This window comes from Phodopus roborovskii, unplaced genomic scaffold (assembly GCF_943737965.1).
Source record: "Phodopus roborovskii unplaced genomic scaffold, PHOROB, whole genome shotgun sequence".
NCBI classification, from domain to species: domain Eukaryota; kingdom Metazoa; phylum Chordata; class Mammalia; order Rodentia; family Cricetidae; genus Phodopus; species Phodopus roborovskii.
This window is the reverse complement of record NW_026126407.1, coordinates 14,161,184-14,231,584: the sequence shown is the minus strand read 5'-3', so window position 1 is coordinate 14,231,584 and position 70,401 is coordinate 14,161,184. Positions and strand designations below refer to the sequence as shown.

Genomic DNA, 70,401 nt, shown 5'->3' with positions numbered 1-70,401 from the left:
TTTCCCAGTAACACTATGACTGGCAACAATGCATTTAATACATGATCCCTTAAAAGATATTTAAGATTCAATGACCACTTAATGTCATCAAATGTCCAAGTAGTGATAACTCAGGATTATACTTTGGTCCTTTGATTCCCAGAAGCCATGATACTCCATATCATGCTGTAATTGTGTGCGTATTGCACAAGGAGGATGCATAGTATAGTAGTGTGCAGGATGGGCCGGGACAAAAGCAACAGCCTACTTGCTAGGATTTTCATTTGTAAAACCAGGATCATTGTAAAACCAGGACAATATCAGATTCCGGGAGCACAAGCCAGAATATGCTCAGCTCCAGCAGGACTTGGAGTGGTTGGTTGTGGTTGAAGCAGACATAAGGCCCTTACAGAGTGATGGAAGTAAGTGTTCTGTGACTTGAGCTATGTGGTGGCTTACATACCTGGAAGTTAAAAAGGTTTATGCATGCTACTCTACATTCTGTACCTTCAAAACATGAGGGGAGAAGCATTCCTGCGAATGGCCTTGAAAGAAAGCATGTCTGGGATGTGAGGAAGGCTTCAGCTCAGCAGCTTGCGCTAGTTTAGCAGAGTAGCTTCGAAGGGCTTTTTTAGCTGCTAAAGAGAATGGCAGCTGGTCATTGTTCCAGTCCAAGGATCCTGGTGCCCCATTCAGTCCCTTTTTATGGAATGAGCTGGAGATATTTCCCTTACAATCCAGACATCTGAAGTATTCCTGGGTGGGTCTGCTGTTGGCAACCCATTATATATTTTCCATCCAAGGATGATGCAGAGGTAAGAGCCCAGACTGAGTGAGAAAGACAGCTTTACCCTTGTATCTGTTGGGCCCTGAGATCTTGTGATGGCCTTTAGGCCTGATGCTTACCTTCATAGTATCTGGTGTATCAACATGGTGGTGTAGGAAGGAAGGTCCCAGATCCCTCTGAGTTTGTAGAAAAACTAATAAAACTCTGGTGGAGACTACAAATATAAACTATAACATGGTACCAGTTTATTATTTCATAAATGGAGTGAACATACTTTTGCATAGTCTTACATATGTTCACTGTCTATAAAAATGTAAATGTATAGACAGCCTAGTATTTTTCTCCCCTGCTGCTGTGCTGTGATCTCAACTCTGGGGGGGGGGGGCAATGCTCTGGAGTCCTTGATCATCCAGTTTTAGGCCCGACAGGATGCTTTCTCTTCCTCCCTTCTTGCTCTTTCTCTGGAGATTCTGAGCCTTTTTCATAACAACCATAAAGCCTAGAAGTGCAGTTGTGCCTGGAACAAAGACAATGCATAAAATAGGTCACCTCTAGGCTTGGTCAAAACATACATAAATAATTACTGACCCCAACAGATAAGAAGTGTTTATGGATCAAATTACGTGTGAGTAAATTCAGAAAATCCAGGCAAAAGACTACATAGTGAAAACTGTGGCATTACTAGTGATCACTAATGAAAAACAGTGGAATTTTGACTCAGGTTCATGAGACACTAAAATGAATGATATCCATTAATAATGACTCTTGCATAGAATTGGTAGAGAAACCATGGCAACCATTTTTGGATGGTGATTTCACAGCAGATAACAAACCTGTTATTCTACTTTGTCCACAGAAATAACTGGAGTGAGAACAGTGTGTGTGTGTGTGTGTGTGTGTGTGTGTGTGTGTGTGTGTGTGTGTGTTAAAGACAGTTCTCTGTACTGGAACTAGTTCTGTAGACCAGGCTAGCCCCAGACTCAAAGATCCTTCTGCCTCTGCCTCCTGAGTGCTGGGATCCAAGGCATGCACCACCAACGCCTGGAACATTTTTGTGTTTTAAATACTGTAAATTAGTGTGATGTGCAGAACTACCTATGTGCTCAGCTACAGCAGATAAGCAGTGGTAATTCATAAATGGAAAACCACAAGATCATTCAAGTGGAGCTGCAGGGTTCTGAGCATGACTCAGTGACAGAGCACTTGCCTAGCATTTGTGAAGCCTTGGTTTTGATCCCCAGGACCACATAATAACTACATTTAAGTAAGTTTTAAAAAGGAGCTGTTGGTTAATATTTAAGGGTATGAAAAGATACTCAGTACATGGTTTGAATAAATAAGCCTCAAAAGTATTTTTTATTTAAATAACTTTTTTCATTTATTTTACATGCCAACCAGTTTCCCCTCCCTCTTCTCCTGTCCCCAACCCTTTCCCACATAACCTCCCTCCCCATCCACTCTTCCATTTTTGTGCAGAAAGAGACAGGCCTCCTATGGGCTTGGACAAAGTTGAGGCAGGACAAAGCTCTTCCCCTTACATCCCTTACGTTGAGATGGGGCCAGGTAATACAGCATGGGAAACATTACCAAAAGCCAACTAAGCATCAGAGAGAGATCCTGCTCTCACTGTTAGAAGCCTCACTAAGAAACCAAGCTACATGATTGTCACAAATGTGCAGATGGCCCAGGTCAGTTCCATTCAGGCTCCCTGACTGTTGCTGCAGGGTCCATGAGTTCCTGTGAGCTCAGGTCAGCTGTCTCTGGGTTTCCAAATCATAATACCCCTGGCTGGTATAATCCCTCCTCCCTTTCTTCCACAAGACTCAGAACTCAGTCCAGTGCCTGTCTGTGAATCTCTGCCTCTGCTTCCATCAGTTGCTGGATAGAGAATCTAATTGCAATTAGGGAAGGCAACAATCTGCTTACAGTAGTTCAAGCACCCTGTTCACTGATGGGAGATGTCATTCTGTAAATATGTTTCTCTTATTGGTTAATGAATAAAGCCCTGTTGGCCAATAGGAAAGCAAGATAGGTGGGACAAGGAGGATTATAGGAGATGTAGTGAGGAGAGTCAAGATGTAGGGACTTGAAGGAAGAAGGTCCGGACCCTCTCTCCAGTAAGATAAGACTTAGATTAATAGAAATGGAAATACTTAGATTAATAGAAATGGGTTATATTTAAGACAGAGCTAGCCAATAAGAAACGCTAGTAACAGGCCAACAGCTTTATATCTAATACAGGGTCTCTGTGTGTTATTTGGGACTGACACAGCAGTGGGATCAGGCTGGCAGGAAAACTGCTCTTAACACTTCACTATTGCTAGGAGTCTTAGCTGGGCTCATCTCTGTGGGTTCCCGGGACCTTCCCTGGCACCAGGTTTCTCCCCAACCCCCAAAGGCCCCCCCAGCAAGACATCTCTTCTGTTACTCTCCCCCTCCACCCTGCCTACCACACCCAGCCCGCCCAGACTGCTCCCCCTAGTTCCCATCCCCCAAACCCTGTCCCCAAGTGATCCCTACTACCTCTCCTTCCCAGGGAAATCCATGCATCCCTCCTTGTGTCTCCCCTTGCCATTTAGTCCCTCTGGGGCTATGGATTGTAGTTTGGTTATCCTATTCTTTATTCCTAATAACCACCTATGAGTAAGTACATACACTGTTTTTCTGGGTCAGAATGATTTTTTTCTAGTTCAATCCATTTGCCTGCAAATTTCATGAGGTTATCATTTTTTACTGCTGCGCAATACTCCATTGTGTAAATGTACCACGTTTTCTTTATCCATTCTTCCATGGAAGGACATCTAGGTTGTTTCCAGGTTCTGGTTGTAAGCTACAGAAGTTTCATCTCATTTTTTGCATAAATTAAAAATACATACCAAAATATCAACAGTTGTTCAACAATGGGACATGCACTCATGAAGTATTTTATTTTCTTATTTTTGATGTTTCCTTAGCCTTTTCAAGTGAATATGCATTATGTTTATAAGAATGATAATATTATATGAGTTGCTGAGGCTGAAGAAATGGCTGCATGCATGGAAGTACTTTCTGTAAGTCAATAATCCCAGAACCCACATAAAACAAAGCCAGACATGAGGCTAGCTGGGGCTTGCTGATTGCTAGCCTTACTCTAGATTTAGGGACTTTGTCTCAAGAGAATAAGGAAGAAACAGATAGAGCAGGTCACCAGGGTCGTCCTCTGGTTTTTACTTGTGTACATGGGGATATGCATCTGCACACAGATGAACACATACACCATACACATGTGCAATACAATTTTATTAAAAATTTATTATTTATGTATGAGTGTTCTGCATGTACACCTGCATACCAGAAGAGGGAATTAGATCTTAATCCAGAAGATTTTATTACAGCAACCATGTGGTTGCTGGGGTTTGAACTCAGGACCTTGGAAGAGTGGCCAATGCTCTTAACTGCTGACTCATCTCTCCAGCCCCAGTGTAATTTTTTATAAAAGAGTCATTAATAGGAAAAGTGGTCAGGTCTAAGGAAGACACAGTGTATTTCTATGTTGATGTCAATGCATTTTGTTGCCTTCATCATTAGCATGCTAAGAGGGATTATGATGTTAAGGGCAGGATCAGATGTTATGTGCTGTGATCCACTAGTAATGTCTGCAGGGGTTGTAGGAAGCAGTGGTAGACCTCTTGATCTAATTCCCATCAGCTATGAAAGTGAGGTGCTAGGTTTACTGTTGCCCTGTGCTTAGTTGCTTTTGACTGGAGAAAGGCATTGCATGACTTCAACTTCTAGTGCACAGCCTCATGCAAATCCCAAAGAGAAACGCCTTTAGCGACAGGCTGTTGTGTCACCCCAGAGAATGTCCTATATTATGACAGACAACACTTTGCCTCAATACACATACAGACATGTGTCTCTCTTGTACCTTAAGTGAAGGTACCAGAGATGAGGGTTTATAATTATTTAGTTTCTTGCCCCCGATCTTTTTATTTTAGGTAGAAAGAAACTAAGGTCAAGACATTCAGCAAGTTTAAACTTTACAGGGGATATTTGTTTCTTTCATAATCCAAGAATATTCTATCAGCGTTGAGGCACTGGGGTAGCTACATGCAATATGCTCACAGCAAGGACCAGCACCTCCTGCAGCCCCATCCCCTGTGCAACAAACACGCCCTGCTGAGTCATAGCTCCCTCACCAATTAAGTGGGGATATGGCCACCTGCTCTGCCTATTCCCTGGGATTGTGGCAAGGCTCAAATAAGATCAGGGACAAATGAGGAAAGCATTGGCAATGCACTCAAGATTACTAAAACCTTTGACATATGAAAGTTCCTAAAATAGAAAAAAAAAAAATACTGGAGAGGAAAAGGACAAGGAATATGAAGATGAGAACCATGAGTGGCCAAAAAGACATCCAACTTCACAGGGAAGCCACCACCTCAACAATACAGTTGCCTAAACGAAATCTGAACAATGACAATAAACATGCTGACACAGAAGGGGGACATCTCAGTGTCCTACCCTAGACAAAGAATTAGAGGTAACTGATGACTGTCGAGACTGGGGGAATTAGACTCTCCCAGAGTTGAGCCTCTTAATTGGTTATTTAATGCAAAGTTGTTAGCCTTGAAAACATTCACACACCAGCAACACCAAATGGACTCAGTAGGTTGTATTTATGTACTTACGCACTTACATAAGTGTAACAATAATTAGGAAAAAGACGCCACCAACTTGAGATAGAGTGAGGGTAGACATGGGAGGGGTTGATGGGAGGAAAGGAAATGGGGAAAGTAATGCAATTGAGTTTTAATTAAAATTCAAACTTAAATGATAAAAATCTCAAAAAAAAAATAAAGAAAAGATGCATATGAAACGAGAGATTTTGCCACTTCACAGAGACTGAGTCGCTCCCAGATTTTCCGCTGAGTGGTTGGATAATCTTCAACACTGCCTTTTGTCCCTCAAACCCCTGGATCCCGCTCTGAACTTAGGCCTGTCTATAGTTGGCTCCTGTGTGTGGTGCCTTCTGCCAGGTAGCCTACATTTAACCACGGACACCTACTGATGCACATGCTTTGGGGCCACCAGATTCTGGGAGCTACTGTCGATCCCTGCCCCTCCCTGAGAGAGCAATCCACCATGTGCTCATGCTTACACCAGACAGGGACCCAAGAAGTGGTGGTGACAGATGTTAGTTATAAATTGTGTAATTCATGAGTAAAGTATAGACCTTTGTGATCTGTACAAAGGGAAAATGGAAGTTGGCACGGTCCCAGGAGGCCTTCCTACCCCTGGCCCATCAGTACTGCTCTTGCCCAAGTGTCTGTTGACACAAATACAAAACTGAAGTCCATCACTACTTTTGGTTAGAGGCCCTAGTGTATGGTGGCCTCTTATTAAAGATAGGGGCAGGGCAACCTTGATGCAAGGGGAGGAGCTTGGTCCTACCTCAGCTTGAATACTTGGTCCCCAGAGGATGGAACTATTTGGGAAGAATTAAGAGGCATGGCCTTGTTGGAGGAAGTAGTCACTGGGGGTGAGTTTTGATGTTTTAAAATGTTCCGGTCATTCCCAGTGTCTCTCTCTGCCTCCAACTTTCAAGTCAGCAGGTCAGCTCTCAGTTGTTGCTGCCACCATTCTTTTCTTTGGTCATTGTGGACTCCAATCCTCTGAAACCGTAAGTCTCAAGTTAAATGCTTTCTTTATAAGTTACATTGGTCATGGCATTTTATTACAGAAACATTAAAGTAACTAAGGCACCTTGTGTCTTGGTAAAAATGAGCAAATAGATATTTTATTTCCCTTGTACCAAAGTCTGCACTTTTCATGCATTGCTCCAGGCTTCTCTTTCTCTTTTTATTTTCATTTATAATAAATTGTGGAAAATGATTCATATTAGCTCATAGAAATATTTCTAATTCTGTCATGGAACCACCATACATCATGGCACAAATCATGTTATCAACTGCGTATTTATGAGCATTCATGCTGCTTCCAATCTTTTATTGTAAAAATGATGCCACAGTAAATAACATGGCTGTCCCTGGAGTGATGACTCAGCAGTCAAGAGCCCTGGCTGCTCTTTCAAAGGAAGTTCAGGTCCCATCACCAACATGTAAGCTAACCACCACCTGTAACTCTAGTTCCAGGGGATTTGAAGTCCTCTTCTGGCCTCTGGGAACTGTACTCATGGGGTGCGCAGTACATTCAGGCAAAACATCCATAACCATAAAATAAGACTAAAAAAAATCTTAAAAAACAAAAAAAGTAAATATACAAGTGGTCTGTGCTTAATGATTTTTTTTGAGGGGGGGTTATTTTATTTGTGGAGGTGTTTCTTTGGAGTAGGTTCTAAAGTGATTTTTCTGGGTCAACAGGATATCACATACCTACTTTTATTTCCTTGACTGTTTTAATATTTTCCTAAATTCTCTTCTGTACCATTTTTTAACAACCAGAAAAACTGTGTGTCTATTCTCTCCTTGCCAACAAATTGAATTGACAGTGTTCAGATTTTTTTCTATCTAATTGGGCATGATTTAATATGACTTTTTTTATAAAAAGATAGTGTTTTTAATATGCATATATGTATATCTTTTGTATAAATTATTCCATTTGTTGGCTTACCATTTACTTCTAGCTGAAAGGGTTTTTAATCTCTCTCTTTTTTTAATTTCTAAAACGTATTTGTATATTAAGGATACAGTATCTGCTGCTTTATTTGTCATCTTGTCCATGATTGGTTGCTATGCATCTGTCTTCATACCCTCAGTAATATTAAATACCATTTCCTATGATATACAATATGCCTTTATGAGATATACTTTATTACATGAGATATATTTTATTATATTTTGTCACTTTTTGTTTAGTTGTGCCAATTTTGTTTGCTATAGATCTTTAAAAGTTGTCAGGATGATAAATTTAATGTATGTAACATGAAAAATAAAAGACCCAGAGACTGATACTGGGGTTCAAGCTTCAAGCTAAAGATCAGAAAAGAAAAGCAGCTGCTACTAGCCCTTACCTCTACCTCAGCTCAGAACAAAGGGGCAATCCTCAGACTTCTGACTTCACTGCTCCTCAGATTCACTCAGACTGCTATGCTCTCCTCAACATGGCTAGAGACTTCCTGAAGACCCTGCTCCTATCTTTTATATCTCTCTAGTGCTGGGATTAAAGGCATGAGCTCTGTTACTCTTTTACACTGATTCACTATTGTGTAGCTGTGGGTGGCCTTGAACTCAGAGATCCATCTGCCTTTGTCTCCTGAGTCCTGGGATTAAAGGTGTGTGCCATCACTTCCTGATCTCTATAGCTTGAGACTAATTTGCTTTCTGAATCCTCAGGCAAGCTTTAATAAATCATAAATACTATATCACCACAAGTGTGTTTTTTTGTTTGTTTTCCTCACCCTCCAAGTGAAGCTCTTGGGGTCATAGGGTTCCTAGACCTTCCAACCAGACACCCCAGCCCCACTCAGGCAAACCTGAGCATAGGGGTCCCCAAACTCCATCTGTTCCTTCTTCTTTTTCAGGAACCCTCTCTGGGGAATTTGCTGCCTCAACCCACAAGTGTTCTAACCCTAAATCTGGACCTATCTTTTGGAGTAAAATGTATGGTTGTTTTCTAATTTTTTTTTTAGATGTTTTGAAATAGTGTCTTTTTCCATAGCCCTGGCTCTTCTGAAACTCACTATGTAGACCGGGCTGGCCTAGAACTCACAGCTATCTTCCTGCTTCTGCCTCCTGAGTGTTGGGATTAAAAATGTACACAACCATGCCTGGCCTTGCTTTCACCGCCCAAGTTAACTGCTAGCAAACCCCAGGAGGAAGAAGACTGAGTTAAACATAGAATCTAAGAATTGGGGGGGGGGGAGGGTCTTCATGGGAAGTCACATGAGCAGGTGACTTAAAAAGAAGTAGCTTTCCCCCTATATTTTTATCTGGGTCCCCCATCTCTCCTCACCAGCATGAGTTTCCCTGAGATCCAGTGACCTAGCAGACCAGATGAAAGCATTTGGGGAAAGGCATATGGGGAAATCACATTTCCAATCTCTACCCAGGGTCTGGCTGTTAAACTGTAACATTTGGCTCCTGCCCAAATGACTGGACTCTGATTCAGGACAGGTAGGTGAGGCCCTGAGTCTGCTCCCTGGGACACCCAGCCCTGTTAGAACATATGCATCCTTAGTTCTGGTTTCTTTCTTCACATTTGAACCTGACATGTTGTTTAATGTGATGAGGGGTGTGAAATACATTCCCACCATTCTCTTTTTCTGGATGGCCACAGGTGTCCGAGCACTGCTTATTAAAACCCACCCATCCTGTCCCTGAGGTGCAGTTGTCTTCACTAGCAGCTCTCTTCAGATGTCTCCAGAGCGTCTGTCTAGACTTCCCGTCATGTCCCTTTGCCTGTCTTCGTGCACAGTGTGACTCTATTGTGTGTGGTCTGTGGCATGTTTTGTTTTCTCCATTTTTTATTATGCATTATTTACAGGGACTCACTATGTACGCCCGGTGGCCTGAAACTCACTACTCACTATGAGGAACAGACTGGCCTCAAACTCAGAGGCAGGGTTCCCACCCACCTCTGCCTCTTGAGTGCTAGGATTAAAGGTGACTGCTGCCACAGCAGGCTGTGGATTGTGTTCTAATCATCGCAGTGGCATCCCTGTGGCTTGTCTCCTCTTTGTTTGTTGTTTATCGTTCATGTCTGAAATTTGGGACCGACTTTCACGCTCCAGGGGAAAGAGATGCTATTTTCCTTGGCATTGTGAATCTTGTCTTATTAGCCTGGGAACGGGCTTGTATCTTTATGGAGTAGGCTCATTCCCTCCTGTAGCACCACTTGTGCATAGTTTTTTTGTACACGCCTGTTCAGTTTTTATTCGTTTTTTACCCCTCCCATGCCATTGCTCTGGGTCTCCTGTTGTCAAGCTGTTTGTGCAGACTTTGTCCTCTCAACAACTGCTTCAGTGGCTTCTAAGGTCTGAACAGGTAGAAATACTTCTCTAAATGAAGCCTATGTTACCCTCCAAATTAAGGGCTATCTTAGTTGCAATTACTATAGCTGTGATGAAACATCATGACCAACGCAATGTATAAGCATTTCATTTCGGGCTTCGAGGGTAAGTCTGTGGCCATCGTGGTTGGAAGCATGGCAGCAGGCAGGCAGGCATGGTGCCAGGTCAGTAACTGAGGGCTTACGTCCTGATCTGCAGGCAGGAGGCAGAGAGAGCGACTAGGTATGGTGTGCACTTTTGAAACTTCAAACCCCCTCCCAGTGACACACCTCTTCCAACAAGGCTATACCTTCTAATCCTTCTCAAACAGTTCCATTAACCGGGGCCAAGGGAAACCATTCTCCATTAACCGGGGCCTGAGCATTTAAACACAGGAGCCAAGGGAGACATTCTCACTCAAGCCACCACAAGGCCATGATTTAAATCTTAATTGCTGCCCTCTCCATTGCCGCCATCACAATGCCATTTGTTTTCCATCATGGCATGGTAACCTGATGACACCTTCGATCTCTTTTCCTCATGTCTGCCCATTGCCAACGGGCTGTTATCTTCTTCCTTCTGTGTGGCGCTGCCCGTGTGTCTTTCATTGTTACTGCTGACTCTCCTGTCTGGACCTTACCTCTTTGCAAGCTGCTTTTCTTAGAATTTCTTTTCTCCTGTCCCATCAGAACATTCTTATCCACTTCCAACAGGACACTCCGCACTCCCAACCACACGAGCCCCATCAATCATTGCGGTCCAGCACTGACTTGTGACAGTAGCTGTCATCTCCTTTGAGCCAGATGAATGTCATAAACCTGACAAACACCTTCCCCTCCAGTCTTTCCCTTCTCTTTTACCAGTGTATGACATCATATCCTCATGTGGTCACTTTTCAGCACCAGCTCTGTCTGTGACAGATGAGGAGTTGACATTTTCCAAAAGCTTCTCCAGATTCATTTTGTGGGTAACTCAGCTTGTGTCATAATCTCTGAATTAGCTGTCTCTACCTCTTCCCACCTTTGGTGGGTGCTTCATAGCCTGGCTTTGCCATTCTTATTCCGTTTGTTTGTTTGTTTGGTTTGGTTTTGGTTTTCAAGACAGGGTTTCTGTGTGTAGTTTTGGAGACTACCTTGGCACTTGCTCTGTAGACTGGGCTAGCCTCAAACTCACAGAGATCTACCTGCCTTTGCCTCCCAAGTGCTGGGATCAAAGGTGTGTGCTTCAGCTTCCTCAATAATGAAAGCTCCTACTGGTGTCTCCCAGGTAGTTTTTATATAAGAGTAGATGAACTGTGCTTGCAAACTCTTCAGAGCAGTGCCCCAAAGAGACTGAAAGTGCTAGCCATGTTTGCCCTTGCATTCATAGTGAGTACTTAAGACAAGTAACATGATGGAAGGCAGTCAGATTAACTTTTATTACATTGGCAGGATAGGGAGGCTTTTGAAAACTATGGTTTGAATGTGTTAACTTTTAGACTAGGCCAGTACAAAAGTTATAAAAAGTCAAACCATAGCCCTCCTCCATCTCTTTGGCTATGTGCAGCCACAGAGTACCCCAAAGTAGATTCATTCCTGGTGTCAGGGAGAAGAGATCTAAATGGGACAAATTTATGGACTATGGGAGTGGATAATATGGACTAAAAGAAATGATGCAGAAATTATCGTTCATTTTATTAGGTGGAAAAATGCATTGTGGAGATTGTTCATATCTTTAGGAGATGCTTAATCAAAAGTGAAAATTCCTGTCTGCTTCTCCTTTTTTGCAAAGACACAGCAAAATGAGAGAAAGAAAAGATGAAGAGAAGATGGGAAGGAGGAGGAAAAGGAGAAGAAAGAGAAGGAGGAGGAAGAGGAGAAGGAGAGGGGAGAGGAGGGGGAGTAGGAAGGGGCAGGCAGAGGAGGAAGAGGGGCAGAAGAATGGACAAAACTAGCCAAGCATCCACTGTGTGTCCCTTGCCTATGGGAAATCATTTGTGATGCTTTGATCTTACCTGCACATTGGAAACTGTTTCAATGAAAGCATCAAAACAAATCAGGGAAAGTATGCATTGCAGATGAACTGGATCAGGAAGGGCTTTGGCCTCTCTTTGCTTGGATTTTTCTCTGGCTCAGGGCCCCTACCTTTCACCTCAGAACCAGGCAATGGTTTGGGACCAATGGCACTGGATCCCCATCACAGTGGGGCTTGGAGAAGGCACTTGATCCAGGAGACATGTGCTCACTGAAGCTGACATCATGCTCTGGCACACAGTGGTCCTGGGAATGCTGCTGCAGGGCTGGGAGCCCCAGCATCCACACTGTGGGTTCAGACATCAAACAGGAGGCAGATAGCCAGGGAGGAAGCAGCTAGGCATCCCAGGGCAGGTGGCGAGCACCTGACCTCCTGAGCCTGCCTGCAGCATTCCTGAGACACAGTTCATTTTTTTCCAGCTCCTAAGGGATAAATGAGGCCCTGGGCTCCGGCTGTGGGGATTAGCTCTGCCTGTGTGATGGCTCAAAGAACAAGGGTTTCTCTTTTCCCCCAGAGATGGCTAATAATATACTACATGTCATCTGTCCCCTGTTTATCAGAGGAAGAATTCCATGCCAAGAGAGCATCCAGTTTGCCCCCAGAAAGCTGCCTCTTCTGGTGGCAAAAAATAAGATAAAATAAATAAAGTCTCATCTCTAAGACTTTCTCTTTAGATAGACACCTTAAAATATATTATCTAATCTTGTTCCCTCTCTGCAATGCAGTAAACACATACCAGAATAGTCCACTAAAGTTTACCACTTAGATAGGGAGCCATCTCAGCCCCTAATGCACTCAAGTAGAGAAGAGAGCTCACATTTGACAAACACTGGTGTGCCCAATACTTGAATACCCTACAGAACGCACCTAAGTAGTCTGTGAGATGCACAGCTCACTCTCATTTCACAAATGTGAGAACAGGTCCCGGAAGCACAATGTCCTATCCTATGGTCTAGGGACAGATAACTACAGTGCATCTAATTTCTCAGCCCCCACGTTCTTTCTGCAGAAAGCTGTGCCCACCACTGCTCTGAGCACTTATACCTCTTGGTTTCTTCCATACACTCTTTATGCTGCTTTCTGGGCCATGGTTACCGTTGCCATCCATGTTTCTCAGGACTTCAGGAGCGCTGTCCTCTGTTCCCAATGCTGCTCTCTTCATAGCCCCTGGGCCCTTCCCCCTCTCTCCTGTTTCCAATTCCTTACATGTAAGGAAGGGGGCTTAACAAGCGACTTTGTGGGACTCTCTATGCAGCAGTTTTGACTCCATCGTGCCTTCTTCCAGGCTCAGGGTCTACTTGATGGCAAGAAGAAAGGATAGCTGACTTTAGAAAAGCAGTAGTAAAAGCAACCTGTGCAGAGTATTTCTCCCCTGAGCCCTGGAGATGGGAATGGCTCTAGTTATGCAGATAATTGACGGCTATATGGGACAAGTCCCTCCAAACAAGGACTGCAGATGAAGAAGAACCTGGAGGAAGCTATCTGTCTGCCTGTGTACACCAATGTCTAAGACACAGCCCCAGTCTCTTGCATCATCTTTGGGAGCCTGTTAACGTCTGTTCCCTCACCGTCCCATGTCTGTTTTGCCCATCTCTTTCCAGGATCTGGACAGGAGATAGCATGGAAGCTTGGAACAATGTGTCACTGGCCAGGAAATTCAGAGCCAGGATGGACACTTCAGTAGTGACGGTGCTAGAAGGAAGATGGACATTTCAGTCCAAACTGGAGCTAGAGGAGCAATAAGATGTAACTCCACAGTGGGCTGCTGGGTAGCACAGGGGTTAGCAAGTCTCAACATACTCTCCAGTCACTTCTCTTGCCTGGCCTCACTGGATATATAAATGTGTGCTGCTCTGATCTGAAATTGTCTAACTCTTGGAAATGAATCTCCGGAGTCTCTATGACTCATCACCCATAACGTGGTTTCTGATGGGGGAAAGACTATTTTCCAATTCCTGTGTTTCGTCTTGAAGCATCCTAGATAGGAAAGCACCTACAGACGGCGTTTAATAAATGTTCTTTATGAAAACTTTTGTCCTGTTTTCTCCCTTCCTCACCTAGTTTCTGTCTCTCTATGTGTGGGTAGGCTGGGAGGGGCCAGTCCTCATTCTCAAGTGGGATATATCGGCACCTGGTTCTCTATGAAATGAACAACTACAGGGTGCCTCTTTAGCCCCTCTCCCTGAAGAGCGGGTGGGAAACAATCAGTGGAATGGAAATGGACAGAACTTTCAAATATGCCTTAATTCTTGTCTGAATATTCCAGTCCTGATTTAGAAATGACAACATCTGTTGGATAATACCCACCCTCCCTTTCTCTGCAGGCCACCATCGTCCTCCCTTATCCCCCATCCTGGCTGGCAGCTGCTCTTTCCTAAGTGGTAATATGTCTTGATAACCACAGGTCCTAAGCAGCTGTCACTCTGAACATGGGCTGGTGGCATAGCTCCCTGTCATTAACTTTCTTGTTGGTCCTACTAGTGCTTAGGAAAGGATTACATTAATAACAACAGTAATGAGACAGAAAGCAAAGAGAGGAAGGGGAGAGAAGGAAAAGGAGAAAAAAACAAAACAAAACCCTATAATTCCATGGCACAAGTTTTACAGTGCAACTGTCCTGCCGTAACCTCAGCTTGTGATGACTCTGTCTCATAATCCCAAGGGGATTTCAACAGGTTCAATCTGATTTTATTCATTTTTTTTCTCAAGTGATGAGATTTTCCTAAGCAAATAACACAACAAGCAGATACCCCTGTCCCCAAGTAGTAGTGGCCCCCACTGATTTCCAGGGTGGGAGGACCTGCAGGATGGAGTCAGGCAGGGCTCCTAAAGCAAAGACAATTCCATTGTATCAGGTGAAGAAGCCCCAACCCTGAGTGCAGAGCGAGGCATCTCAAATTCCCAGCTTTCTACAGTTGGAAAAATGGTTTCGGACCCTGCTCATTTCTATATATACTTTTCCCTTGGCAATGACAAAAAAAAAAAAAAAAAAAAAAAAAAAAGCGTGGAAGGGGCCAGTTCTCAGCTTGCGGTGCTACTCACTCTCTTTCCAAATATAGAGAAAGAATGAGCCCAGGGGGTTAGTGGTGGCCTATAAAAGCCCAGGGGGTGGCTGCTCCTCTGTGGCTCACTCTGTCGTGGTCAGAGGTAAGTGACAGTGCTTTCCTTGTATCTCTTTTGGCCTTTGATGCTTTCACACCTGGTTCAGCCACTGCTCTGCGCTGTGGCCCTGCCTGGCTTTGTCACATGAGGTGGCCCTCGTTTCTCTTCTCAAGGTATTCTCAAAGAACATGTGTGAAGTGAGAGGTGAGGCTCAATGCCCTGATGCCGGTTGCCTTGAGCAGGTCAGGAGGCCTGGCCTCGCCTGCTAACAGACACTTTTATTGCCAGGGACTCAGTCCATTTAGAGTCCTTGTCCTATTCACATGGAATGATCTTGCAATTTGAAGACACTATCGGAGTGGGCTGGGAGAGCCACTGCCAGACAGTTGGCAGCTCTGCCTAGTTGGAGGACATGACCTGTCTGGTCCTCTAGCTTGCCTCAGGGCTGAGGCTCTTTCTAACATCTAGGCTTTTGTGTGTGAGAGTTGATTTTCATCAAGATCTGGTTCAACATAGAAGCAGAAACGGTGGCATCCCTAAGCATCTCTGTGTGGTGCTGTTGCAGGTCCTGTAGCTCCACAGCTGCTGCTGTTCTCTGCTGTCCTGTGGGTGTGACTCAGGTGAGGATCAGGGCGAGTCCCTGGGCTTTGAAGCCCTCAGGCAAACCCAGGCCACCCAGCAGCACTACTTTACCCCAGGGAGAGCTTAAACACAGACTAGGCTTCAGGGACCCAGAGAAAGTTCCTTCTTCCTTGGGGCTGTAGCCAGAGGCACCCATCACTTCCTTGTGGTTTTGTTTGTTTTTTAAAGACAGGATCTCACTATGTAGCTCTGGGTAGCCTAGAACTCATTAGATAGTCCAGGTTGGCTTCAAATTCACAGAGATCCCGCTGCCTCTGCCGCCTGACTATTCTTAGCGTGGGAAGAAGGAGCCATCTGAAAACAGTTCGAAACTGCCTCTTCCATTTGCTGTTCAGGGTTCTGTCTTTGAGAGATGCCTTTATTTATTTATTTTCCCATGGTATTTATTTTTGAATGGTCTGTCTACCATATGTGCATCTCAGAAGAGGAAAATGGAGTGTCAAGAGTGGCATAAAAAGCCCCTTCACAGGATTGAAAGAATCGAGACACTTGTATTAAACACACTCTACCTAGGCCCACAACGTAACAACTCAGCAAATAAGAGCACATTACATTTTCCCAGGACCGACTCCTTATGTGGAGCCCCACTGGGCATGGAACAGCCCAGATGTCCTCAACTCAGTCTGACAGTCTTTTATGCATGGCGGGGTAGGGGTGTGTGGCAGGTTGATATACTAGATTGAGTGGGAGGTTGCCTGCTTGCTGCCTGGCCAGGGAGCAGCTGGTCTGAATGCTGGGTTTGTTCTGCAGCTGACGCCATGAGTAGCGACTCTGAGATGGAAGTGTTCGGCATAGCCGCACCGTTTCTCCGCAAGTCAGAAAAGGAGCGGATCGAAGCCCAGAACCAGCCCTTTGATGCCAAAACCTACTGCTTTGTGGTTGACTCAAAGGAAGAATATGCCAAGGGGAAAATTAAGAGTAGCCAGGATGGGAAGGTCACCGTGGAGACGGAAGACAACAGGGTAAGGTGTTTGTTCTTTTTCTTCCTCAGCACTGACCCAGCTCCTCAAGTGGCTTTGCGGAAGACTACCTCCCCACCCTCCCCACCCTGCCCCACTTTCCCAGCCAGAGACTGGGCCTGGAAGTCAGCATCTGAAACAATGTTAGGTATCCAGACCCTGGGAGAAAGCAGAATGCCCAGGCCTCTGTAGCAGGATGGGAGATGGGCCCACTGGCATTTGACCAGAGCATTTAGTTTTGGGTGTCTTTTACCACTGTTTGCTTTGTCCTGGGCCAGAGGACCAGCTTCACTGTCTCAGGGGCTGAGTGTTTCTGGAACACCCGCTGTTTGTAGGTTCCCCCAGTTCTGTCAATGGTCATCTAACCAAGGAAGGTAAGGGACCCTAGAGGACCACAAGGTCAACGTCAAGAACCAGGCTCTCTGTAACTGGGCTGGGCTGGGCAATTGAGCCCACCACATCCTGTGGGAGCAAGTTGGGACTTTAGAAAATCCTGAATCTGGAAATGTTACAAGGAAGAAAACAAAAGAGGTGTGGGTATGGCCCAATGATAGAACATTGGCCCAGCGTGCACAGGGTCCTGGATTCAGTCACCACATGTGTGAGTATGTGTGTGATGGAGGCAGAAGATGCAAGAGGTGAAGGAAACGATGCCATTCAGTGAGCCCTGGTGCGGTCGGGGGAGGGCAGGACAAACATGGATGCTCACAGAAGGAATCTCTACATATTCCAGATGCAGAAGCTGAGGCTGCGCTTCCAAAGAAGGATGGAAGGCAGAAGCTAGACTCCATGCAGGGTTATAATGGAGTCTAGGGAGAACAGACTTGAGAGAGCACAGGAGAGCCCATGGCCCAGGGGGGCTTGAGGGAGGCAGGGAAGAAGACAGCTTTCCGGCCCCTACTGCTCAGGGGCTGGCTGTTTCCAGAGTCACTCAAAAGACAAGGGAGGGGCAGGGGCTGACAGGCCCATCTATAAGCTCTCCACAGGGGACAGCCCAGGGCTTGGTGGGGAAAGCAACCCTCCCAGATCAGAGATGCAGGGATGCTGCAGAAAGGGAAGGATGGGCCAGCAACTCTTCCTCGAGGGCATAGAAGGTGGTGAAGGAAGAAGGCTGGGGTCTCATCCTGGAAAGCTGCTTCTACAGGGCAGTGAAGTTGGCAGGCCCTGTGGGCACCAGCCAGGGACACAGTGTCTCTGACCCGGCCTGCTGCAGACACGCCCTAGGAGAACCACAGGGACAGCCGAACAGCTGCTTCCTTTGGCCCCCAATCTGTGTCACAGCCCCCACTTAGTCCCCAGAAGTCCTCCGTCATTACTTCTCTCTCTATCCCCCCACTCCCAATCAGAGAGAGACAATCAAAAGTCCTGAGTGGCCGGAACAGAGCACATGCTGTGCCACCACCATCTGTCATGGTAACCTTGGTTTCCCTCAGTGTCACCCAGGCATTTCTCCTGCTCACCTGGTTTGCAGTCTCTCCCAGGGTGCCACACACACACACACACACACACACAGCTCTCCAATGGCTAGGGAACATTAGACAAACCTCATGACTCTTCCGTTTCAGACCCTGGTGGTTAAACCAGAGGACGTGTATGCCATGAACCCCCCCAAGTTCGACAAGATCGAGGACATGGCCATGCTCACTCACCTGAACGAGCCCGCTGTGCTGTACAACCTCAAGGACCGCTACACATCCTGGATGATCTATGTCAGTGGCTACTTGCCAACAGGCTTTCCTGTGGCATCCGATGAGGGGTGAGGGTGGGGGAGGGAAGCCTTTGAAAGAGTCCTCTTTGGCCAAAAGAGAGGGAGTAGAGGAGAGAATAACAAGAAAGATGTGGAAAAAAGCAAGATATGGATGGGATAGGAAGGGCAAGGGCTGTAGGAAGGAAGGTGGGGAGGAGGGGAGTTATGGAGGAGGGGCCCTAAGGACAAGAAAGCTGAGGTCATGGTGGGGTCAGCATGGTACTAGCTGTGGGAGGGCTGGCTTCTTTCCTCTTTGAATTTCAGTTGCTTCATCCATCAGTACAAATCATCTCCTCTTTATGAGTTATCAAAAGAAGCCTAGGATAAGAGTAAAGGCTCTCTCTCTCTCTCTATATATATATATATATGTATATACATATATATATACATATACATATATACCTCTGTATATAAATATATTATATATGTATGTATACATGTATGTATATTAATGTATATAATGTACATGTATGTATGCATGTGTATATCTTTTTACTCCCACAGACCTATTCAGGCCTCTTTTGTGTCACCGTCAACCCGTACAAGTGGCTGCCGGTGTACAACCCTGAGGTGGTGGATGGCTACCGAGGCAAAAAGCGCCAGGAGGCCCCGCCCCACATCTTCTCCATCTCTGACAACGCCTACCAGTTCATGCTGACCGGTGTGTTTTTAAGAGAAAATATGGGGACGAGGAGTGGGAACTGGATAGGTTCAGGGTCACTGTGGTGCGAAGTTCTAGGGAAGGAGGGACAAAGAAGAAAAGAGGCTTTAGATCCTTGGGGGCCAGGGTGAGGAGTTTGTGTGTGACGTGGGTATTGGCTAGACATAGGATATGAATACTCTTAAGGATCAGAAACAAAGATTGACCATCTTAGATGGCTCAACCTCAGAGGACGGGAGGCCTCAGTTTTCATCAGGGCTTAATGTCTTTGAGTCTCATTATCAGGACAGAAGCTCTTTAAATCCCCACCTATGACTAAGCAGACAAACACAAAGTAAATCAGGAAATAAATGAAGGGAGAAAGGAATGGAGCAGCTGCAGCCTACTGCCTGCCTGATGGACACAACCTCTTTAGACATAGCCATCAGCTCTGTTTTTCTCTCCCTTTGACAGATCGTGAAAACCAGTCCATCTTGATCACGTGAGTATCCCCTGCTTAGAGAGGCTTGGCAGTTGGGGCCAAGGATGCCATTCCCTCAGCTCTGTTCATGAGATGGAGCTTTGGAGCAAAGCCCATGTTGAAAAGACAGGTTGGGGAATGGGTGAAAAAGCCTCAGAAAACTGGGGTTACCCATACTCAGATCAACTAAGGCAGTTGCCCAGGTCCTCTTCCCCTCTGGGTGACATCTTAGGGTGCTGGTTTATGAACAGGACTCCTTTCTTTGCCTTTCCATCCTTCTAAACAGCGGAGAATCCGGGGCCGGGAAGACTGTGAACACGAAGAGGGTCATCCAGTACTTTGCAACAATTGCAGCCACTGGAGATCTTGCCAAGAAAAAGGACTCCAAAATGAAGGTGGGGGAAGGGAGCAAGGAAAAGAGAGTGGGCTAGGGTGCAGGAGCCTGGGGGACAGCGTGTGGTTGACCACAGGTCCAGGTCCTGTGATGTCTTAGCAGATGAGACACAAGTACTTTAGAAGAGGGTGGATCTGGAGACAAGTCAGAGAGATTGTTCCTTCAGGGTGGTGTCACAGATAGCAGTCCAGAGCAGTGTGAGGAATACATGTCCCCCGACTCAGTGGACTGCAAGAGTCAAACAACCTAACTAACTGGAGGATCAAGTTAAAGCATGTCCACTCAAGAGATCCAGCCGCTGACAAGCTCAAGAGAGATGCAGAAGTGTTTCGAGAAGGTCACACTGCTTTCAGTTGTCAAGTAGAAGGGGGAAGCCCAGCATCCCTGGAGCAGCCAGGAAGCCAGGCAGGCAGGGAAAGCAGAACAGGTGATGATTATTATTTTTTTAAATCTTCATTTTGTGGCTTACAAAGACATGTTCCCTTCCTCTCGGGTTTTCTTGCTTAGGGGACTCTAGAAGATCAAATCATCAGCGCCAACCCCCTGCTGGAGGCCTTTGGCAATGCCAAGACCGTGAGGAATGACAACTCCTCTCGTTTTGTGAGTCTGCCCTTGAGTATGATGGAATCTTTAGCTTGCAGGGCAGTCAGGGTGCCTGAGCTTGGGGAACGAACAGAGAGCATGGGAAGGAGCAAATGCACCGGGCATGTGTATGTGAGGTTCAAAAACTCAATGCTGTAACTGAGTAACTGGGGATCAGGTCCCCAACAGACAGGGCTGTCCGTCTGGTAAGGGCTTTCTGGGACTTGAACACGTGAGCCAAAACTGCTGGGTAAAGAAAGGGACGAAGGGAAGGGTGGCTTGTTTCCTGCATGAGACTCTCCTACAGAGGACTCATGTGATAAGTGGGGAGACAGATAGGGAGAAGAGACATGTTATTAATAAGGGCATTAACCCAGAGGAAGGCGTTGGATATTACCTTAAGTACAATAGGAAGGAGTCTGTAAGCAGGTCCGGTCATGGTTTGGCACCCCAGTCATTTCATTAGTGAGATATGGGGAGCACAGGAGGAGGCAGACACACAAAATGGAACGAGGAAAGGGAGAGGGGAGGACACACTTCATACTGCGGAGGGAGAGGCTCCTCCGGGCAGTGCTCAGACAGCGGAAAGATCTGGTCCCCTCTCTCTCCGCACAGGGAAAATTCATCCGCATCCATTTCGGCACCACTGGGAAGCTGGCGTCTGCAGATATTGAAACTTGTAAGTACACTCAGTGGGACAAGTGAGCTCTCGCAGCCACAGAGAGCAGAGTGGGCCACAGGCCTGTGCTTCTATTCCAGATCTGCTGGAAAAATCCAGAGTCACCTTCCAGCTGAAGGCTGAGAGGAGCTACCACATCTTCTACCAGATTCTTTCCAACAAGAAGCCTGAGCTGATTGGTGAGGTCACGGGGTGGGGGTGGGGTGGGAAGCGGTGGAAGTGGTGGGTGGGCCTGGAGGGGAGGAGGAAGTCGATTTTGGGCTTTTGGATCATTAGACCCAGAAGAGTTAGTTGCATCTATAGGTGACTCTACAGGCAATGGAGACTTATATCAGCCGTGGGATATATGGCTTTTTAGACAGCAACTGTATCATTTCTCAGAATTATGTGGTATTCATGTGAGTATGTGTATAGAGGTGCATGTGTGTCTGTGGGTGTGCATTGTGAATACGGAGGCCTGAGACTGAATCTGGGTATCTTCCCCAATTTCTCTCAACCTTAATATTAAGGCAAGGTCCCTCACCAAGAGCTACTCTAGCTAGGACCCGATCTCTGCCTCCTTGGCGCTGGGATTACAGATAGACCCCTCCAACATTCACCTAGTTTTTATATGATTATTAGGGGGTATTCGAACTCTCTAGTCTTTATGCTTACACGGCAAGAACTTTACCTGCTGAGACCATCTTACAAACTTGACTGTACCGACTTGAAAAATGTGATCAGATGTGCTGTAATACGGCAAAATCATTATTGGTTCCACCGTACACTTTGAATAGTTAAGCGCTTAATGGTCCTTGAGCGCCCCCTTGTGTTTCAACAAAGAATTACTTTAGCTATGAAAGGCCAGCGTCCAGTTAGGTAGGGCCATTCTGCTTCTAGAGGCTGATAGAAGCTTCTGTGTTCACTACCTCCTGTACTTTACATCTGTACCAGCTAAGCCTTCTGGGCACCAGCCTGCAAACAGGTTTCCAGTTTCCAGCCACCTTTAGAAAAGGCTATCAGAAAAGGCCCCCAGCCTGGGCTCCTGTCCTGGCACATACTCATCCGGTTTTCCTTACTCACTGTCCACAACCTATGCTGGCATGCAACATTCATTTGCAAAGCAAAAAAGACAGAAATGTGTTTCCTAGGGTGGAGGCATGGAGGATTGCAAATGTTCCCACAGATTATGTTTTATGTCGTGACCACCGTCTAGACTCTAGAGAGTTCTACTTCTTCATTTAATTTTGACTCCAGTGGTTGAAGTCCCAGGTCAGAGCTCAGGAGCACAGTTCCACCCAGGGGGATTTTTCATGACATGCGTGTGAATTCCTCAAACATTGGTCATTTCAGAGTTGCTGCTGATCACGACCAACCCCTATGACTACCCGTTCATCAGCCAGGGTGAAATCCTGGTGGCCAGCATTGACGATGCTGAGGAGCTGCTGGCTACAGATGTAAGGAGGACCACAGAAAGGTGGGGGGAGCCTCCCTATGCTGAGGGTAATGGATAGACAAGCTGTTCCTTCCATCGCAGAGTGCCATTGACATCTTGGGCTTCACCCCAGAGGAGAAATCTGGACTTTACAAGCTGACAGGGGCCGTGATGCATTATGGCAACATGAAGTTCAAGCAGAAGCAGCGAGAGGAGCAAGCCGAGCCAGATGGCACGGAAGGTACGTTGTCACCATAGCAGGGTACAGAGCCTGAGCAGAGGGGTCATTCCCCTGGGGACACTCAGAGCCTCTTTTGAAAATGATTGATTTTTCTTCCCCTCTGGAAGGAGGAGGAACTTCTTCTGGGTCTGCAGAGTATAAGGAACCATCAGCATAAACTTAAAAGATCTTATTAGTTTTCTCTCTCTCTCTCTCTCTCTCTCTCTCTCTCTCTCTCTCTCTCTCTCTGTGTGTGTGTGTGTGTGTGTGTGTGTGTGTATAACTTTCAGGAGTCAGTTTTCTCCTTCCACAATACAGGTGCCTGGGATCAAACTCAGTTGCCAGGAGTGTTGATTGGTGGTGCCTCTACCTCCTGAGTCACCTCTCTGGTCCCTCCACTCATTTCTGCTGAGTTCTTAGAAAGGTCTTATTCCAGATGCAATGTGAAATGGCCAGGGCTTTCTGGAACCAAGTCCTGCTGCTTCATGAAATCTCCTACACTCTCTGAGCGATGTAGTGTCATTGGCCACACTTAGATATTTAAGGGATGTGCACAATGGAAAGATGCTGAGATGAAACATCCGGATGGCTTTCCTCCTACCTCACTGAACACGGTCTTTTCTTCCCGAGCAGTGGCCGACAAGACAGCCTACTTGATGGGCCTGAACTCTTCAGACCTCCTCAAAGCCCTGTGCTTTCCCAGAGTCAAAGTCGGGAATGAGTATGTTACAAAGGGCCAAACTGTGGACCAGGTAAGGAGCTGCCTGGAGGCCAGGAGGGGCCCGAGGACCGATGGTCACAGCCTTCTTACTAGTTTGCTGGCCTTTCCTCCCATAGGTTCATCATGCTGTGAATGCCCTCTCCAAGTCTGTTTATGAAAAACTCTTCTTGTGGATGGTCACTCGGATCAACCAGCAACTGGATACAAAGCTCCCGAGACAACACTTCATCGGGGTCTTGGACATTGCCGGTTTTGAAATTTTTGAGGTTGGTATTATGTATGTTTTCTTAGTTCTTCATAGAGGGAGTTTTCATAACCCCAAAGTGGGGGCACCAAGATGATTTTCTTGTAAGAAGGATAGGAAGTGTGAGTGAGTCAGTAGGGGGGAAATAGCATAGCATGACGGTTTGCATTGTTTTCAGACAGTTGAAGAGGTGAGGGAGATGGTTTAGTCAGTAAAGTGCCTCCTGCCTCAAAAGTAGGGAGCCAGAGTATGATGCTTACAATATATGCATTACAAAAAAAAAAAAAGCTGGACATGGTGGAGTGTTCTCAGCAGAAGAGACAGAGACATGCTGGGGCTCACTGGTTATTCAGCCTACCCTACTAGAAATTTCCAGGCCATTAAGAGATCTTGTTTCAATAATAATAATAATAATAATAATAATAATAATAATAATAATGTGAGTGGTGGATGTTGCTTGGGGAATGACATCCACAGTTTTCTTCTGGCCTCTACAGGTTCATATACATACATGTGTGTGCACCCATACAAATGTGTGTATATGTGAGCACACACACACATATGCAAATATATTACACAAGGCTGTAGATTTCCTTCAAGTGGAATTTTAAAGGATATCACCAAATACGTAAAATTGAGAAAAATCCAATGGAGAGCCAGAGAATTCGAAATTTGCCATTGATAGAATTATCTGACTTAGAAGCAAATGTGTAGTTGGTGTTCACCAGGTGGCAGCCATGCAGGCAGGAAGAAGGGAGGCTCAAAGTTTAGTTGAGAAGAAACAGAAGCCTGTGGGGCATGTAGATGCATAAACCCAAAATAAGTGCACCAAGAGGTGCCCAGAAGTAGGAGAAACATCTAGATGGGAGACGTGGTCAGAGGCAGGCCTAGAAGAATCATGACCAGCTCTGAAAACATAGATGAGCAGGTAGAACCCGATACAGGAGGAGGAGGAAGGCTGATGGAGTTTCATTTTGAAAGAGTTCTAATTTTTCATGTGAATGTTATATTTTGGTGTCAGTATAACAGCCTGGAGCAGTTGTGCATCAACTTCACCAATGAGAAACTGCAACAGTTTTTCAACCACCACATGTTCGTGCTGGAGCAGGAGGAGTACAAGAAGGAGGGCATCGAGTGGACCTTCATCGACTTCGGGATGGACCTGGCTGCCTGCATCGAGCTCATTGAGAAGGTATCCTACTCCGTCTGCTCTGAGCCCCCTTCCCATGTGCTCTGCTGTTTCTATTTACCCAGATGCCTTTGCCTCACCTTCAATCCAGCCAATGGGCATCTTCTCCATCCTGGAAGAGGAGTGCATGTTTCCCAAGGCGACAGACACCTCCTTCAAGAACAAGCTGTATGACCAGCACCTGGGAAAATCCAATAACTTCCAGAAGCCTAAGGTGGTCAAAGGCAAGGCCGAGGCCCACTTCTCCCTCATTCACTATGCGGGCACTGTGGACTACAATGTCTCAGGCTGGCTGGAGAAGAACAAGGACCCCCTGAATGAAACTGTAGTGGGGCTGTACCAGAAGTCTTCAAACAGACTCCTAGCACACCTCTATGCCACTTTTGCTACAACGGATGGTAAGTAGCAGACTCCAGTCATGGGGGTGGGACTTTGTCCTCAAGGATCACCTCCCTTTTTCCGCAGCATCCAAAAGACTTGGTAGATCTAGTGACAGTGCCTGCCCCCTTTTGTGTCTTACAGCTGACGGTGGGAAGAAGAAAGTGGCTAAGAAAAAAGGCTCTTCCTTCCAAACAGTCTCTGCACTTTTCAGGGTAAGAAACTTTAGAGTTACTCTGCTCACAGTTCACTTGAGTCATGGCAAAATGAGCAACATTGAGATCCTAGACTTGATTTATGCAAGGGTAGTCATGTTGCCTGAGTAGCAGTGCTGTCACGGAGTCAGGTCAATTGACTGACAGCCTGACAATGTACACGTGAAGTCTAACACATATGGGACCAAGATTTATTTCCATTACTTACTATAACTAGCAGGGGTGGCCAGCTACATACGTGAGTTCTCAGTTCCAGTTACCTAGCTGCCTTCAGGATGCCTGAAGGAGCTCCTCAGGCCCCAGTAGAGACAGACACCCTTTCTGTGGAAACCACTTTGTGGCTGGTGACCATCTTGCAACCTGGGAAAATGGGTGACATTTCTCTGTCCTTAGGACCAGAAGTGGTTCAGACTTCAGTGGTTTGTTGTTGTTGCTGTTTTTTGTTTGTTTGTTTGTTTGTTTTTTGTTTTGAATATGTAGTGAGATTTCTCAAGTATGGGACCCAACTCTATACACAAAATCCATCTGTATTCCATATAGGCCCACAGTTAGTATGAAGGTAATTTTACATGATATTTGAAGCATATTGCTGTTTTGTCTCCAGTAGGTGGGACACTCTTTTTGTGTGTCACGTTGGTACTCAAACGATTTCAGATTTATTTAAAAAAAAAAAAAAAAAAAAAAGGAAACGTTCAGGTTTTAGAGCATTTTAGATTTTCAAGCTAGGAATGTCCAACTCTGCCAGTTGTCTATATGTCTGGCTTTGGGACCATTCAAGGACAGAGTCAGTTTCACAATTCTTAAGTTGAAACCATATAGTTTTGTTTTCTCCACCATGCAAGTGTCTGCCTCTGTGGAAGTAGGCTGCCAAAGGCAATCCTTTTTCCTTTAGGAAAACCTGAACAAACTGATGTCCAACTTAAGAACCACTCATCCTCACTTTGTGCGCTGTATAATACCCAATGAGACCAAGACCCCAGGTGAGACACCCCCAGCCCTCCAGCGGCTGCTCAGTCCATAAGGGCTCCAAGGGAAACTCAGGTATCTGGTCTGTGTTCTCAGGGGCCATGGAACACAGCCTGGTCCTGCACCAGCTGAGGTGTAACGGTGTGCTGGAAGGCATCCGCATCTGCAGGAAGGGCTTCCCCAACAGGATCCTGTATGGGGACTTCAAACAAAGGTACATGGTCAAAATTCTTTGTTTGTCCTTTGGCGTGGATAAAGGCTGGAATTTGAGGGAAGAACTATCATAAGAAAAGACTCGTTTCAAAAGAGCAGTTGTGGTTGGTGTTCAGTGTGAGATAACCTACTCCTTGGACAGGGTTACATCCTTGTGTCTTCCACATTACCTTGGAACTTGTCTGCTATACAACAGGGAGGGGAAGAAAGCCCTGGCCTGAGAGATGCAAGGTCTTTGTTCCAGGTTACTATCTAGAGATGTGACTATGGGCAGGTTTCTTTACTTCCTGGGAACTAAGCTTTCTGGTCTATAGGAAGAGATGCCTTCAATCACCAGTCTTTGTCAACAGCCTGTGATTATTTCTGTGTTCACAATGGCAGATACCGAGTATTGAATGCCAGCGCCATCCCAGAGGGCCAGTTCATTGACAGCAAAAAAGCTTGTGAGAAGCTCTTGGCTTCCATCGACATCGACCACACACAGTACAAATTTGGACACACAAAGGTAGTGCGTCAATTCTGCCTCATGCTGTTAGCCTTTGTATATCCTCTTAACACAATGTGCCAGATGACTCATTCTCCTTACCCGTCCTTCGGAAGGTGTTCTTTAAGGCTGGCTTGCTTGGAACCCTGGAAGAGATGCGGGATGACCGCTTGGCCAAACTGATCACTCGGACTCAAGCCGTGTGCAGAGGGTTTCTCATGCGTATGGAATTCCAGAAGATGATGCAAAGGAGGTAGAAATGGGTCTTTGTTTAAGCAAGAGCTCTTTGGGAGAAGGGGGAAGAGAGAATCCCTTGTAGGAAATGAACAATAGCTTTCTTTTTTCTTCTCAAACTACTTTTTATTATTTTCTTTGTGTGTGTGTGTGTGTGTGTGTGTGTGTGTGTGTGTGTGTGTGTGAACATGTATGACAAGGCAAACATGTAGGGATCAGAGGACAACTTGCAGGAGTCAGTTCTTGCCGCCACCTTGTGGGGCCTAGGAATCAAAATCAGGCTGTCAGGCTTAGCATCAGGCACCTTTAGCTGCTGATACATCTTGCTGGTCCATGTTTTGTTTTCAGGGAGTCCATCTTCTGCATCCAGTACAACATCCGTGCCTTCATGAATGTTAAACATTGGCCTTGGATGAAGCTCTTCTTTAAGATCAAGCCCCTCCTGAAGAGCGCAGAGACTGAGAAGGAGATGGCCACCATGAAGGAAGAGTTCCAGAAAACCAAAGATGAGCTCGCCAAGTCAGAGGCAAAGAGGAAGGAGCTGGAGGAAAAGTTGGTCACTCTGGTACAAGAGAAGAATGATCTGCAACTTCAAGTACAGGCTGTATGTATTTCAGAATTTTGATTTCTTGTATTTCAGATTTGGTTACGATTTTGGGAAAGCTAGATTAATGTGGGTGGGTGCTGGGCTTTACTTGTAGTGCTTCATAGAGGACTTCGTATAGAATGAATGACAGCAGTACCTCAAACCTTCGCTCCATAAAGGGAATTGTGATTTCTTTTTAAAGGAGAGCGAAAATTTGTTGGATGCCGAGGAACGATGTGACCAGCTGATCAAAACCAAAATCCAGCTGGAGGCCAAAATCAAAGAGGTGACAGAGAGAGCTGAGGATGAAGAGGAGATCAATGCTGAGCTGACGGCCAAGAAGAGGAAGCTGGAGGATGAGTGCTCAGAGCTGAAGAAAGACATCGACGACCTCGAGCTGACACTGGCCAAGGTTGAGAAGGAGAAGCATGCCACAGAGAACAAGGTTGTCACTCTTCTGTTGTTTCTCTCCGGCTCGATGCACTCACTTCGAACCAAGCTCCTCTTCTAATAGTGCATGACTTCTTTTAGGTAAAAAACCTTACTGAGGAGCTGGCTGGGTTAGATGAGACCATTGCAAAGCTAACAAGAGAGAAGAAGGCTCTCCAAGAGGCCCATCAGCAGACCCTGGATGACCTCCAGGCTGAAGAAGACAAGGTCAACTCTCTGAGCAAGCTTAAGAGCAAGCTGGAGCAACAAGTGGATGATGTGAGCACAGGGTGTTAGTCTTGGGGGTCCTGAACCTTAGGGTGGGAGAGTCCTGGGCAGGGGTGGGAGCTGGTTTGCGCCCTTGGAAATCATTTGATCCTAAAGAGGAACTGATGCTTTTTTGCAGCTGGAGAGTTCTCTAGAACAAGAAAAGAAGCTACGTGTGGACCTGGAAAGGAACAAAAGGAAGCTGGAGGGGGACCTGAAGCTTGCCCAGGAGTCCATATTAGATCTGGAGAATGACAAGCAACAGCTGGATGAGAGGCTTAAGAAGTATGTCCCGCAAACATGGCTTCCACTCTGTGAGTGGCTGGGGATTCCATCCTCACGCATTCTCTGTGTCCTGTCACAGGAAGGACTTTGAGCACAGTCAGCTGCAAAGCAAAGTAGAAGACGAGCAGACACTGAGCCTCCAGCTTCAGAAGAAAATCAAAGAGTTACAGGTAGGAGGCTTTCAGCTCTCGCCTGCCCTTGTAGATGGCTCAGAAACATGGGTGGTGTCTGCTCAGAGCCATTTAGAGCAGGCAGGCTTAGGACTGTGTGGCTGCCAGCCTCATGGGACCTAACTCGGCCAGGCTGACATGGCAGTGGTGACAATGTGAACCATGTCCCCCAAACTTGCAATAAGATGCATGGAGGTGAATGGAGACATTTCTAGGACAGTGACCATTTGGTGTAGGAAAGATTCATTTGAAGGAAGATTAGCAGCACGTACATCTCTCTGCGGGGTAGGGGGCAGAGATCTGTGAGCAGATTCATCTGGTGGAGTAAAACCTCATCTGCTCTATCATCACTGTCAACTAATTTTATATAGTAATGGGTTTCTTCGTGCGAGTTCAGTGTGCACTAACTCAGTCCCCTCTCAAACACTTTCCCTACCTTCCTAACAGTCAGCAGTCACTGCTTCATATTCAGATTGACTCAAACAAACAAATTCTTCACATGAAAATGTGCATGACATGTTTTTCTGTGTCTAGTCACCTCCATTTTCCTGCAAATGGTAGGGTTTCATATTTGAGTAATATGCCACCATTTAAGTGAAGGATATTTTCTTCATGCTTTCATGGGTTGATGACACCTTGTTAGCTGTTGTGAATAGTCACCCTAAGAGTCTCTTAGGGGAACTGGCTGCTCCCTACAGGCTCGCATTGAGGAGCTGGAGGAAGAGATAGAGGCAGAGAGAGCCACCCGGGCCAAGACGGAAAAGCAGCGCAGTGACTATGCCCGCGAGCTGGAGGAGCTGAGTGAACGGCTGGAGGAGGCAGGAGGGGTCACCTCTACTCAGATTGAACTGAATAAGAAGCGTGAAGCCGAGTTCTTGAAGCTGCGCAGGGACCTGGAGGAGGCCACCCTGCAGCATGAGGCCACTGTGGCCACCCTGCGGAAGAAGCACGCGGACAGCACCGCCGAGTTGGCGGAGCAGATCGACAACCTGCAGCGCGTCAAGCAGAAGCTGGAGAAGGAGAAGAGCGAGTTCAAGCTGGAGATTGACGACCTCTCCAGCAGCGTGGAGAGCGTGTCCAAATCCAAGGTGAGGGGCCGGGTGGGCTCGTCCAGAGAGGACACCTGCCGCAGGTCAACCTAAGGGCGCCTACAGACCTCCCTCCCCCTTCCAATCCTCAGGCCAATCTGGAGAAGATATGCCGAACTCTGGAGGACCAGTTAAGTGAGGCGAGGGGCAAGAATGAGGAGACCCAGAGGAGCCTGAGTGAGCTGACTACACAGAAGTCACGGCTGCAGACTGAGGCGGGTGAGCCATGAGCAGGGGCAGGGTGGGGTGGGGTGTGGGGTGTGTGCTACTCTGGAGACTAGATGGCTCTAGTAGGGGTAGCACCTTTGCAAGAGAGAATGTTTTGTTTTGCTTTTGCTTTGCTTTGTTTTAAAGAAAGTGTCCCACTCTATAAACTTGACTGGCCTGGAAAACCCTATGTAGACCAGGCTGGCCTGGAACTTACAGAGATCTGCCTGCCTGTGCCTCCCTAGACCTGGCATTAAAGGCCAGTGCCAGTATACCTGCTGAGGAAGGGTTTCTAAAAACACATTTTAGAAGAAAGGTAATGGAAGCAATTCACAAAATAGGCTGTTCTGAACATCCAGGAGGAGAACACCCTGTCTAGTGAAAATAAAAAAGAAAGCAGATGGTCAAACTTCCATGATAATATAAACTTGCATCTGACAAAACCTGGATAGGACCGGAAGGAGGAACAGTGGCCTTTCTATTTCCTGCCCACTGACTGCATTCAGGAATTGCAGAGAATAAAGACAGAAATGGGCTGAACAGTGCAGGCTCATGGTGTAGTAACAATTGAGGGGACAATTTGGGCATTTATCCAGGAAATACAGCTCCAGCCAACACTGGCCCCTACCACAGGTCAATTGCTTCTTTGCTGTAGCCAAAGGCTAGCACAGGGAGAAAAGATAACCTTTGAACTACCTTCTAGGGTCATAAGCATCCTGCTTCTCTTCTGACTTCTGTATATACCCCGGCTGATCATATTCACCCAAGAGTCCAACTTCAAATTTCTAGAGGTGAAGACCTGTTGTTAAGGACACACCTAGGATCATCAGCCTCTAGGGAGGTGGGGAGATGCTCCAGGAGGTGTTCAAATTCATACAAGTTCTCCTGGCTTTTGCTGGCAGGGTCACGCCTGGCTTCCTGTAGCTTACAACAGTATTTTATCAGGGTGCCATTTCCTTTTCCTGGACACATCCATACTCTCTCAAGAGGAGGTCTCATCTCATTATTTGTCCCCTACCCCAATTAGCATAATTGAGTGAGTGAATGAATGAATGCATGCATGCATGAATGAACTATTTCCTCCCGACACAGGTGAGCTGAGTCGTCAACTGGAAGAGAAGGAAAGCATAGTGTCTCAGCTTTCCAGGAGCAAGCAAGCCTTTACTCAACAGATAGAGGAGCTCAAGAGGCAGCTGGAGGAAGAGAGCAAGGTACCCCTGCAAACTAAAAGCAAGATTGAAAAAAAAAAAAGTGACTTCGTTCAGCAGGACATACCTGGTTTGTGTGGCACCCATAGTCCTAATTGGGGCGTCCTTTTAATTTTTTTACAGGCCAAGAACGCGCTGGCCCACGCCCTGCAGTCCTCCCGCCATGACTGTGACCTGCTGCGGGAACAGTATGAGGAGGAGCAGGAAGGCAAAGCCGAGCTGCAGAGGGTGCTGTCCAAGGCCAACAGCGAGGTGGCCCAGTGGAGGACAAAATATGAGACGGATGCCATCCAGCGCACAGAGGAGCTGGAGGAGGCTAAGTAGGCGACTCAGACTAGAACCCTTAAGTTATCTCATGGCTCAGCACATTGGCTTTAGAGTGGAGTGGGATGAACTTAATGAACTTGTTTTGTTACTAGACATTTCCACGTCACGTCACGTGCGCATTAGCATAGTTCATTAAGACATCAACTCTGACCCTGGTTAGATCGGAGACAGGCCATTGCAGATGGGGGAGTCTCTTGGGGTTTATGTGCAGAGGCACAGGAGCCACGCGGATTAATGGCTCCAGTTTGATGAGCAGTGACGCTCAAGAAAACGGAACCTTAACAGTGCCTGTCTGCCTCCTTCTCATTTTCTTGAAGGAAAAAACTGGCTCAGCGTCTTCAGGATTCGGAGGAGCAGGTTGAGGCTGTGAATGCGAAGTGTGCTTCCTTGGAAAAGACCAAGCAGAGGCTGCAAGGGGAGGTGGAAGATCTGATGGTGGATGTAGAAAGAGCCAACTCCCTGGCAGCTGCTCTGGACAAGAAGCAGAGGAACTTTGACAAGGTGTGGGGCAGCTCCATGTTGGTTGAACTCCATGGTGTGAGGGGTGTGGGGGGCTGTGGGAGGAAGAGATCTGCTCCCTCCTCAGCCCTACTTTAGCACTGTGGTCTCAGGGAGATCCTTGAGCTTCACCAGGATCTTGTTTCTCCATCCATGATGTGGACATGGAATGGGGTGGGGCAGAGGCCCCCTTTGGGTGATTGTTTGTAGCAGTGAACCAATTCCCACAGTGCTCTAAGAACAAGATCTTTTCCATCTGCTCGTATGACCCATGTCTTTAGGTGGCTGATGTGAGACTCAGACATAGGTCCCTCCCTCCCTGTGTCAGACCAGTGCGATTTGAACAAACATCTTAATGAAATATTTCCAGAAGCTCAGGGGCATTTTTGTTTTAATTAGGAAAAGGATGATTATGTCTAGCTAATTTCTTCTCCAAGAATTCATTTGCTTTTTGAGTACAGCAATACTTGATTATCCCGAGTAAGTTAACAGAATGAAACCTTAGCTCATTCAGTAAGCTAGACCAGGCAGACAGCTGAGAGACCTAACTCTGAGCTCAGTCACCTCAGTGGTGACATTCTGTTAGAAGCTTGGCAGAGAGCTCACTAACAGCCTTCCATGATGATGTTGCAGGTGCTAGCTGAGTGGAAGACGAAGTGTGAGGAGAGCCAGGCAGAGCTGGAGGCGGCTCTGAAGGAGTCCCGATCCTTGAGCACCGAGCTCTTCAAACTGAAAAATGCCTACGAGGAAGCCTTGGATCAACTTGAAACTGTGAAAAGGGAGAATAAGAACTTAGAACGTAAGCGTTGCAAATGGTCTGAGATTGTGGGAAACCCTTCTTCTCACCCATCGTGACCAGAGCGTGTGGGGGCGGGTGAGGCCCCATCCTTCCCTCAGGTGCTCACATGGGCCCACTGCTGCACCTGTATAAAGTGTGCATGTTGACGAGCTGCTGTTTTGGGTCTCTCTATCCCGTGTCTTATGTCTGGGAAGCAGAGGTCCCCAGAGTTATAAAGAACTAGCAAAAGGCCTTGAGTGTGTGCTTTGCATTCCCGGGAACCTGTGCAGAGGTGTCCAGATGCAATGGGAACTTATTTCATTGCAGAAGAGATAGCAGATCTCACTGAACAAATTGCTGAGAATGGGAAAAGCATCCATGAGCTAGAGAAATCCAGAAAGCAGATGGAGCTGGAAAAGGCTGACATCCAAATGGCGCTGGAGGAAGCAGAGGTGAGCATGAGTGGGGAGGCAAAAACCGGAACAGAGGCAATGATGTGGGCTTGGGGGAGAGATGTTAACACTTCGCCTTTGGGGAATCATGATCCTAACACTCACTCTTTCTCCACGACGGTGAAGTCGAGTGACAGAGTGCCTCGGAGTTATCTTAAATTTATTGAAGAAAATCCCTACATTAAAATAGGTCTACACCTGAAAATTTACAAACCCTTAGCTGAAGTTAAAATAGCTGCTAAAGAGCTACCTGCTCCTAATCAATAGGATAAATGAATAACAGTGAAATGTCCCATTTCTGCACTGAAGGTAAGTTAGAGGTTTTTATTTAAAGGTAGCTTTGATTATTATTGAATTTGATTTAGGAATATCTCACTGGAGCCTTGCTGATCCAAGGTCATGTGGTTGGCCCTACAAGTAGTGCAGAAACTGTTCCTTTTGGTTTTGTCCTTTACAGGCAGCTCTTGAGCATGAAGAAGCCAAGATCCTCCGAATTCAGCTTGAACTGACCCAGGTGAAGTCAGAGATTGACAGGAAGATTGCTGAGAAGGATGAGGAGATTGAACAACTGAAGAGGAACTACCAGAGGACAGTGGAGACCATGCAAGGGGCCCTGGACGCTGAGGTGCGCAGCAGGAATGAGGCCATCCGGCTCAAGAAGAAGATGGAGGGTGACCTCAATGAGATTGAGATTCAGCTGAGCCATGCCAACCGCCAGGCTGCAGAGAACCTCAAGCACCTCCGGAATGTCCAGGGACAGCTGAAGGTGGAGGCAGCTCCCTGGGATGGGGATAAGAGGGGGCTTTTCCAGTGTCCAGATATGCAAAGACTAGGTGGGGCTCTTGGTCCTTGGCCCTCCATTTCACACACTTTTATCTTCTGGCTAGGACACCCAGCTGCACCTGGATGATGCTCTCCGGGGCCAGGAGGACCTGAAGGAGCAGCTGGCGATCGTGGAGCGCAGAGCCAACCTGCTGCAGGCTGAGGTGGAGGAGCTGCGGGCCACGCTGGAGCAGACGGAGCGGGCACGGAAGCTGGCAGAGCAGGAGCTGCTGGATTCCAACGAGAGGGTGCAGTTGTTGCACACCCAGGTGAGGGCAGGAGCATAGAGTATGAGGGTCATCCCCAGACACGCTGTCTGACGCTCCTTCCTCCTCCTCAGAACACCAGCCTCATTCACACCAAGAAGAAGCTGGAGACAGACCTCACACAGCTCCAGAGTGAGGTGGAGGATGCCAGCAGGGATGCAAGGAACGCAGAGGAGAAGGCCAAAAAGGCTATTACTGATGTGAGGCTCTTGCCCCCTCCCCCAATATGGCTACTGAGAGATTGTGCCTCATGAAAGCTCTCCTTCCCCGTAACCCTAGACATGCTCAGTAGAAGTCTACCCTTGTAGGACACTCATGAGGTACAGGCTGCCCCCAGACCATTCCCATTTCCCATCAAACTCACTGGTCCTCTCCTGTACTGTTAAAAGCCGACAGAGGGGTGGCAGTATACTATTCTTCTGTCTCTAAAGATGTGTGTTCTTTCATTTGGCTGCTGGAAATGAGACCCTCTGAGGGTACTGTCCCCTCACATCTTTTAACTTCCTGTGTCTTCAAGCTTTCTTTCTGGTTCTATAGCTGCAATGGCGCCACCTGCTGCCTTCTGAGGGAACACCACCTCAATGCCGTTTTACTTTCCCAGGAAAGCAAAGAAGGAATACAGATTCTTTACTTCTCAAATCCCTTCCCCGTGTAACTCTAGATAACAAGTTATCCCTTTCAAGTCTCAGGATCCTTTGAAACAATGTGGTGGTGATGACAAAATAAAGACCCCCTGGGGTTTGAACAGGTCCCAAGGAGAGCAGTTTCAGGACACTTTCTCACCTGATCCTTGTAGAGTTTCTTTTATGCATCTTATATCCCAGGTGTAGCTTTTTGTCCTGTTCCCAGGTGGGAAGTGAGATCACTCAGGGTCTTATCCTTTGACCTTTCTGCAAGCATGCTTTCTGGCCGGAATGCTGATTTCCACAGCTCCAAGGCTTTTGAGCCTTCTCCCTGAACACTTTGCTTTTCAGGCCGCCATGATGGCAGAGGAGCTGAAGAAGGAGCAGGACACCAGCGCCCACCTGGAGCGCATGAAGAAGAACCTGGAGCAGACGGTGAAGGACCTGCAGCACCGTCTAGACGAGGCGGAGCAGCTGGCGCTGAAGGGCGGCAAGAAGCAGATCCAGAAACTGGAGACGCGGGTACTAGCAGGGGGAAGCCCAGCCAAGCCCAGCTTCCCAGCCTACGCCACTCAAGGAACAGGTCTAGAATAATGTCCCAAACATCTCCCCAGATCAGAGAGCTGGAGTTTGAGCTGGAAGGGGAGCAGAAGAGGAATACAGAGTCTGTGAAGGGCCTGAGGAAGTACGAGCGTCGGGTCAAGGAGCTCACGTACCAGGTAGGTGAAAAGAACAACCTAATGGGAGTTTCCTCTCCAAGGTGTAAATGGCACTCCAAGTCTGGAATAGAATGGAACACTTGCACCCCCCCCCCCCAAACTGGCTAGGCCACGGTACAACACTGCCCTTCTCTAGCGGCATCCCCGCGTTCCTATTTGCAGAGTGAGGAGGACAGGAAGAATGTACTGAGATTGCAGGATCTGGTGGATAAACTTCAAGTGAAAGTCAAGTCCTACAAGAGGCAGGCTGAGGAGGCTGTAAGTCAGATGTTTGTGTGGCCGGCCCGTTTCCCACAGGGAGCCATGAGAGAGGGACATGCTGATTTCACCCGCTGGTCTCTTTGCCTGTAGGATGAACAAGCCAATGCTCATCTCACCAAGTTCCGGAAAGCCCAGCATGAGCTGGAGGAGGCTGAGGAACGTGCTGATATTGCGGAATCGCAAGTCAATAAACTGCGGGCTAAGACCCGGGACTTCACCTCCAGCAGGGTAAGCTGATCTGGGAAGTGCTCAAGAGAGCAGACACCTCTGAGCAGGAAGTTGCTGTGGGGAATCCTCTACTTCCCAGGTGGAGAATATCAAACTCAGAGAGAACTTTCTTTATATTCACTAGCCTGGGCGGAGCTCCACTAGAATCCTGGTCTGTAGCCCCCAAATAAAATACAGCACCTTCCAGAAAGCAGGTGAATCATTGTCCACTGAGCTATCTTTCAGCGCCCTCTGCCGGTATGACAGAGGCTGTTCAGGAGCGCCATCTAGAGGTGGCTGAAGGTGTCTGCAAATACTCTAACCTGCTCTTTCTGCCTACAAGAATCTCAGGCAATGTAGCGATCTCATGTGGGCTACCATACACCCTCCCAAGAACCCTAAATTCCCTGCATCCCACTGAAGTATACAAATGACTCCTTCATGTTTTCGGGAAGAGGGGTTCAGGAAATGTCTGTGCTGCTTGACTTGACTGGGAGCATCCACATTCTCTCTAGATGGTGGTCCATGAGAGTGAGGAGTAAGCGAGCCCCCCCTGACGCAGGGCAGAAGATATGCAGATGTGTATTTTCATGGCTCCTGGCGATCATGCCTAAGTTCCATGTGACTCTTTCCCACATGCAATAAAACTTGCCTTGTTTTCAAGTTGTTTTGTCTTGTGTGTTTCCCTCTTCCCCACATGGAAATGATTCCTCTTTTGGTAATTATTTTTATGAAATATCAGTAAGCAGATGACTTGGTAGATTAAATTGTTAAATTTGTGTGTATGTGTAGTGGGGTTGGCTTTTGGTTTAAATTTGAGACTAAAAATAGTTTTTAAAATACTTCTATGTTAGGCATTACTTCAGTGGGATGGGGGAGAGAGCTTTAAGAAACTCATCTATTAATATCACATAAGAGAAACACAAAGGTTGGTTTCAGGAATCCTTTGGAGGATTTCTCTCCTACACATTTTGCTAGGGAAATGCATCTTGAAATTGGTTAATAATGGTTGGGCTCTGTACACGATACAGATGAATTCGGTAGTGTTTGGTTCTTTCATGATCTCATAGGCCAGGGGTGTAGCTCAGTATTGGGACACTTACCTCACATACATGGGGCTCTGGGTTCAATCCCTGGCCACTATAAAAAATGCATTTTTTTTCTAAATAAGGAAGAGTTCAATCCATATCTCCCACTAAGTTCTGTTATCTTGGGTGCAATCTGCCTTATTTCAGAGCTGAATAAACAAACCACTCCCACATCCCCAGATGAACCTGACTTTTACCCAAAGAGTACAAATGTTTGGAGAAATGGACAACCATGAAGCTGATCAGGCAGCAGGGCAGAGCGCTCTAACCAGAAATGAGCTCAAAAAATAGGTGGTTATGAATACCCTCATCAGGAAGGGTTGCCAAGTCCCTCTTTCCTTACTGAGAACTAGAAGGTTCCGGGATGTCCCAGTTTAACTCGGGAGGGAAGTAAATGCCATGGGGCTTTTGACAGTGCTTGGGACCAGTCAGCACCTCTTGAGGTTTGTGGCTGTGGGGGCAGGAGGTCACTATTCTGCTTGGCCTTGTCCTTTTGGTGATTTCCAATCATTGTTCTCTAAGAACGCGTGGCTTTAATTTGTCTTCAGTACTTCATGGTGACACCATGGCTCCAAAGTGGCCTGGCTTCTGAGGCTGCTGTTACTAAGGAAATCACTGCACTGAGAAAAAGTCACTTCCACAGCCTGACCTGAGGTGGGGCCAGGAGAGCAATGGTCATTCGATTTTCTCAGAAGTTAGGGTTAGGAATGATGCTGTACTCTGCCTTCCGTGGGAGGCAGCAATGGAGAAGGCAAAGGAAACTTTGCCCCCAGGTATTCTAGGTAGTGAGTGAGGGAGAAGTGAGAGACCTGGGCTGTCACAGTTCTCATAAAAAGTGGGAGCCCTTAATGAATTGCTATCAGAAATAGAAAAAGATAAGGCCGCCAGACATTCTCTGCCTCCCCACACAATGGTGTGCATACTGTTGGTTGCAAAGATTCTCAACCAACAGTCTACACTGGGTCTAGATGGGATTACTACCAATTCAGGGAATTTAGGGTTATAAGATGTAACCAATAAATCCACGCTATCGGGAACTCACCTGAACAAATAATAGGGTTTAAAAACTAAACACAGTGCATATAACAATACAGAAGGGTAAGTGAGATTTGGCAGGCCTATAAGCCAATTGTACTGTGAGGACTTAAAAAAATTAACATTATGCTCTATTAAAAAATATTGTATGTGTACGTGTGCATGTGCCTACATACACACACACACACAGCACACTACACATACATCACACACACACACAGCACACTACACATACACCACACACACACACAGCACACTACACATACACCACACACACACAGCACACTACACATACACCACACACACACACACAGCACACTACACATACACCACACACACACAGCACACTACACATACACCACACACACACACACAGCACACTACACATACACCACACACACACAGCACACTACACATACACCACACACACACACACACACACACACACACACACACACACACACGCCTGAGGCTGTGTGGGATCACCAGTGAAATGTGTCATTTCACATGAAAACATAGTTTGGTGATGACCCTGGTGTTAGCCAGTGATTTTGTGAAGGATATATAGGTAGGAAAAATTTATTTTCTGAGAGTTACAAGTATCATGAATTTTATGAGCTTCCTTATTCCACAAAGCAAAGGATGCCCTCAGTTATAGATGAAAGCAGTCTCCTTCCAAATGAGGAGCAGCCATGACACACAAGCCTGAGAGGGGTAGCCCGCCCTGGCAAGGGAGACCAGGATGAACTCAGCCACTATTACTGCACTCTTACAAAGTGGACCGCAGTCACTTCTCACATCATCCTATAAAGATTCAACAGTGACGAGATGGGCCTTGTTATACTTGCTTACTTCAGAAGAAGAAGAGAAGGCATGTGGTAACCAAGGTCAAAATAGCAGAGCTGGCATTGTCTTTAGACTCCAAGGCCACTTTTACCCTGCAAAGCCTGTCTACAGGAGCAGCAGCCAAATCCTCAGTGGAAACACCCTGAGGAGGAGGGGCTGACGGAACCAGAAATGCCTTGGTTCTTTCTGACTGCTGACTCCGTTCACCCCTCCAGGCACTGCACTGTTAGCTTTTCTGCAGCCCAGCAGCGGGCTGAACCCCATCCTTGGGACTCTCCCTCACACAGACCATGGGGTCATTCATTAGGACGTGATGGTCATCATCTCATTTGTGACATCTGACATATCCCCCGCCAGTTTTTTTCCTCCCTTGGGTGGAATCCCATTGTCCCCAGATTTTAAGGACTAGTTCTAATTACTTTCCATCTCTTGAACAAGCCCATTTTTCTCTTTTATTTTTCTTCTGCTAGTCGGGTAAAGAATTGATTTATTTTTTTCTCCCTGTAATCCTCATATGATCCAGAAACTTCTGACTTGCCAAGTTCTTTATTGAATCTCAAATCTCCAAGCAGTAGATTACTTCTATTTTTATTACCTTTTGTATTTTTTTAATTATGAAAGAAATATATATTCAAGAAGAGGATTTTTAAAAGGCCTGTCGAGTATAAAGGGACTGACAGCTGGGGACTTCTTTATTTGGAGTGGCCACAGGCTTGATTTATTATTGGCAGATGGCCCCCTCTTAAGGAACCAAGGGACCAGCTTCTAATAGGAGTAACATGTCCTTATGTGGGTAGATGGAGCATCTTGCAGCCACTGGCAGCTGGTGAGGGTAGCTTTTCATTTCTCCATGCCTGGGTCACTCCAACAGCTGAGTTTTAATAAAGCAACTGTACCTCAGACCATGGGGGGAACAAGCCTCCCAGAACACCAAGGCCTATTTGCGCCCTCTCTCCAATCCCACTGCTAAAAACAGCTGTGGCCGAGAGGCTCCAAGAGTGCTTGTTGGATCTGAGCAGAGATCTGGTTACCCCAGCTATGCTGAGACATTCCAGAGGCTCTTGTGTCCTCTGCTGCAGGCCACCGGGGCCAGAAGCCCAGGATGGCACTGACTATTTTTAAACAAGAATGGTCATGCTATCTATGAGGAGTGAGAAGCCCCCACTTAAGGGCATGTTCTAACAACTGAGACAGGGTCCTCTTTGGATGCAGTGTGTGTGTGTGTGTGTGTGTGTGGGGTGGGGTGGGGGGTTTAGATGAGCAAAGAATAGACCTCCCACCTGACTTGTTGAGAGAAGACTCAACTTACATGAAGAAAATGGAGCACTACTACCTTCTAGGGTGTGGTCTTTCATTAAATTCAGAGCAACTCCTTAAGCACCTTCCCTCCTAATTGACAGTTGCCACTCTACAGCTACCAGTATGGGTTCAGCCATACTGGCCTTAGCCAGGTTGGAATTCTGTTTCCTCAGGCACCCACTCTATCATGGCTGCTAAAGGGAACTTTATCTAGATCTCTATCCCTCTATAAAAATCAGGATTCAAAGGCTGAAGTGAAACTCTGCTTGCTCATAGAGGATGAACAGCAAGTGGCTAACACAGCTTGTGTCTCCCCACAAAACAGGGTGTCTGTCTGCTCTGCCCGCACTTAAGAACCCTAGCTGCACCTGGTCTCTTCCTTACACTTCCTGTCAGCTACTTGATGACTCAGGTTCCTGACCCCAGGCTAATTTTATTTACTCAAACAAGGGCAATGTGTCTTCAAATAATATTTCACAACACTGGGGCTTTCCAGCAAGCATATGGTGTATAACCCCATGGTACAAAGACAAATAAGACAGAACCTTGAACTCCAAGGACAGTAAATGGAAAATGAGTACCCAAGTAAAGATATGAAGAAATGAGAAACCAAACCAATCCCTGCCCACCCCCTCCAAAGAAAAAGAACAACAGCAACAACAAAAAACAACAACCCCAAAGGGAAGGTTAGCCATAGCAACATGCTTTGTACACAGTAGACACACATGCCCTTGCTGAATCCAATTCTTAGTAGAATAAATCAAAGGGAATGGTGGGGAGAATATGTTACCCTTCAGGAAACCCAGCTCTCTCCACTACCACTTCCTGCCTCTCTCTTCTGACTCTCATATCAGTAAGGAAGAGACAATACAATTTAGAAGCGATCTTTGCAAATTTTGAGACAGTCTTAACCATGAACTCCATTTTGTCGGCTTCTCAAACAACAGGCCCGTGAAGCCAGGTTCAAGTATCAGAGAGGAAGCCTGGGCTAGTATGGTGTGTGTGTGTGGTGTGGTGTGTGTGTGTGTGTGTGTGTGTGTGTGTGTGTGTGTGTGTGTGGTGCTGCCCTGTGAGAACCCCAGATGGGGGCCATTAGCACCTAGGCATTTCAGGTCTGTGTTTCACACATCTGTTATTTACTAAGGACCTACTGTTGCCCAGAACTGGGAAATAGGAGCAGAAATCCCTTGGCAGGTGAGGTAGAAGAAGAGGGAGAGGGAAAGGATGGGAAGAGAGACATACATTTCCAAATGTGGTTCAGCCTCTGCCCTGGATGGGATATACCACACTTGCAACTATTATGGGCCTGGGGGTCTCTTTCACAGGGCAACAGGTGTGAAGACTAAGATTTCCTGGCATGTTCCCAGTGGCACAGTTCAGTCTTTCAATAACTCATTGTAAGTCAGAAAGATACAAGTCTCCTGTTTTCCCAGGGCCTGCCAGCCTTGGGGATCCAGGCCTCATCACACACTCCTGGTTTTGGGGACTTGCGCACCCCCCCCCCCACACACACACACACAAGAGTGAAGTACATGCCAATCACAGTCAATGCCCAGAAGCCACAGGAGAGTGTAAACAGGGTGCAGAGGTGAATCAGTCACTTTGTCATCTAGCTCCAGGTTTAGCATCCCTGCAGCAACAGGCTCTTCCATGGGATTTGTGGTTCATGAGTTCACACTGATTAGATTTGATGTTCTTGTCACTGGTCAGCAGGAGCAAAAGCACACAGCCCCATGTCTCCAAGACACTTAGAGAATAAAGACTGATCTTTTAGGGAAAATCATTGTGGCGTTATCCTTGTGAACTGAGGGAGCCCTTCTGAGGGCGCTCAATGCCAGCCCAGCTACCCAGAAACCAGAATGGGTACTAGCGACAAGGTGACCTTGAGGCTCTTCTAGCCTGTCATCAGATAGTTCTCTAAGCTGAGACTCCAAACCCTGACCCAGGCCTGAGCGCTTGGTGCTAATCGTGGCATTAACGTCCTTGCTTTCTCCCTTCAGGTTCTGCCTTGTCTTGTAATCCTGAGTAACCTGTTGCCTTTGCTCCGTTGTCTGAGACATGGATAAGAAATGCACTCTGGCTTTTTTGTGGGGCTTGACATCTCTGTAAGAAAATATTAATAGTGCTTCTGTGCCTGAAGCCGTCCAGAGCGAGCTCCGGAGATTAAAAAAAAAAAAAAAAAAAGACAGTTGAATACGAATCATTACTCTCCATGAAAAGAGCGAGTTTGACACATTTCCTACTGCATTTCATGACTTCATCGAATTCACCCTTTGGGTTTTAACGGCTGGTGAAACGAGGAACCCGTGATCTCTTGGAATGAAAACAGGAGAGAGGGAAACTGGGGAGTAAAGGTTCAGGTGAGGTTGGACTTGGGGGACGTGAGGAGCACAGCGAGTTAAAACCTTGAGAGATGGAGAGACGGCTCCATGTTTAAGAGCACTGTCTGCTCTTCCAGAGGACCTGGGTTTGATTCCCAGCACCCACATGGCAGCTCATAACTGTCTCTAACTCCACTTCCGGGGAATCTAACACCCACACACAGGCAAACAAAACTAAGGGTGTATGTAAAACCCCTAGGAAAACACACTACTCTGTGACAAAAAGTTAAAAATAAAAATGAGTTTTGAACACAAGTATCTTGCCTGCATGGATAGACAGTGCTTTCCCAAGAAAATATGGGCTATTAAATTAAAAACTATGTCAGGCTTGGAATACTTCTTTAGGCATTATTGGTCAGGAAGGCCACAGATGGCCCTAAAAGAGCACAAGCTCTTGGTTTCCACCACAATGGTATGATGATACCCTATTGCTGAAGATACAATACACTTTGGTCGCGGGACATGGAGAACTCAAGCCAGACTTGCCCTGAAAACCTCCTCCCTGCTAGATAGCTTCCACAGTGCCAGGGGTGTTATGCAGGCCCTTGTGGGAGACAAGTTATTAGCAGTACTGCCCAGCAGCGAACCCTGAAGGCTGTAATACTGATCTTCTGGGCGTAGGGTGTGTGTGGGGGGTGCCCACATGCAAGTGGCAAGTAGGTTCTGGGGCTAACCAACCAGTTTCTGATTGGATTTGAGGCCCGGCACTGTAAACTGTGTCAAATGCACATAGCTCAGGAGGTTACAGTGCCAGGAACCACTGCTGGACGCGTTGTCAAGCTTCTTTCTTAATGTGTATATTAGCGTTAGCCTCAACCGTGGCCAGAGACACTCCACCTGTAACAGCTAGCGGTTAATGCAGAGACTCATAACTGGTCAAAGTGCTGAGAATATGTGACTTTCCAGTGCTCAGCTCTACATGGGGCATCTATGGTAACCCCAGCTCCTCTACCCACCACCCCCCAGTCTCAGGGAACACCATGGAAGAGGGAGTGTGTGTGTGGGGGAACATAAGTGCTAGAGAATGGAGAGGGGTGCAGTGAAGGTGTACAAAACTGTCAATAAATAAATGAATATTTCTTTAAGTTTTTACAATGTATCATATTTATTTACCAAACCTGAGGCAGAAGGATGGAAAAGTCAGGGCCTGGTCAGCAACACTAAGTTCAAGGCCATCCTGGGTAACTCCGTGAGGCCTTGTTGCAAGATGATTAAAACAGAGAGCTGAGGGTGTAGCTTGTCTTCTTCCCACCTTCATGTGCTTCCCTTGTCTTCCGTCTTTCTTTTTGTAGCGCACCGAGTACTGTTAGCCCTGTCTGGCGGAATACAGGCTGATCCTGTTGCTTTGAGTAACTACAGCCGTGTGGTGAGCTCATGAGCTGTGTCATGTCCAGAAACCAAAATTTCACTGGGACACAGGGCCCAGCTCCTAGGGTACCATTTAAGTTGCCCGTGTCACCTTGAGTAGTTTCCTACTTTCTGTCATATTGATCCCTGCATTTCCAGCACCTACCCAGAGACCCTGTGTTTTCAAAGAATCTTAGAACTTGATTTTTTCTCAAATTTGTCCCAGCTAGGTCAAGTGAAGATTATGGAAGTTGGAGATGAGGTCTTCACTGATGGGAAGGTAGGAGGCAAGAATCTGTCTCAGGGTCAGGCTACCTGTGTGTGGGTGTGCCAAGACTTTGTCACAAGACTTTTTTATCACGGGGACACCCTGCCTGCCTTACCTCCTGACCTGTCTTTCCACACAGTCTTCCATCCTCCCCATCTCAATTACCACTGTGCAAACTCCTAAGCATTGATTCCCATACCAGAGGCTCCTGAATATCCGCTTGGCTTGCCAGCAGCTTTACCCGCTTGGTGCCAGATTCTCCCACTAGGTGGCATCACTGATCTGCCAGGAGCACAGTTCCCACAGGGACCACATCAGAATTGATAACATTCCTCAGGTGCCAAGGCCTTGTAGGTGGCTCCAGCAAGAGGTGGGTGGACAGTGAAAGGATCCCCACCACCTCAGCCTGCATTTATTAGTGTTGTGCCTACCAGGTTTTCTCAACCTCCAAGGAAGTGACTCCTGACTGCAAAAACAAAAGGTTTTTATTGCTAAGAAGCGAACCGGTTGGAACCTCACTCTATCAGAAGAGTAAGGTGCCCGCTTACAATTGCAAAGCATTTTTAAAGGGAAAGGGAGGTTTGAGGCAGCTAGTCTCAGTCCATAAGGTTTCCAAGGTTACAGAGATTTCACAGAGTACAAAGTTTTTACAAGGCGAGATTGTTTAGCCCACCTGCAAGGTTAGGGGGTTTTCTTCCTCTAGGACGGGCAGGCTCAGTGGCCTTGTCCTTAAGATAATGGGGAGCAAGGAGAATGTATTCTCCAGTCAGGGAATTATCTATATCTATTGGCAGAAGCACTTGTTCTTTCTGGTTTTCCCTTCTTGCCACGAGTCCATATCTTTTAGTTATTAATTTTCCCTCACAATTAGAAAATGCCAAAATGATGTTGTTGAGTTTTTGAGTTGAGGGGATAAAAGTTGGCAATAGGCATCCTGTCTTAATTTAAAATTTTGTTTATCATGGAGTTTTGAGTATTGAATTTGATTTTTTTCTTTTTCTTTTTTTGGACACCCCTGGAGGCTATGACCAAGGAGGATTGGGCCATCACAGTAGGCCTGTACCTGATGTCTTGAGAGTTGCTATGGCAACAGATGCCCTTGCTGTTGTACATGGCCCCTTTCTCTCTGTGAGGGCACTGGGGTAGGGAGGAATTCAGGGAAGCCATCATTCTGCTGCATGAAGTCACTGGAAAGAGTCGACCACTGGCAGTATCTAATATCTCAGGATATATGTCCATGTAGGAAGACCCCATTCTCTCTGTAAAGCCACTTCTGCTGTCCCCAACTCCTCCCTGCCACCGCTCACCACCTCTCTGCCTGGCCAGGTTTCCCCAAAGCCCTGAAACCCACAGTGCCCCCCCCCCACCAGGGTAAATGTTAAAGCTCTGGTTAGTGGAAGAGGCTGGGGTTCTTGCTGACTGGGACACTCATGTGCCCTCCACATGGCTTAACTCTTCTGCAGGGGATGAAATGCCTTTCACCACTGCATAAGCTCCTAGGGTTCCTTCCTCTCTGTGTCTGAGAAGAACCTCTCCTGCTCTCTCTCCTGTCTGAAGTGTATTCTCCATCCTCCACAGGATACCTCTGCTCACAATGCTCCTTCATTTCTGGGGACCCAGGCTCTACTGCAGAGGTGAGGTAGGAGGATATCAAACAAGCTGTCCACCAAACCCAAAGGGCGCAGTGTGCAAACTGTCACTCCTAATCTTGGTGCAGAACCAGCTGGGGAGCTTTGAAAAACAGTGATGTTTATGGTCAGGCACCATGGCCTCCACTCACACCTAGCTGCCTGGGAGGCTGAGGCAGGAGGATTGCTTGAATCCAGGATGATTTAGAGACCAGTAGAAGCAACATAGTAAGCACCTGTTTGAGAAAACAAGCAAATAAACAACTACCAACAATAAGTTGCCAGGCAACATAGTAAGGACCTGTTGGAGAAAACAAGCAAATAAACAACTACCAACAATAAGTTGCCAAGGCCGCACACAAGATCAACTAAACCAGAGTCTCTGAAGCACAGTTTTGGGAGAGTTTACAACGAAAACGGTTGCCAGCTGGTGGGTACTGAAAACAGGTTTGGGTTCTAATGAGCCTAAGCTGCCACCTAGAGGCCAGAGCGGGTACTGCCCTCAGTTGCAGGAAGAGGTGGGCAGGCTGACCCTGAAGCTTTTGGGGCTCTGGAGTCTGGAGTTCTATCCACCACAGTGAACCCCAGACCAAGCCTATCCTCAAATGTTCCTCATACGTAGGCCCGCTACATTCACCAGGCGTAATCTGCACTGGGCACAAAACTGCCTTCCTGGCTCTTCCAAGCCCACTAGACAGCCAATTAATCCCCAGAAACCAGAAACTGTGTTTTCATGATGAGGGAGCTCCCATGCCTTAACCACACCCTCTCCATTCCGTTGTCATCTTCTCTGCACGCCAGGCTAACAGCGCATCTAGAATTTAGCCTCTAATCTCAAAAAACATAATACTTTAAGCCTATACTTTAAAACCATATTTCTCTGTCTGTTCTGCTCATGGTGGGAGCGGGGCATGAAGTTACAGCTTGTGGCACTGGGAACTGAATGTAATATTCATTTATTAAGAGTGAGACATTTTCTATGTGCCTCTGTTTCTTCGTCTGTAATACGAATAATTACAGTACTGGCTCTAGAGGATCAATGCCACAGTGCTGATTAAAGGCCCCCACACAATATTGTCTGATAGGAACAGCAGTACCCAAGGGCTAACTGAATTGCCTGACAATGATTGGACCAGACAGAAGCATGAAATACTCTGTCTTCTGTTCATTTTACTTTCATCACAGCATGACTTTGTTCACGAAGGTGAATAAAATTGGTCCTGAAAGCCAAATACTAAGGGCATCATAAAAAAAAAAAAAAAAGTTGTTAGAGGTGCCAATCTCAGCCTTTAAAACCAAGTTGCATTTTTGAATGGTACCAGCAGAGGGCAGTGCAGGGACACAAATGAATGGATGAGTTTGTGGACCAGCTCAGTGGCTAAGGCGGTCATCTTGGTTTTGACCACTAGGGGTTTCTCTGTCTCTGTCTCTGTCTCTCTGTCTCTCTCTCTCTCTCTCTCTCTCTCTCTCTCTCTCTCTCTCTCTCTCTCTCTCTCTCTCTCTCTCTCTCCCTCCCTCTCTTTAAGCCTGGAGTATCCTGTCTAGGTCTAAGTCTAAATGCTTTTCTGGTTTTCTAGTTCACAGTGACATTTTCAAGGAGGGTTCCATTGTCATCCCATAACATGTCTTCCATGTGCTGTCTTCTCACCTGCCAGCATGGCCCGAGGGCCATAACATACAGCACTTGTGCAGAGTTTGGCCTGAGAACCCTTCTTCACATCTCCACCAACGGCTTATGCTCAATGTGGGAGATCTTGTCACTCAGGAGATGTTCCTAGGCACCTCTTGTGCTCTGTTCTACACACCATCCTTTTGCTAGCCCAAGGCAGGTCCTACAAAGGGCTTGGTTCTCTGACAGAGACTGAACTACTGTGATCTCTCCAGATTCAGAATGACTCAAGTGTTTAGCAAGGGCAAGTACACCCCACACCTCTCTTGAATCACCAAATCTCAAATCCCCATAGTAGAGTCCATGCTCCCTTAGTGAAACGTCCTCCCTGCCAAGCCGACTCAAACCTCAAAGCTTCCTGTAAGAACTGTGACAAGAACCCAGAACTGTGGTGATGGCCCCAATCCAACTCTTCTGTCTTCAACCTATTCCATGAGACAAATAAAGCAATTACAGGGACTTACTTCCCAAGAGAGTCAAGATAGCAAGCATCCCCTCTCCCTACCAGGCACTCAGATGATCCTGGACTTGGCTGACCTTGGGACTGTCTGAACCGCCACTCTACCTACACGTTCTCATTTAAGAGCGTTTTCATTACATGTGCTCTTGAAGGAGACTAGGGGAAAGTTTTCTTGCAGGATTATGCAGCCTTAGAGATGGGGAGGTTGATGGGATCCTTGATTTGAGTGCTGTAGACTATTTTAAGCAATGGAAGAGGAAGGATGAGGAATCAAAGGATTTAATGCAGATGAAATCAGAGAGCACAACATCCTTGCAGGGGATGAGATAGTGGATGGCACAAGGTGCTCAAGACAGCAGGAGAGAGAGCATCTCGGTCTGTTTGATCACCCTAGAAGGAGAGAAACACCGAAAAAATCTATGGTGGAATCACACCGTGAGCCCCAGACTTGATCTAATTTATGCTCTAATACAACAAGTATGCAAAAAAAAAAAAAAAAAGTGATGTGTGTGCTTGTGTGTTGGGGGAGAGGGGTGGGAGGGGAGGAAACTATGGTTAAAACAAGAGTTTAGGACCACAGGATTATATTAAAGAGATCATTTGATGGCCTGGCAACAGTGCCAGGCCCTAACAGTGCCACCTGGAAGCAGGCAGTGCCCCATCGAAATGCTTCTTGAGGTTATGGTGAGCAGAACTGCCTATCAGTACCAAGGAGCTAAGGTATCCCAGACAGACAAGCACTGCTAATTGCACTGTTTAGGAACAAAAGACCACTCGGTATATGATTCTACCCACCTGAAATATCCAGACCCAGAAAATCTCCACAAACAAAAGTTTGATGAGTGGATGCCAAAGAGGGTAGCGGCGAGGATGGACAGTGCTGCTTTACAGGGGCGGCACTGTTTGAGGGTGTTGAAGTGTTCTAAAATTAAATAGCAATTGATGGTTGCACATGTCTGTGAATGTGTCAAAGTTACTGAACTTTTAATAGATGCACATTAAGGTATGTGAAATTCTCTGTAGTAAATGTGTAGAAAGAAGGTAGGCAGGTGTGTGATACAATTTACAAATATCCCCCTAGAAAGGAAACCACATTATGCAAGGATTACATTCATTTGCCTGGAGATTTCAGTGTGGGAAATTTTATCCTGAGGCAATGCCTCAAAGGGAGTGTTTCTAACCCACCAACAGGAGTGACTGGAAAGCAAAGTAAGTGATGAGAGAGAGAGAGAGAGAGAGAATAACATCCCTCCCATCCATGGCTTTTAGCGTAGGGACTCAGAAGATCACGTGACTACACAGGGATAGTATCTTACTTCATGGATGGAGAAACAGTCTAAAAGAGCACCACAGGCTTGAAAATGAAAACAGTCGCTTTTGTACCTCCACTTACCAACCTCACTCCCAGACTTAACCACTGTGTCCAGGTTTTGTTGTTGTTTTGTTTTACAAGACAGAATTTCTTTGTGTAGCCTTACTGCCTTGTAACTAGCTCTGTAGACCAGGCTGGCCTCGAACTTGCAGAGATCTGCCTGTCTCTGCCTCTCCAGTGTTGCAATTAAAAGTCTGTGCCACCATCACCCAGTGATACTATCAGGATACTATTAGATCCTAATAGTAGATTCCACGTAGGAGTGAGATCCCGTGAAAATTGTTTCCCTGTGCCTAGTCTATTTCTCTGCATATAATAATTTGAGATTTCCTCAGCCTGGGTCTGTGCTGTGTAGCTCCTCAATCACACCACCGGAGGTGGAAGGATCATATTAGCTGAGGGAGATGGACGCCTACATTACCATGAGAAAGACATACGCTGGCTGATGTCTAGGAAGATACTGCTTCTGCACACGGTGGCTAAGCGGTGATGAAAGGAACTATCTGGAAAATCACCATTGGGTACCTTTCTGGGGGAAGAAGATATAACCGCAGGGCTTCCATCAACCGTGAAGCCCTCCATCTCACCGGCAATGGGCTGCCCTGGAACAGCAAGGGTGCTGCCCTGAGACATGGCACCAAAGTAGGAGGAGGACAGTCCAGGCGCCAAGTCCCCTTGAAGACTCTTCTCACTCAGAAGTATTTTTAGTCGTGGTAATTGTAGGTGGTGAGCAGAGCACTACAGCCCTCAAAATAGGAGTCTCTTAAACACGCAAGCTCAGCAGGTGCCACCTCCGTAAGCAAGCCTGCAAGAAGGAAGGGATTAACTGTGCGCAGGACAGCTTTCCAGAAGGCGGTCTTGCAGAGTGATCTGGGGTGACCTTACTCAGGAGATTAACGTGCCTCTCCCCTTGCGCCATCAGCAAGCAGCAAAATACCTGACACTTGGGATACTGTGTGCTGTGGTAACGGGAGAGTAAACGCAAGGGGGGGGGGGGTGGTCGCTTGAGTGAATATTGGGGAAGAGGAATTGGGAAGTGGAGCCTATCAGTGTATCTCAGGAGGTCCGGCATGTTCTGTCTCCCGATGGATCCCTGGGCCCCTGATGCGGAAATAGTCAGCAGAACTTCAGAAAATAAAAATAAAATGGCCACGAAAATGGACACCAGGACTATCTAACTCTGCTCCCTCAGGGATTCAGTTTGGAATGGGCTCCAGGGCAGGTGTAGTAAAGACTTGCTGTCCAGCACAATAGGGGAATCTTGAAAAGGTGGGGCCTAGTGGAAGATTTCCAGTCACTGGGGGCATGCCAGCCCCCTTCTCTTTATTTATTTACTTATTTATTTATTGATTGATTGTACATCCCAGCCACACGGTGAGCTGTCTTGCTGTGCCTTGTGCCATGCCACGATGTGCTGTCCTCCTCCCCCATAAGAGGCCTGAAAGCAATGGGTCTCCCCAGTCCTGGACTAAAACCTCTAAACTCTGAACCCAAGTAAGCTGCTTTTCTTTATTGCAGGCTTGCTGCCTCAGTCTGTGCTAACAGACAGCTGGTGAACGTGCCCAGTGACATTATGACCCCATCTGCCTGGAAAAGAATGCTTTAGGGCTAAGACTGGGTCGGCTTTTTGGACCTAGACACGCTCCCTTTATAGATGAATAACAGATTCTGGTAACAGAAACCAATTGCTTATGAATTTGGTGACCACTGATGAATTTTGATTACTTGGTTGTCTTATGTGCCTGGTAAACCACATTCTAAAACAGCTATGTGGAACCCTTTCCTTGAGTACTTACAATATACCAAATGGCATGGGAGGAGCTGGCAAAATAGTATCTACTCCCAGGAAGCTTCCAGGCAGACCTCATCAGCAGGTAATTGTCTGTCTTGTTGTGGCTGCACCTGAGAGGGCCACCTGTCTGCTGTTTATAGTCTATGTGAAAACAGGTCAGTCAACCCTCTACCTGTGAGAAACCTCAGCTGCCACCCGGGGTTGGTGGCTTTTGGTTCCATCTGCACATTACAATCACTGAAGGAACTCAGGAAAGATGACAAGATATGGAGCATGGACCCATCCCTCAGGGCTGTTCACTGAGCTGGTTGGAAGATGCTATGCATCAGTATTTTGCAAATCTACCCAGGTGATTCAAATCTACCCCGGTGGCTCATGATGCCTGACCCAGCTCAGCAGTTCTACTTCTAAGAAAATAAAGCAAGACCCATGGAATTCAAAGAACAAACCAAAAAAGTTAGCTCTCACATAATTAGTGACTTCCAGCAGTCTAAGCCAAGCTATGCTTTGTTTTGGGCAACAGCTGTCTCCTAAATCTCCTCTTTCACATGTAATTGTCACATTTCCTTACTCATGTTCACCTTTCTACATCCTTAACATGTTTTTTTAAAGTAACTTATTTTTATTTATATACAGGTGTTTTGTTATTTACAGGTGTTTTGCCTGCATGTATGTCTGTATGAGGGTGTCAGACCTTGGAGATACAGACAGTTGCTAGCTGCCAGGTGGGTGCTGGGAATCAAACCTGGGTCCTCCAGAAGAGCTCTTAACCACTAAGCCATCTCTTAACATGTTATTAAAAATGATTCTTCACAATACCATTTAAGCTGTGTCCTCAGCAGTAAAACCTGTGAAGTTCAAATTGAACTGCAATGGATGTAGTAGCAGACTAGTTTCCTTTAGCTGTCAGTCACACCACAGACTTGCATCAAATACATCTGGAGACTTCCAGGGCTATGTGCTCTTGGGAAGGTCTAGGGTAGTGCTGTAGACCCTTGGTGAGCCTCGATTGCAGGAGCAATGGGCGAAACTATAGTGGCCATAGGAACTAGGCAGGGGCTGATCCTCATGGGGTCTGTGCTAGCTAATCTTATGTCAGTTTGACACAAACTAGAGTAGTGTGAAAGGAGGGAGCTACAACTGAGAAAATTCCTCCAGCTGAAAGGCATTTTCTTAGTTAGTGATTGATGGGGGAAGGCCCAGCCCATGGTGGGTGGTGCGATCCCAGGGCTGGTGGTTCTGGATATAACAAGCTTTCTTGTTGGACTGCCAGCCCACAAATAATGACCCAGAGACTTCTTATTCACTATGAAAGCCTGGCCTTAATGTAGGCTTTTTCCAAAATAGCTCTTATAACTTAATTAACCCATATTTTAAAAATCTATACTTTGTCATGTTACAACTTGCTCTGTGTCTGCTGGTGAAATCACGTGCCTAGATTCCACTTCCTAGTTTCTCTCTTCTCTCTCTGCCCAGAAGTCCTACCTATTCTTTCTGGCCTACCTATTAGCCATTTAGCTCTTTATTAAATCAATCAGAAGTTGCCTTAGGTAGAGACACATCTTTACAGTGTAATCAAATATTTTGTAACACTTGGGTTCTATAAGAAACCAGACTGAGCAAGCCGTGAGGAGCAAGCCAGTAAGCAACACTCCTCCATGGCCTCTGCATCAGCTCCTGCCTCCAGGTTCTTGCTCTGCTCCAGTTCCTGTCCTGAATTCCTTTGTTGATGAACAACAATGTGAAAGTATAAGACAAATAAACCCTTCCCTCTTCAACCTGCTATTTGGTCATGGTGTTTCATGGCAGCAGTAGAAACCCTAACTAGGACACCTACCTCAGGAGTGAGAAAGACTGATGGACACAAGGACCAGGGACCAGGTGATTTGGTTCACGTCTTCTAGATAGGTCATGGCTCAGCCTAACTGATAGAGACTGTGAAAAGGAGGCTGCCCATCTGTCACCTGGAATCTGCTGCTGAAACACTTAAATTGACATAGAAGAGGAGCAAGTGCTCAGAAAGAAACACCAGAGGGCACAGTTTAAATTAAATGCCACCTTTAGCCCTTTGGGTTCTGAAGGACTCAGAATTTTCAATCCATCTCTTCATTTACTGAGACTTACTTTCCCTTTTTTTTTTTTTTTGGTGTAAGACAATTAATCTTCTCTCTTTATAAATACAATCTAAACTGACTCATAATATTCTGAACTGGGGGAGGGGGGGGGAAGATGTATTTCCTTGTCTTCTGAGTTCAGCCTCAGGATGAGAAAGGTCCTTGAGATTTGACCAATAAATTATCCTTAATTAGGGTTTTAATGAAGAGTTCTCCGGGATTTCAAATTTGAGAGAAGAGACGTGAAAGGCATTGCAGGGCTGATGAGATGGCCTGGTGGGTGGACGCACTCGGTCCACAGGCCTCTACCTCTGTTCAATCCTTGGGGCCCATGGTGAAGGTAGAGAATAGAGTTTTGAGAGCTGACCTCTGATCTTCACACATTGTTTCATGGCATTTCTGCTGAGACTGATGCATAAACATATTACACACACACACACACACACACACACACACACACACACCCCTAAGCATAACCACACATTGAATTTAAAAAGGAAGGGATTGGAGGACCCCTTGGTGAAATGAGAGCACCCGGAATCCTTCAAACTAGCCTTTTTAGCCAAAACCAAGGCCATGAATTTTTAATTCATTTACGTATAGAATAAAGGTATAAAGCAGGAATGTATACACCAGCTTGAAGGTAAAGCTGCTGCCATTGGGAGAAAAGCAAGGGGGAATTGTAGTACTTATTATTCTTAAAGATTTGGTGTAAATAAAAACATTTATTAAATCTGACTGGTAGGTCATGGGTACTTATTAAATTGTTTATCTAACTTTCCCTTCAACTTGTCTTTGTAGAAGAAAGCAAGTTTTTTCCCGGAATTGCAGTTGTAACTCCCATGTCTGAAGGGTGGATATAAGTTCATTAGATATGCAAATCTATTGTGATGCAAAGGCTCACATTGTTTATATTGGGAGATAGATGCAGAACTCAGCTTCTGTTGCATAAAATGATATGTACATTTAACAGGAAGGATTTGTTAAAGAGCTGAGGGAGTAAGGGTTGATGAGATGGCTCATCGGGTAAAAGCTCTGGTTCTCAGGCCGGATGATCTGAGTTCGAATTTTGGAGCGCATGTAGAGGCGGAAGTGTCCTCTGACTTCCACACACGAACTGTGGTATGCATGCCTACACATACAATCAGACACACAGCCCACACATACACACCAGATACACACCCCACACATACATAGCAGACACACAGCCCACACATATACACCAGACACACAGCCCACACATACACACCAGACACACAGCCCACATATACATGTCAGATACACAGCCACAAATTCATATCACATGACACACACATGTGATACATAGAAAACTTTTAAAGAGTTAAGGAAATAATGTTCGGTTAAAATACTTGCACAAGTAAAATATGTTGAGTTAAAAAAACTTCCTTGTTTTTCTAAAACATGATGCTTCAAACACATTTTTATTTCTTGAATTTACTTAAAAATGCAGTGACATCTACATTTACTGGATACCTCAAGCAGTACTAAGGAAGTTGACTGTCTTCCCTCTCTCATTTCAATTCTGCCCCCACTCCACAAGTCAGCCAAGGTAAGCCCCTTGACTTTGTCTTAATGCCTCTTTCTTGAAGATTATCAAACCAATTAAAATTTTGTGATTATCAATAACTTTTTAAAAAATAATGCCACAGTCATTTTGGAAAAAATACACCAGGGAACTAAATCAAGATAAAGTAAGAACAGTAGGCATGCATTTCTAATTCATCTTGAATAGACTTTGTACCTTTTAAATCCTGCATCAAAGATTTAGGCTAGACTCTATTTGCTAGCACGGGTGCGTGCATCTTCACTTCAAACAGTCCCTTTCTGTGAGTGTGTCTTGAAGGTCCCAGGGGACTCAATATTTTCAGTTGGTAAAGCACCAAGGGTCTCCTAAGACTCACAGTGGGAATCACCCTTGTTCCCCAGGGCATGGGAGGGGTAGAGTCAGAGACCAGGGCATTCCACTGCCTTCTCCAAGACTTCTGGCTGTGTCCTTTCTCCTCTGTCCTTGCCTACATCCCCCCCCCCAAATCCTACTCCATCTCTGCCTCCAACTGGCTTAAGAAGTGTCCATGTCACTCACTTCTTGGGTAACTGGAGCTCCTCAGCTGTTCAGGCTCTGGTTTGGAAGGACATCTCAGTGTCGTCCTGGCTCCTACAACAGACAGCCTCCCAGAAGTCTTCCCCTGTCAAAGCTGGGGGTTGACTTATATTTCCTTATGAGAACTCTGTAAGAGAACTCAAAACCAGATAAATCATCACACACACTAGAGAACAGCTCAGCAGAGTCAGCCAGTCTTCTCCTGAGATTTCTACTTCAGAACCAAAATTTCCCCTGAATCTATGAGGGTGGAAGGCTGGGGTAGGGGGTGGGGGGTGTCTCACCATGTGGTCTTGGAAGGTGTGCAGGGAGAAAGATCCAAAGGCAGTGTTACCTCTCTGGAATGAGCAAAGTCCAGAGCCAGAGGCAGGATGGGAGGTGCCAGGAAAGGGAGATGGGACGCTTGAGTCACAAATTGCCATTAACTTGTCCTTAACTCCCACAGAGCTTCAGAGGTAAGAGTGAGCTTTGCCTGGGCAAATAATTGGTTCTTTCTCCACTGTCTCATCCCTTCCTCCATGTCTCTCTTGCTTTTGTGCTATTCCCCAGTCTAAAACACCCTGTTATAAAATAAGCTATTTGGACCCAAATTAGCATCATAATCTTTGCCCAGGGTGTGCCTTTGCTCCCTCAGGGACAACTGGTGGAGTGAGCCAGCAACTCTCATGGATTATACACAACCAACAGTGAACCCCGCAACAAAGCAGAGGCTCAGGGTGCAGGCTGGCTGTGACAAATATTACCATCTGACATCGATACTGGGGACAAATATGCATAAGGAAGAATGAGTATGGGATGGGATGTTAATTTTGCAGGGAGCCTAAAACTGCTCTTATAAAGTGCATTTAAACTTTTTTTTTAATATATTAAAAAAAACCATGTCAGACTCTCCCAAGAGGCAAAATTATGTACTGTACTTGCTTGTACAACACTGCTGTTAAACAAGAACAACCAGGAGAAAGAAACAAGAACTTTTAAGATAGTCCCCAGGCTCTAATATCAGTAAGCGCCCTGTGATCTTGTGTGGGGACAAGGAGCCTTGGACAGGCCACATTCCTGTGCCTGGTGCCAGGGTCCTTTGGCATTATCATCTTACACAGGGAGAAGCAAGAATGTCCTTATAATCCAAGGCCTGGGCTCTCCTTCCTTGATCCCTGTGGGGTAAGAAATCTGAGGACAGAATGAGCCTGCCAGGCATGGCTGAGAGATGGGACCAGAGCTACAGATTCTGTTGGGGATGATCTCAGGAACTCTATCATGTCAAGTGACCTCAGTTGATCTGCCTGACCCTGGGTTTTTCTTTGATCCTGATCAAGGAAACTGTATTATTAATCATACTATTCAGCAGACACCATTCTTCATTGCTTATTATTATTGTCATTGTCTATTATTATTATTATTAAGTTTTGTTTTTCCAGGCAGGTTTTCTCTATGTAGCTTTGTAGAGCAGGTTGGCCTTGAACTCACAGAGATCCACCTGCCTCTGCCTCCCGAGTGCTGGGATTAAAGGCGTGCGCCACCACAGCCCAGCTCCATTGCTTGTTATTACAAACCTGTTCCACACCTCCTGAGTACTCCCATGTGCCACACAGTACTGAGTCCCTCACGTGCATTCTCCTGCTTCCTCTTCAGACTTTGGAAGTAGGTGCCAATCTCACTTCTGAGTTATGAATTAAGAGCCTTTACAGGAAGGAAACAATTTGTTAAAGCCACAGATACATTAGGTTTGGGGGCTCAGAAAGAATCTCCATCCAAAGCCCATGTCTTCCTCCTGAGTGCTGCCCTCCAGAGCTCAGGCTATGGCTGATGGCGGAGGGCACTGAGAATTTCTGAGGACTGCATCTGCTATGTCACATGCCGAGGTGGGCTAGTTAAAGGTCCTTTGTCCCCCATCCCTCCCTGTTCCTCTAGAGCACCGTATGCTCATGCTTCCCTTGCCCCAGCCAATGGTGACCCTAGGTAGCTGACTTTTCTCCAGACTCACCTTGCTTTCTTAGACCACGTGGTGAACATGACTTTTGTGTTCCACCTGCTGCCATGGCTCACCTTTCATTCTCTCAGAAAGACCTGTCTTTTAGGAATAGATGGCAGAGTCAGAATAGATGGCTTGGCAGTTAAGGGCACTTGCTGCTCTTGCACAGAGCCAGAGTTCATCTTCCAGTACGTACCTAGCTTCAGGGGATCCTATGCCTTCTTCTGGCTTCTGTGGTCACCTGCATACATGTGTGCATACACATGTGCTCACATACATGAATAAAAGTAGAACTTAAAAAAAAGCAAATAAAAAATTGTAATTGTCTCCATCTGAGGGAAGCCTTCCCCTCCTAGAGAAAGTGACTTTCCTTCCCGCCGCTATGACTGTGACACCTGGTGAGGGTCTCAAGCCTTGCCCCTTCTGTATTGGTGTTCTTAACTAGCCTTGTGTCAGCTCTGTGGAACCATAGCTGTTCACTTTTGCTTGGTCCTCTGGTCCTCATCCCCTTCACAGTAGGTACCAGCATCATGGCTCTAAGTGCATGTTGGGTGCTCAAAATGGCTGTTGTATAGGTTGAACTCAAGCTGAAAAGTATAATCAGGGTTTTGGAAATGAATAACATGAATTTAGTTTTCATTTGCAGACTCCATGGCTCATGGTTATTGCACAGAAAACACACTACCCAAGTCAAAATTAAAAGTCAAAGTTAGACTCAGGGTGGGTCCACTGGCAAGTCTCCAGCCATAAGTGTAACCATAAAATTGTGAATTCTGTTTTCATGAAAAGCGGTTCATGGAGCATATGTCAGAACCCTGGGTTTGGTGACACATAAAATTACCAGGGGAAGACTTTTTTTCCCCAAGACAGTTTTTCTCTGTGTAGCCTTGGCTGTCCTGGAACTCACTCTGTATTTATATGCTTGGTCGTCCCATCTCAAACAATTACAAACCCACAGGGAAACAGTCTTGCTTTTAATTTTCAGAATTTGGAATGTTCACAGATTTGTAGAGGGAAGACACATTCAACCTTCACATGAGTGAGAGAGACAAGATTCTTCAGACACCAAAAGGGGACTCAAGTTGGCTGGGGACATGATCAGACACGAGGCTCTGGGTTTGTTTCTTCAAATGTCAAAAGGAACTGAGAGCCAATGATGGGTATGAACAGTAACTGCTTTATGAGAAATCTGTGAAAACATGGATCCAGAGCACAGTGAACCAACACTGACAAGAGATGCTGAAGCAGAAAACAGTTTGCCCAAGGGAATGGACGCCAGTGTGGCTGGGGGCAAGAGTTTACCAAGGCAGGCAGTGAGAGATGAGCCTGCAAAGGTAGGCTAGATGAGCTCAGGGTTCGATCTCAATTCCAGCCACAGAAAGTGTTCTCAAAGATGCAAAAGACTAAACACTCAGCAGCTGCATCTCCAGCAAACACAATTCATCGTGTTCCAGGCTAGGAGTGTAAGTTCAGCGGCAGAGAGTTTGCACAAGATCCAAGGTAGGAACGCCAGTTCAGGAAAAAAAAAAAAAAAAAAAAAAATCATCTTACTCTTAAAAAGAATGAACTTCTGAAATTCTTAGATGACACTATATAATATCCATCCAGGCTCCTCTTTCCTGGGTTAAATTTTTAAAAAGTATTTTAATTATGTGTACGGGGGCGGGAACGGTACAGAGGAGAAGAGCTCTTCCCTGGGGACCCTATGTACAGGGCGCTCACGGCACAGGCAGGCACAGCACATTTAATCAGATTTGGTACAGACTGTAAATCTGCTGGCAGTGCTGGGACTTAATAAAAAGTGTGTTATGCGGAGGAGATCTGCTCTCAGGAAGACCGGCTCTGCCACTAAAACACTTTAAAGCAGACCCAAAGGGGGCAAATACAAGCTTCCATTCTGCAAGCATTTTTGGGAAAAGCGAAAGGAATATTGATTGGTATTTCAGGAGTGGAAGGAGGCTCTTTTGTGTCTCTTGCGTCTTTAAAAATGTATAAGCAAAGTCACTAAAAAAAAAAAAAATCCACCTGTGTTAATGGCAAGATGGAAACCAGGGCAGCTCTGTGTGAGGGAGGGTGACATTGCAGAAGTTTAAAAAGGACCTGGTGATGTCTAAAAGCAGACAAGAAACGCTGGACGCTTCCTCAGTACAGATCAGCTTCTGTTTGTGACTCCACAGGCCATTTGCTACATCCACTCACTCCTCAAGGATCAGCTGCTCTCTTCCAAGTATTAAGATGTCAGCGAAAATCTACCTTCTGGGGAAATTCAATCTGGGGAGAAGAGCTGCTGACACTAGTAAAAATAGCTCCCAGGCGCTGTGATTCCTCTGGTCAAACCGGGGTGAAAGAGTAGAACTGTGTGTGTGTGTGTGATCCTCAGGACCTTGTGTTCAGATGTACCCAGCCTGGGCTCAGGAAGTCAGAGGGGGCTAGGGCCAGGCTTCAGGGACTCCCACAACTCTCAGAAATTCAACAACAAAACAACAAAAATTGCAGACCTTTACAGAAGTTTTAGGGGAAATCTTTCATCAGAATTACAAATGTTCATGCCCCCCACCCTAAAATTAAGAATCATCACCTTGGTGTATAATGTCCACAGACATATTTTGACTCTTAAAAATATTTTTCATTGCCAAGAAATACTTATATACCATGTACACACACACACAAACACACACACACACACACACACACACTCTCTCTCTCTCTCTCTCTCATACACACACACACACACACACACAGAGAGAGAGAGAGAGAGAGAGAGAGAGAGAGTCTAATGATGCTGCCCTAGTTGACCTGGAGCTCACTAGGTAGGCCAGACTGGCTTTGAACTCATAGAGATCTGCCTGCCTCTGCCTCCACCTCCCAAGTGCTGATATTAAATGCATGTAGCACCACTTCTGGACCTTAAATGCATAGTTTTAAGATAAACCTCAAAATTATACGTAGAGAAGGCGCTTTACCCAACCCTCCATGTTAGAGCTGTTCTTGCTCTTCTTATCTTTATGTACAGTTTCATAATTATGCACATATACAGAAGCTACAGAGCATTTGGGCATGTGCTGTTAAATTTCAATGGTGCTGTGTATGGGTCTGAACTTTCAGTTATACCCAGTAAAGTCCAGAAGCTCCTTCCACAGCTCACATAAGAGCCCATTCATCTCTTTTCAGCTGCTGCACGGTCCAGTCCCCCTAGGCAAGTTGTGCTCAGTGTATATAGCCATAGCTCTACAGATGAACACTTAGTTGTTTCCTGTTTTCTGACACTGAGCAGTGACATGATGAGCATAATCACATAGGTCTTTGTGTTTCCCTAGCTGAGAGGGTTTCCTTGGTCATGTGGTATACATTACATTACATTTAAAAAAAAAGTTTGAAATTAAAATATAATTACACCATTTTTCTCTTTCTCTTTTTTCCTTCAACCCCTCCCAAGTACCCCCCTGTCTCAAATTCATGGCCTCTGGCCTCTTATTATTTATTATTTTAAATTATTATTATTCTATTTTTTAATTAAATGTTTTTCATATAATGTATTTCACTCATGTCTTTCCCTCTCTAAACTCTTTCTGGATCCCCCCCCACCTCCCTACCCATGTAATTTTATGATCTTTCTATCTCTTTTAAAAAAGAAAAACCACAAAAACAAAAAATCAAAACAAACAAAAAGCAGTAAAACAAAACAAAATGCTTGGAGCTTGCTTTATGTTGGCCAACTACTCCTGGGCATGGAGCCTGCCTTGGAGTGTGGTCGACATACTCAGTGACATTCAATTGGAGTATAACTGATTTTCCCTTTGCTAGAGGGGCTAGAGGAGCCATTATAAATAGCTTCTTGGTTAAGGGCAGAACACTGTGTCTACTTCCTCTTCTCAACTCTGAGGCTCCATCTGACTTGAACCTGTGCATGTCTTGTGTGTGTTGCCACAGTCTTTATGGTTTCATATGTGGGTCAGTCCTGATTTGATCTATGGGTTTAGAAATAGGTCATTAGGGGTCATCTTATTTCCATGTTCCTTTTGCAAATAATAGTTGGTTTTCCCCTTGGCCCATGACCTATCTAAACTCAGGTTCTTGGTCACTTTAGTGGTGCCAATTATGGGTTCCATCTCATGGAGTGAGCCTTAATTCCAATCAAAAAGTGGTTGGTTGCTCCCATAACATGTGTGTCGCTATTGCACTAGTATATCTTGCAGTTAGGTAACTGTTGTAGGTTGCAAGATTTGTAGCTGGGTGACAATGATGATTAGCATTCTCTTCTGCTAGTGTGCAAAGAACCTTCTAGCAACATGGATTCTAGTCTGTAGGGGAGAAGCTTCTAGTTAGACACCAGCTTGACTTATATGACATAAGTAAGTACTGTCTTTAGCAGTAGGGCCTTATCATCAGGTTGTGGATATTTGGGGGCACTCAATGGGGTCTCTTTGGCTAATGACTCAACAAGATGTAACCCATTCCTGGCACTGGAGGTTTTAGTTGGTAGTATAAGATGTCTAGTTGGGACATTGTCTCTCCTACTATTTGATGACTTCATTTAGATTTTACATCTGTGTATATTTTAGGGAGCCTTTACATTTTGTTTCAATATGGTTTTTCACATGATTTTAGTGTTAGTTTTCCCTCCCCATAGTCTTTCCTTTACCCTTCTCTCCAATCTCCCTATTTAATCCTCTCTGCAGTCTCCATTTTATCTGTCCATAACACTATATCCAATTTCCCTTTCCCTGGGAGATCCTGTCCTCCCCCATGATCCCTTACTGGCTACCTAACCTCTGTGGTTAGAAGGTGTTGAGTTCCCTCAACACTCTCCCTCTGTATTTTATCTAGAAACACAGTCATATGAGCTTACACCAGAGAAGGTAAGACAGGAAGGAAGGAAGGAAGGAAGGAAGGGAGAGAGGGAGTCTTTCCCAGGCCTCCCAATGAAATCTAAAAAAAAAAAAAAACTTTGCTAGAGATTGACAAAGGGCAATCAATTAGTAACCTATCAATATTACTTCATGTCACTCACGAGAGCTAGCATTCAAAGACAGATTCCAATACCTTTCTCAAGAGTGAGTGAGAAGAGACAGGGGATTTAAATACAACCCACAAAAGCAGCAAGGGTCTAAAGGTGAGTGATGGGGAACACTACAGAGCCCAGTCATAATGAGAGGAGGTCTCTGAGTTGGAAAGTCAGGGAAATCTTAGAAAGGTAAAGGAAAAGCAGAATGTTTTTTTTAGGTGAAGAGGAGACAGATGCTTCTGGCAAGAAACAAGGGGTCAGTAAGAGCAAAGTGACGGAAGGGTTGAGTGCTCTGAACATTTGATAACTGCAAAGAGCAGCAAAGGCCAGGGTGGGTGCACATGGTATCACTTGATACACTGGGTTTTGGTAGCCGTTGATCCTGACCTCAGGATTTAACAGAAGCATACTTTACACTTTCCATTTTGCTAGTGTTTGGGGAGTATTAATTTAGTAAAGTTGTATGGTATAAAACACAAAGGACTTAGAGTAAAACATCCCCTCTCATTCCTAACCCAGACTTGCTTATTTGTGAATTTCCAGGCGACCTCTCCCACATAAAGATAGTGAATTCATGCCAATTACTTGTCATAGTCACATTCTGTACAATCACTATGAGTGAAAGTGCTGAACTGGCAAACACTGAACCTAAGGAAAATGCAGGGTCTGGTTCCCACAAGCTTCTGATCACGTCACTTCATCGGACCAAGGGAGGACAGGCATATCGATGAGGATAGCATCTCTTTCTTCTCAAGTAACTTGGGAAAGAAGGAGGGCTGTTGGTGTCATGTGACAAACAGTGGGATTTGCTAAGTCCAGGTGGGTCTTGGGTTGATGGCAGAGAGAGAGAGAGAGAGAGAGAGAGAGAGAGAGAGAGAGAGAGAGAGATTGCATAGTAGTATCAGGTAGGAGAACAGCATCAATGTAACAAACTGGGGTTCATGGTAGAGCGAAGGTATGAGAAGGATGGCAACTCCCAATCAAGGAACATCTAAGAAGTTTTCAAACTTAGATATTCTCAATTTCTCAGAACAGGTTGAAGTCTAGACAGTGGCAGAATTGTTGGAGCTGGAACATTCAGGATTTCCAGGGTCATGGTCCTGTTTTAAGAAGGGAAACATTCTCAGAGGCATTTTGGTAGCTGATTTTTAAAAAGTCTCCTGTCTACCTATTATATAAAATTTCAGAGTGACATTTCTGTTCAGGCACCTCCTTAATCTGACCCACCAGGTACACGTAACGGAGGATGTCTGGTTTGGAAGTAGAATCTCAGCTTTAAGGATTTCAGAGCAATGACTGGGCTCATTTCTATTCCATCACTGTTTTTCCATGCAGTGTTTCATCCTGTCTCTCCACCCCCTACCCCCACCCCAGGTGTTTGTTTGCTGAAACAAAGCTGGGAATTGTTTCTCTGACTCTATGTCCCAATAAGGGCTCCAAAGAGTCTAGGGCTGTGTTCAAGGATGAGACCAAGTGTCACTGGGTTTGTAAAGCTCTGACATCATAACTTCCTCTTTGAGAACGGGTTTGTAACTCTGCCTGCTAGGCTGTCTCAGGTGGAGGCAATAGTAGCTTCTACGTTCTCCAGTGCATACATGTTATAAAGTTTACATACAGGTTAGAGAGAGGAGTGAACACTCATAAGCATCCTTGATGTATCAAATGCCAAGTCTGTGTGCTAAGTGAACTATTTCCACAGATTCAATGTTCTGGAATATCTCGTGGCCATGACCTTAGCAGGGATGTTGAGGAACAAAGTCTAACCCTCTGAAATTATCTGTCTTCTCATAAGGCAGTGATTCTTAATCAGGAGACAGTGCCCTTCCCTGTCCGACACTGACAATGTCTGGAGGTGTTTGTGGTCACCACATCTTAGGGGAGTAGGCTATTGCTGAGGAGAAAGGCTGAAGCCACCACTAAATATTATACAAGACAGGTTTGCCCCACAACAGAGTTTGTACATCAACAGTTCAGAGGATAAGGTGGCCCGGAAGAGGGAGAGCAAGGGTCTTTGCTGTCTCTACTGCAGAGTCTTGTTTAAAATGCAGTCAAAAAGATGTTGAAATGTATCTCAATTGCTACCCCTGTCAATCTGCTGACAGCTCATTATCCTTGGGAACTCGTGATTTACAGTTCAGGGCTTGACATGGACAGTCATCAGATATCCATACATGGAAGTTAATTTTAGAGATTCATGCTTCCCATTCCACTGTGTAGCATTTCATTTTTCAGGCTTACACTGCTGACTCAATGTATTTTATTTTATATCGGTGTCTTCAAAGCTGCCATTAACATTGACACTGAGAGAAGGCAACATGAACTCCTTTAAAGTATTCTGGAAGTTCACAGGCTGTTGATCTCTGCTCTGTCCCTGCAGGAAGTGAGGTAAGACTGGTCTACTCATGCAGGTGTTTGCTTAAATAGCTGCAAGCATGAACAGAGGGAGTAAAGACAGCAGGGCTGACCACTCTCACCAGTAAATGCATCGGTTATTGTAGGGAATGGGCTGGGTGTGAAGGTGATGCATGCTTGTCACCACAGAGCTTGGGAGGCTGAGGCAGGGTGATCATGAGTGAAAGGCCAGATTTGACCATGGAGTAAGAGTCTGTCTACAAAAGAATAGAGGAAAGGAAGGGGAAGGGAAGGGAAGACAAGGGAAAGGAAAAAAAAGCCAATAATTATGTATTAAGATAAAACAATCCCAGAAAATGGATTTTTTTCCTCTATTTTTCTTCTGTTTCCTTAGATGACTAAAGAATTTTGCAACGGAATTTTTTCTATGCCAAGTGTGCAGTGAAAGCATCAGGCTGAGGAACAGGTTTTACTGTGCATGCAGACCACCGAGGCTTTTTGTTAAATGCAGACTCTGGTTCAGGGGCTGGAAGAAGGACCATGCTCCCTGTGAAGCTGATGTTGCCCACTCGTGGACTGCCTTTGAGCACAGTACACTTTAGACATCTCTAAGTAGTATCTGGGGAGATCTTGTTGCTATTTAAAATCTGTAGGGTCACAATATCTAGTATATAGAGGTTAGAAATCACTTCCACTCCTTGAATGCAATGGGATGGAAATCACAGGTGTTTTGTCTGATTGGATTTTCTTTGTTTTTAAGATATAGAAAAAGAAAACATTTAAGTCAATGGAAAAGGAACAAAGAATGGTGGTAGATTGTCTTAGTTAGGATTTCTATTACTGTGATAAAATATCATGCCCAAAAGCAACTCAGGGAGGAAAGGGTTTATTTTATTCACCTAGGCAAGTCAGGGCAGCTCAAGGCAGAAACTGGAGGCAGGAGCTGATGCAGAGGCCATGAAGGAGTGCTGCTTACTGGCTTGGTCCTCATGGATTTCTCAGCTTGCTTTAATATACCACCCAGGACTACCAGTTCAGGGATGACACCACCCACAATGACCAGGGCTTTCCCACAGGCCAATCTGATGGGGGCATTTACTCAATTAGGGTTCCCGCTTCCAAAATGATTCTACATTGTGTCAAGTGGACAAGTACAAAGATAATGTTGACAGGTGTTTACTTTGATTGAAAAAAATGGCCCTTGTTCTAAATAAATCTAACTTTTTTGTTTTGAAAAGATAAAATATTATTTTATTATCAAACAGTGAGAAGTCCACTGAATCAGGAATCTACTGAACTGAACGCCATCCCAGCCACTGGATGATTATCTTGGAGAGCAGGTAGCTTCTGTCAGACCCAGCATGAAGTACATCAGGCCCTCTGTATTCTGAGAGGCCATAGGTGCAAAGCATGAGAAACAGGAAAGGGCTATCAGGGAGGCCTCACTAAGAGCTTTGAGGGAAAACATCTTAGACTAGCTCAAGGGATTCATCTCATTCTTTGAACAATACACATATCTCATACACATGTAATATCTCATCGTATCAGCAAGTATTTGAAAAGTTTAGTGCTTGGCACCACTGAGAAAAACACTTTTCTTAGCTGGTCATCATGGTGCCAAAGTTTCAGCACTCTATCCCCACTAACATAACCCCACATCTGGACACTACAAGGATATCCCCCAATAACTGAATAAAGAAACCAACTGCTCTGTATCCATTAAACAGAACCTTACCGACAACAAAAGAGCTACCAAAACATGACGATTAAATGCATGTTGTAAATGAGCAAAATCAGTTTGAAAAAGCTGCACATTGTTTCTAATTATGTGACTTTTTGGGTAAGAAATAAAACTTTAGAGATGGTGGGAAAAAAAAAAACCAGTGGTTACCAGGAGCCCAAGGAAATGGAGTGTGGTGGATAGGTGAAATGAGAAATATGTGTGTGGGGAGGGTGGGGGCCAAACCAGGAAAACTATTTTGTATAATACTCTAATGTTAAATACATGACAGTTGGTATTTGTCAAAACCCATAGTGTTTACATCACAAATCATAAACTATCATGCATTTAACTTAGAAGAATCATAGGTTAGTATGCATAGTATAAGCACACAGGTTATATGTACACATGCATTTTTTGCTCTGTCAGCCAATGAGCAATGAGCACATCTAGTGTCCAGATAGCAGCTTCTAAAACCATGCCTAGTAAAGACAACCAGAGATCCCCGAAACAACACACAGATCCAACTGAGAAGGTCAAAATAAAAACAAGCTTGAAGCATCTCACAAGGTCAGAAAGTCAGGAGAAACTAACAAAGAAATAAATGACCTTCAATAAAAATAATGAAATGTCATAGAAACCAACTGAAAGGTCTTCCAAAGGCCAAGGTTGGAACAATCTGAGTAACAGAATAAACACATCGAAAGTGTAAAATGAATACCCACAAATATTCTCTGATTTGAACAAATAACTAAGTGGTAGGAGGCAAATTTCCATATATAAGGATTCCATACAGTCTATGCAGATGTTCTGCCTCCAGGATGGGGAATGTAATTCCCACTCCTTCGGCTGTGGTCTGCCTATCAATTTCCAGCTACCACTAGATCAGGAAAGGACAGGAGGAGTAATAGCAGGCTGGACCAACCCAGAAAACATGCCAGTGGCTAGGTAACTCAAGTCAAAGTTAACAGCTACAAGTCCTTGGATGTTAGGTGATATGATGGAATGGTGATACCTTGGAAAACTTCATCCTCCAAAACCACAGTGTTAGACACAAGGAGTCTCAGGTGATGGGAGAATGTCCTGTGAAACACAATAAGCAGACACTTTCAAAAATGGGGAGGTCCATCAAAGCAAGAGATGTCTGAGAGTCTGCCATGCCTGAAGATACCTAATAACTGAATACAGCATGGCATCCCAGAACAGAAAGTGAGAATTAGCCAAAAGTTAATGAACCCAAGGACTAGCACGCATACTTTATGGACTTTATTAACAAATATGGACCATTTACTAATAAATATGGCATCTCTAACAATAAGAAATGTATAATCTTAATTACTTATTAGCCTTTTAACTAAGATGAAACATAGAAATGTACCATAATAATATGATATTATTAAAGGGAAAACAATTATTCCCTGCTTTTAAGTGAATCTAAAACTTTTGAGGACTATAGCCTTTAATAAATAAATCACATTAAATTTGAAATCCTTAAGAAGCCAAACACAATGTTGCTATACAAGAAACTGATCCATGGTGCTTTGAACCCCACCTGTTGGAGGAGTCCAAATTTATAAGTAGTCATTTTTTTCTTTTAGTCTGTCATGAAGATGTAATATGGTATTATATTAGGCAATGACAAACTAATCACCTTCAATCCCTTCACTCTCAGAAGTCAGCAGACAGCATCTGTACCATGATCCCTGTGGCCCTTTATCTGCCAATCAGAAGATGCACTCCTGTAAGTTTTTAAGTCCGACTATGTCAGAGACGTTTGTCCGTTGGCAGCTGTGACCAACCTGCCAAGACTTGGCGTGTGGACAGCGACAGAGGTGCTGAGGGAGTGTTCTGGGAAGCCAAGCTCCTGCATCTCAGCAAGTGTGCTGGTGATGTCAAGTTTCCATATTTTCAGCAGCTTCTTCAAAACAAATCCTTAAATGCTCTTAGATGCAGGCAAAGGAGAATGAGCAGCAGGCTGGTTTTCTCTCTTTAGACAATAGATGCAGTTATATTTTTTAGGCTTTATTATTTCTTCCACAAAGAACATGGGAATGTAAGGCTATCAGTTGCAAAAGCATGTGACCTGCCGAATTGCTTTATATAAATGTACAGAGTGGAAAATGTACGAGATTAAAGAAATAAAATAGCTCAAGGGAATGCCTTCCAACATACTCAAACACGGCTAGCACCAGTGTTCCACCCCTTCAGTCTCATAGCATAATTCAAGAGAAGACCACTTCTATATGACTCTTTTCAAAGTGTCTGCTCACACTCCCAAAATTAAAAGAATAATCCTACCCTGATTGTTGCAAACATACATGCTTTAGAATGGTTTCGTCTCATTTAAGGAGTGAACTTTGCTGAGCTAAAGAGTTTACGCTCAAACTAGCAAAGAATCAAAGTAAAGAGTTCTCAAATGAGACAGCTGGCAATTCTCCTGCATTCACATTTTGAACGCAGAGGCCTGAATATCTGAGTGGTGTTTGTGGGAAGCTGTGACAGTGAACATCCTTGCAGGAGGCTGTGGGGCTACTCCACCCCCTCCACTCACCATCACTCCAGGGGTGATGCTGGCCTTTGAGGTTAAGCCTTGCTTCTCATAATACAAATCATCCGATCTTCAAGGACACGGAGACATCAGATATTTGCATTTCTTGAAGTTATAACTGGGAAAGTCCAAAGATCCAGTTATGAAATGTCTTGGGAAACACAAAGTGTCCTTGGGGGATGTAGGACAAGTATCTTTCAATTCATTTACAAAATCCATTCATTTTTCCTTTATTCCTTTAAAAATGTTGGGGTATTGATAGTATACCTGAATCTCCCAGGGATGAAAGCTAGCATTGCTTTCCCAATTCAAACTTGGACACAATGAATCTCTCTGTCTCTCTCTGTCTCTTTCTCTCTCTATCTCTGTCTTTGTCTCTCTCTGTCTCTGTATCTCTCTCTCTCTCTCTCTCTCTTTCTGTGTATTGTGTACCTGTGCAACTAGGTAACTATTTGGCACACATGTGCGAAATGGCTAAATTAAACTTCTAGAAGTAGATCTGCTCACCCAACTGATTTGTGCACTTTCCGTGTTTGTAGACACCCTGAAGCAGCCCTCTTACAAATGTGGCCTGGGTTTATATCTCCACCCACACCACGTGAGAATCCCTGATCACTGGTGCCTTTAAAAACCAGAAGCATGGGCCACAGAGGACAGATCTAGCTCACACCTGGAAGAGCTACCCCAATCCCCTCAGCAGATGAAAATCCTATTTCTGAGGGAGCAGCCACTCTGTTTACTTCAAGGTCGCTATGTGACAAATGTGTCCCCAGCTCAAGTTTACAAGTTCCAGATGAAGGTGGTTTGTCTTTCAACACAAACCATTTTTCACCAGGCTGACCTCAAGCCTCCAGGACAGCATTCTCCTCAGCACTCTGTACTTTGGATGTGCCTACCCAAGTCAGGGATAGAGGTGCT

The 70,401-nt window shown here is 45.6% G+C and overlaps 1 protein-coding gene across 1 annotated transcript; it reads left to right on the top strand.

Annotated features, from left to right (window-relative positions):
• Positions 1-16,270: 16,270 nt before the first annotated feature.
• Positions 16,271-37,022, top strand: LOC127219127 (myosin-3). The gene is made up of 39 exons (XM_051180375.1): positions 16,271-16,474; positions 18,037-18,180; positions 18,723-18,879; positions 19,333-19,360; positions 19,626-19,734; positions 20,241-20,333; positions 20,931-20,994; positions 21,075-21,173; positions 22,327-22,430; positions 22,511-22,649; positions 23,262-23,380; positions 23,466-23,615; positions 24,615-24,785; positions 24,874-25,180; positions 25,305-25,375; positions 26,268-26,355; positions 26,438-26,555; positions 26,936-27,059; positions 27,155-27,291; positions 27,621-27,876; positions 28,061-28,303; positions 28,390-28,566; positions 28,694-28,839; positions 28,919-29,009; positions 29,708-30,097; positions 30,190-30,316; positions 31,397-31,515; positions 31,636-31,832; positions 32,157-32,340; positions 32,971-33,136; positions 33,443-33,567; positions 34,025-34,333; positions 34,455-34,658; positions 34,730-34,855; positions 35,630-35,800; positions 35,893-35,997; positions 36,160-36,255; positions 36,349-36,486; positions 36,981-37,022. The coding sequence occupies exons 1-39, from the start codon at positions 16,271-16,273 to the stop codon at positions 37,005-37,007; spliced, it is 5,823 nt and encodes a 1,940-aa protein (XP_051036332.1). The 3' UTR covers positions 37,008-37,022.
• Positions 37,023-70,401: the final 33,379 nt, after the last annotated feature.

Excerpts from the sequence above, each read along its gene's own strand:
- LOC127219127 (XM_051180375.1), top strand. The coding sequence starts at position 16,271 with ATGAGTAGCGACTCTGAGATGGAAGTGTTCGGCATAGCCGCACCGTTT. Across the intron at positions 34,334-34,454 it reads ATGTCCAGGGACAGCTGAAG|GACACCCAGCTGCACCTGGA; the intron begins GTGGAGGCAGCT and ends TCTTCTGGCTAG. Across the intron at positions 34,856-35,629 it reads CCAAAAAGGCTATTACTGAT|GCCGCCATGATGGCAGAGGA; the intron begins GTGAGGCTCTTG and ends TTTGCTTTTCAG.